Source organism: Notamacropus eugenii, chromosome 4 (genome assembly GCF_028372415.1).
Source record: "Notamacropus eugenii isolate mMacEug1 chromosome 4, mMacEug1.pri_v2, whole genome shotgun sequence".
NCBI classification, from domain to species: domain Eukaryota; kingdom Metazoa; phylum Chordata; class Mammalia; order Diprotodontia; family Macropodidae; genus Notamacropus; species Notamacropus eugenii.
The window spans coordinates 176,700,631-176,772,719 of record NC_092875.1 but is presented as its reverse complement, the minus strand read 5'-3'; the positions used below and the strand labels follow the sequence as shown (position 1 = coordinate 176,772,719).

General features: G+C 38.4%; 1 long non-coding RNA gene across 2 annotated transcripts; it reads left to right on the top strand.

The window, feature by feature from the left end:
• Nucleotides 1-27,946: 27,946 nt before the first annotated feature.
• Nucleotides 27,947-69,002, top strand: LOC140498296 (uncharacterized). Of its 2 annotated transcripts, XR_011965058.1 has the most exons (4): nt 27,947-28,158; nt 43,561-43,643; nt 63,575-63,614; nt 68,398-69,002. It is a non-coding gene; the product is annotated as an uncharacterized lncRNA (long non-coding RNA). The 2 variants fall into 2 exon arrangements; XR_011965057.1 differs by lacking the exons at nt 63,575-63,614; nt 68,398-69,002 and adding an exon at nt 45,722-46,034 and having other exon boundaries at nt 27,962-28,158.
• The last annotated feature ends 3,087 nt before the right edge of the window (nt 69,003-72,089 follow it).

Genomic DNA, 72,089 nt, shown 5'->3' with positions numbered 1-72,089 from the left:
CACATCAGATACATACAGACATTACTACATATAGAACAATTTTTAATCTTATTTTCTTTTCTCTTTTGCTTTTTGTTACAACACTTCCTGCTTTTCTTTTCCAAAAATTATTAAAGAGATTGGAGCATGAGAAAATGAGATATCTAGACTGAACCTCAGTAAATAAACGAGAGAGATAGAAACAGAGATGGGGGAAGAAAGAGATATGGGAGAGAGAGGCAGAAGCAGAGAGAGGCACAGAGTCACACAGAGAGATGGAGAGATTTAATAAGGGCTAACAAAAAATGAATTTAGGGATGAATTTTTTGCTCAATTTTTACCGTTAAGAATTCTATTTACATTTTACATGTAATTTTACCCAAACTGACCATTTTACCAAAATGACATGAAAAATGTAAATTTGACAGTAATATTTGTCCTACACAAACCTATCAGGTAGAGAGTGCAGGTATTACTCAGTTTATTTTGATTCAAACAATTCTAGTAAACCTACCAAAATTACGTGTTAATTGTAAATAGAATTCTTATCTTTAAAAAGTACTAGTCATACAAACATTCTTGAAAGGAAGAAGGCATCACATTACCTTTTAACATGGAGCCCCATGGACTTCCTCATTCTTAGGGGAGAGAGAAGACAGCTTGAGCTAGGGCTGGTTCCTCTTCTTCCTGTCATTTGGGGGAAACAGCCTTCAACCTACCACTGCCCAGAGAGAAGGTGAATCCCTTTGCTTCAGTCTCCAAAATGAGAAAAAAGAAAGCTCAGAGAAAAGAGTAGAATTTGGCCACTAGGATAAAGAGAGAGCCCTTAGAAGACCTGTGTCTTTAGGTCTTACCAACCTATCAGGTCACAAGCTAGAGAGTCGTCCTCCTTACTAAGCTTGAAGTTTGTTGTAGACGGATGTTCTAATTCCTTCATCTCAAACTCAAGATCTACCTGGGAGCCAGGGGATATGTTCCTCCTCTCTTTTCAAGGGTCATTTTCAATGGAATCATGTTTTGTTAACAACAAAAAGCTATCTCCTTAATCCAAGCATAGGACTCATTTGAGAACACTTGCTTCCAGGGGAGGAGTCAGTGATGGTAATATTGGCCTTTTCTGAATGGTTGATTAACTTTGAATTGATATTAATTAATTAGGAGGTCCAACTTTGTTAATAACAGAAAACTGCCTCTTCAGTTCAGTCAAAGTGATTTATTTTGGGTCTACATTCTTAGGAACTGATTGGGGGAGAAGAGAATGTGATCTGTTCTTTATCCCAAACAGGTAGGAGGTAATTTAGTGCCAGTTATATAATTACATTTTACCATGAGTGGCTAAGTATACAGGCTTCCTTCTTCTTTCCCTTTTTTCCTAAGAACACTGTCTCTAGAACTAGAGGACTTAGGCTAAAATCCTACCTCTCATGCTTACTGTGCATGTGATCTTCTGCCTCAGTTCTCTCATTTCTAAAATGAAGGGATTGGCTTAGATATCTTTTGAGTTCTCTTCCTTGAGTTTGTCTGTGATCCTGTGATTCCTTCCTTCTGTGTTTATACATTGTTCACTATGTTATATCTAATATGTTGTGAAGAAAGAAATATATTTAGCTGTGTAAATTCATGCTTTTCTTTGAAAGCTGTTTTCTCCAACCTGAATACCGATTGACCCAATGGGGATAGATAAGTATTGATAATTTAGTAATTCTGAATGATCAACTAAATCAAAGACAGGGTGGAGGAAAGAGGTGAAGGAGGTGGCAGCAGGGGAAAGAGGTATCTAGATCAAATTCAGTTCCAGTTGCCATAACAACTTGACATAGATTTTAACGTGGTGGCCTTTTCTTTAATAACCTTTTCAGAAGCTCCAGTTGCCATAACGATAGCACTGAAAATAGCCACCTTTTTGTCAGGTGGTGTTAGTTATTGTTTCATCACCTGAAGAAACTTGTGCATCTGGGAGGGCAACGCAATAGGGACCAACCCCAGGAAAAGAGACGACTAAATGCCTATGCGTTTGTAATACCAACCCGATTTCCGTGAATAATTGAGGGAACAGGAAGGTCCCATTTAGTTCTAACTACGGTGATTATGATATACTTTCTTCACAAGCTTACCTTCTTTCTTCTATAGATTTGTGAGTTTACATGGATTGGGTGCTGGGCAAGATTTCACTTTCCTCTCCATTTTAATGTTTTGTTTAAGGTAATATTTTAAAAGCTATAGAAGTTGTTGTGGAAAGCAGGGAGGAGGTTTGTCCTGTGAATCAGTCAAGAGAGATAGAAGTGACTTAACCTGGCTTTTAATGAGGAATTGGGTTTTATTTTGAACGAGGAAAAATATAAATTCTGTTGAAAATTGTTCTTTGGACCTAAAACTCCCCAAGGTCAGGGCCTTTGTTTTCCATTCTCCCTTTTCAGCACTTGGGGGAAGCACAAAGCTTCTACCATATGCTTGAACAAGACATAGTAAATATTTACTGATCATGACGTCCTCAGGGTTCAATGAACTGCAGAGCATTATTAGAACAGATCCCCTCTCCCACTGGCAAACTTCCTTTCTTTGTAAGTCACACCAGGAGGGATTCACCATTTGGCATTTGTAGCTGTGCAGCTGGCATTGAACTGGTGATGCTTTGGGCCTAATTTCCGTAATCCTAAGCCAAATGGATGGCTTGGGGAAACTGTGATGTCTCATACAACTTGGCTGTCTTTGCTGCCTTGTGTAAGAAGTGGTCATGGTTTGACCAGGGAGAACTAATCCTTGTAGTGTCAGCCCTGTTCCTTCTGTAGAGTATCCTCTAAGTAACAGATTATCTGCTTCTGTTAGGTGACTCTTTAAACTTATAAACAGTGTTTAAGAACCTAAGTGCTCCCAGTGTGTGGGTTCTGATAGTTATTTGAGTTTTGAATGTGGAGAAACTGATGCATTAAGACTAACACATGAATCTTCTCAGTTTTTTACTTTCCCCCTGGGAACTATTGTTGGTCATTTCATCTTTCTTATATGACTTTTAAGATCTTTTGGGGGAAAAAATGAAATGTTTTTTTGGGTTACTTTCCACTGGGATATCTTACAAAGAAATAGTGGAGCTGAAAAGTGAGAAGCAGGGCATAAATTCTAAAACAGCCCAGAATCCACTGAGTTCAGTGTCGGTTCTTTCAAAATTTATCTGAATCATAACACCTAAATAAAGGTGAAGACTCCCAACCCTCCTGTCTCCCCTCCATAATATTACAAAGGAAACACAAATTTTCTGTATGTTTCTGAATTTAGAGCTCTTAAATGATTCTGGTGGATACAGTAACATGATCTATATCATCAATATTTCTGGTTTCCAAATGGGAAGTGGGAAATTGTGTGCTAATGAATTATGAGTTTGATTCAAACTTTTAGAAAAAAACCATTTCGATCAATCTCTCTGAGGTTTTGTTTGGCTTAAAATCTACATTACAATAGCATTCAAAGATAAAGTATGACATTCACTATCACTTTTTAGATTTGCATTAGGAACACTCATCAGGGTATTTATTCCCTTAAATATTTCATCTGCAATTAAGATACACTCCTAAATGCTGGACAGCGGCATCTTGGTTATGTGACCCAAGTCACTAGACTTTCCATAGGTGTGGTTGGTTGATTGAGAATTAGTACACTTATGCTTAAGCCCATCCTGCCAGTAACTTCATTAAAATACTAAGCATAAGAATTTTATCCACTACCATTAAACACATCTAAGAAAAGATACAGAGAAAGCATCAAGTATAACTGATGATTAGGTATAATTTTAAAGCTTTTCTCATGAATTCTTAATTATTATTCATTATTATTATGTAGTTTGTGATCTCTAGTGATAGAGTATTGCTAATGTTAAAACCTACCCTTTTTCTTAGATACTTTCTTGACCACTGTCATTCTTTTTAAGTATATTATAGGTCAAAGGCTTTAGTAATCACTCAATCAGCAATTTATACAAGTCAATGATCATTTTTTTCTTTTTTTAATTAAAAAAATTCCTCACCTATGATTCCATTGATATAATGAAATCTCCATTGAGAAACCTCTTCTACCATTTTGTCTCTTTAGCTGTTCACCAATTTAAAGTCCTCATTATCTGGGAAACTAAGGGGTTAAGTTACCTGGCCAAAGCCAGAATATGTCAGAATGAGGACTTGGAGGTGTACTGACCCCCAAGCCTTCTCTTTGTCTACTACATCACACTCTGATGCATGGCATGTTCCTGCTTCTGAAGTCAGAAATGGAGACCAGATGCTTATTGACCCTTGTTTAATCCCCCTCTTTGGGATCCATAAGATGAGAACAAGCATTGGTCTCCCAATGATATAAATAGCCAAAGCCACTCTGAAGGGATGAGCTGCCTTGTTGTGGAGGCCACAGAGAATCAAGGGAGTCTTATTGCTTTAATGAGGAAGAAAGAACAGCTCAGTGGAATCTGGGTCTGCAGAGTGTAAGAGCTGCCTTTCCAAAGGATTGTTGCTAAACTTTATCCCTTTACCTGCCCTAGTCTGAAGACTACACACCCCTTCCTTGCCCTGATTGTATCCCTTTCTCTTCTTTGGCAGCTGAGAGACAGCTGGTAAAGCCATTGACCCCAAACCTTCCTACCTTGTCCTCTCCAGTCCCCTTATGCCCACCCTCATGTACCTGAGTATTGCATAGAATGCTAGTCCTGGAGACAGGAAGACATAAACTCAAATCTAGCCTCAGACGACTTACTAGCTGTGTGACCCCACAAGCCACTTAACTTTTATTTGTCTCAGTTTCCTCATCAGTAAAATGGGGATAAAAATAGCACCTCCCTCCTGGGGCTGTTGTAAGGATCAAAGGAGATAATAATTGTAAAGTGCTTAGCAGTGGCTGGCACATAGTAAGTTTTATATAAATACTAACTATTATTATTTTCTTTGAGGCCTTGGGCTTGCCCTTATATTATATGTAGTCATAATAAAGGTCTATGGATGACCCATATCTGGTTCTTTGTAAAAATTCCAAACTATCAAAAGAAATAATTTAACCCTCTTTTCAGAATTCAGGAGCAATAATTCAAAATCTCTCAAATTGCAATAAAAACTTCTCAAGACCTAGAAATGGTCTCTGTAGGCACAGGAGTGGGGAACCTGCAACCTCAAGGGCACATGTGGCCCTCTAGTTCCTCAAGTGGGGTCGCACACTTGAAATTTGGATTCAATCAAAGGGCCATACTTGAGGACCTAGAGGGCCCCTTGTAGCCTAAAGGCCACAGGTTCCTCACCCCTGGAGAGCTTCTGGGCAGCTTGCCATTAAAAAAAGTGCTTTTCAGGCAGCTTTTCTCACCTTGTAATAACTTTTTCACATCACAGCCACTACATGCCAGTGGCTCCCTGTCACCACCAAAATCATATACAAAATCCTCTTCTTGGCATTCAAAGGCCTTCATAAACTAGCTTCCCATTAGCTTTCCAGTCTTCTTATGCTTTACATCCTAATGTAAAATAAAGGCGTTTTCTCTGGTTGTCCTCCATTCCTGGAATGCTCTCCCTCCTCCACTAAGACTACTGTTCTTTCCCTAACTTCTTTCCCATCCCAACTGAAATCCTATCTTTTTATAGGAAGCCTTTCCCAATTCTTCTTAATTCTCGTGCCTTTCTTTCACTAATTATTTCCTACTTATCCCACATATACTTTGTTTGTACATATGTGTTTGCTCAGTGTCTCCCTCTTTAGACTGTGAGCTCTTTGGGGGAATGATAATATATAAGAGGAAGCTGAAAAGACAGGAGACCAATCAGAGGCACTGGGCTGGAGCACGATGTTTGTGGAGTTGAAACCAAGCAGAACAGCTGGTTGAAAAGGAAAAATTGGCTGGAAATTCCAAGTCCTCTACCAGGGAGATTTGGGGAGGATTGTTTTTTCCTCTATTTTTCAGCCCTCCAATTAGAGGGAAGAGGCAGCAGACAATACTGAGAAGGTGGTAAATATTAAAACTGAAGCAATCTCTATGATGATGAAATGTCTGGCGATGAATTTGTCATGGGCAAAGCATTGGTGTTTGTGAAGTTGCAACCAAGCAGAGCAGCTTCTGGGAAATGAAAAGATGGCTGGCAACTGAGCCATCTATAATTACTGAGAAGACCTTGACATTCAATATGGGCCACTAGAAGGATGAAAGATTAGAAAATAAAATATATGGAAGAAAGGTAAAAGGATCTATATTTATTTACTCTAGAGAAATGAAGTCCTAGGAACTATTTAGAAATGATTTTTCAAATTCAATTAAATCTGACAGATTTGAACTAATTAGCAGAAACACTTGTCTGAATTAGTGAAAGGAAGGCTCTTTAAAAATATTTCTAAAATAATTTAAAAAACCTTTAAACACATGTAGTATTTATTTAACTAGGTTAACAAAGAGCTGCTTAACACTTAGGAGGCCTACTTTTATGAAGAGGATCAAACAATCAAAAATATTTTATTGTGAATAAATTTCAATGTCTTATGTATGAAGGAAATATACAGTACTTTCCCTGTTACTGACCAGTTGATAAGAATTCTACTTGGCTTATATTCCTCCGTACAAATTGAGTGATAGTTAATGTTAACGACTTTCTCCCTGCCCATAAAAAAAGCATGCAATATATTTTTAAGCTTAATCTGAATTATTGCCATTTTTCTCCATTACTTTCTTAAAGCTAGCCAATCAACAGAACAATATATCGTCTTGCTTTGCATTATTTGCTGATTTCCAAGATGTAAATGCTGACATTGAAATTTTAACAATCATCTCTGGGAACCCAGTGCATCTCAGCCTCATACCTACTTTTTTTCCTTATTTTTATTCTTTAAAAAAATACAGTCTGGTGAAGAAATCACTTAGCTGTCATATCAGTAGTAAAAAAGACAATTTTTTTCTCTTCTCTGTTGTAGTGGAAAGAGGAGTGACTGGGAGTTGAGAGAGACCTAGATTTTAGTCCTACCTATTTATGACCGCAGTGAAATCTCTAAAGCTCTCTTTAAATTTCCTTATCTGTGAAATAAAGAGAATGAATTAGATCATGTAGAAGGCTCCTTTTTGCTCTAAGCTTCTTTGATTATTCTTGATTTGGTGGTGAAGCCACTGGGCTTTTCTGTAGCTCCTACCCTGGGCTAAGTTAAAAGTCCCTTCCTAAAAGCTCCCTTCATGGCTCTAGGCTGAGTATTATCTGTGACTACTTTTTAGTAATCCCAGAAAAGCCCCAATGTTGATTTTCCCACACCTTCTGGTTAGATTTGTGAAAACAAATGTTTCCTGCATTCTTCTTCTCCATTGGCAAAAGCAAAAAGGGTGAGTGAAAGATTATGGGCACCTTAGTCTTTATGTTTGCTAGCACAAAATCCTATGATCATCTTTTCCCCAACCAGAGAAAAGTTTTTCTTTATTTGACTACTTCTTTCGAGATCTTCTCTTGCTTCCTATGGTATTTCCCTTCATTTCTGTCTTCCACATAGGATTAGCCTCCTTGGGTAAAAAATGGTCTCTGAAATGAACTTGGTGAATATTATCTGTAGTAAAATAAAACTTTTAAATATTTTTAAAACAAAATTTAGAGAAGAATTCAAATAGAAATATAGAATTTTTTTTCTGAAAAAGCTTACAAGAAATGTCCTCACCTTTATTTTCTTTTTAAAGTATTGAGCAGAAATGCTGGTTTGTCAGTACAGGCTTAACCTACTCAATGATATTAACTGATTCTAGGAAAACATGATTTTAGGTGAAATAATATTCTGGGAGCAGCATATTCCATAGATACAATGTTTATTGTACACATGCAGAAAGAAATATGGGGACCATGAGCAGACTGATAATCAGGGGAGTTACTGCCTTTGAGATTCAATAACATATATGACTGCATCGTCATCAACCATTTTGTGTTTTAGGAAATTGGCTGAATTCCCTTACACCAGCATTTCATGACATCATGATGGGAGTTAATAATAATTTATGAATGCTACTTTTGCAAAATGTCATTGCTTAGGGCAAAGAAATGTAAAGATATGAGAGCAAATAGGTCACAGCATTGCATTCATACTTCAGTATTATTCTGTGATGTCATTGTTTTAACTACTCCTTTCCTTGGTGCAGATTACAACTCATCTACATCTTCTCTTTTTGTTTGATTCCTGTCTATATCTTTCATTACCCCTAGAGGATATGTCCAGATTCCCTATAGATCTTATAATATTTCATAGGTATCAGTGCAGTACTTAGTCTATTCATTTGCTACCTTTCATTCTCCTTATCCCATCTACTTTTCCAATCATGCATTTCCTTTCATAGATTTAGAGCAGAAAGAGATGCCATAGGCTGTGTAGTCCAATTCCTTCATTTTCTAGATAAGGAAATGGAGGCTCAAAAGAGCTTCAGTAATTTACCCAAGGTCAAGCAGTTGGTTAAATATCAGAGGCAGGATTTGAAACTAGATCTTCCTGAGGGAGAGACAGGAGGCAGCATGTGACATGAAAATTAAGTCACTACCACAACTTTGCCCAACCTACATGTATCATCCTCAACTCTTCCCTCTCTCTTACCCTCTCCACTTTCTCTCACCCTCCCTTCAAATCCAATATGTTGCTAAAACCTAGTGATTTTTACCATCATATCACCTCCTATGTAATCCTCCTTCTTTCCTCCATTACTGCTACCACCCTGATTCAGTTCCTCGTTACCTCACTTCGACCATTATAATAGGTTTCTGACTGGTTGTCCTGTCTCAAGTCTCTCCCCATTCCTCTTCATCCTCCCCATCAGCTGTCAAATTAATCTTCCTAAAGCACAAATCTGATCATGTACTCTCCTTCCCCCAACTCAATCAATTCCAGTGGTTCCCTATCACCTCCATGATAATATAATTAATATGATATGATATAATGTGATGTGATATAATACAATGCAATACAATATAATTAATATAACATAATACAATGTGATATAATACATCCTGTTTGGCATTCAAACCTTTCACAACCTGGCTCTCTCCTACTTTTCCAGTCTCTTTTATCTTCCCACTACCTATTCTTTGATCCAGTAACATTGAACTCCTTGCCTTTATTCCTAGTGCCTTTTTCTGAGATCATTTCCCATTTATTTTGTATATATCTTGTTTGCACATAGTTTTTTTTTTTTTCAAAGAAGAAACCAAGATATTTATTCAGATACCAGAAAACCAAGTCTACCATGGTAACAAAGAAGTTTATACACATCACCAATCCAGGGAGCACCACCATCACCAAGCCTTCCTTCTGTTAGGTCTCTTCACAAACAAGCTCCCCTAGGCAAAATTCCTCTCTCTCTCACTCAGGCTAGCTGCTCTGCCTCACTCCCTCTCAGCTCTTCCTTACTCTCACTTTTTGCTCCATTCTTCCTGCTCCACTCCTTCAGCAAGCACCTTCCACCATAGGCTCCATATGACTCAGGCTCCATGTGACTTACGCTCTATCACAGCAGTCAACTGGGCCCAAGGTAACATAGGCCTATTAATGGGCAGGAAAGATCTTCCCATTCCATTTACATTACATTCGGCCCCAAGATCTTTTGTGTCCATTATGTAGGTCAATGAGAATGTAGGGGTAACTAGTATCAACATAAAACTTAACAATATGACAGGGATACCATAAAATAAACACATAAAAATATCTTAGGGTAGGGACTTGAGCATAAGCACCCCATCATTCCCCACTCAAATTAATGGGATTCAAAGTCCTTTGGGGTAAGGGATGAAGGTCTCATCTTCTGAAACTACTTCCTGCTGAGATTGGACATAGAGTTGTCTCTGCCTCTAGAGGTCCTATCCGAGGGGTCAGTTCCTTATCCAGAACTTGGTCGATGCCAGGTCCAGGGATGATGTATCATAGTCTTGGACAGAGCATGACATCCAGCTCAAACAGTCAGTTATTTACAAGTGGAGGGCACTAAGCCTAGAAAAGACAAATCTAGCAAACAGGTTAAGCAAATAAAGATCAAAAAGAATAAGGAGAAAATAACCAGAAGCAGGGTAAATATAATGTCAACTGTGCTTCTGAAGTCTGTGAACCCACTAGAATTGCATTGATTCTTGTCTTCATCACTGCAAATTGGTATCTCCCCTCAGGCAAATTTTTTAAATTTAAATTTATTTATTTAAGTTTTCAACATTCATTTCCACAAAATTTTGGGTTCCAAATTTTCTTCCCATTTCTCCTCATCCCCTACCACAAAATACCAAGCATTCTAATTGCCCTTATCACCAATCTGAGCTCCCTTCTAACATCCTTCCCTTCCCTTATCCCCATCTTCTCTTTTGTCCTGTAGTGCAGGATAACTTTCTATACCCCATAACCTGTATTTCTTATTTCCTAGTTGCAAGAACAATACTCAACAGTTGTTCCTAAAACTTTGAGTTCCAACTTCTCTTCCTCCCTCCCTCCCCACCCATTCCCTTTGGGAAGGCAAGCAATTCAATATAGGCCATATCTGTGTAGTTTTGCAAATGACTTCCATAATAGTCATGTTATGTAAGGCTAACTATATTTCCCTCCATCCTATCCTGCCCCCCATTACTTCTATTCTCTCTTTTGATCCTGTCCCTCCCCAAGAGTGTTGACTTCAAATTGCTCCATCCTCCCACTGCCCTCCCTTCCATCATCCCCCTCACCCTGCTGATCTCCTTCTCCTCCACTATCCTGTATTGTAAGATAGGTTTTCATACCAAAATGAGTGTTCATTTTATTTCTTCCTTTAGTGGAATGTGATGAGAGTAAACTTCATGTTTTTTCTCTCACCTCCCCTCTTTTTCCCTCCACTGGAAAGTCTTTTACTTGCCTCTTTTATGAGAGATAATTTGCCCCATTCCATTTCTCCCTTTCTCCTCCCAATATATTTCTCTCTCACTGCTTAATTTCATTTTTTAAAGATATGATCCCATCCTATTCAATTCACCCTGTGCTCTCTCTCTCTCTCTCTTTCTCTCTCTCTCTCTGTGTGTGTGTGTGTGTGTGTAATCCCACCAACTACTCAGATACTGAAAAAAGTTTCAAGAATTACAAATATTGTCTTTCCATGTAGGAATGTAAATAGTTCAACTTTAGTAAGTCCCTTATGATTTCTCTTTGCTGTTAACCTTTCCATGCTTCTCTTGATTCTTGTATTTGAAGGTCAAATTTTCTTACCAGCTCTGGTCTTTTCATCAAGAATGTTTGAAAGTTCTCTATTTCATTGAAAGACCATTTTTTCCCCTGAAGTATTATGCTCAGTTTTGCTGGGTAGATGATTCTGGGTTTTAGTCCTAGTTCCTTTGACTTCTGGAATATCCTATTCCACGCCCTTCGATCCCTTAATGTAGAAACTGCTAGATCTTGTGTTATCCTGATTATATTTCTACAATACTTGAATTGTTTCTTTCTAACTGCTTGCAATATTTTCTCCTTGACCTGGGAACTTTGGAATTTGGCTACAATGTTCCTAGGAGTTTCTCTTTTTGGATCTCTTTCAGGAAGTGATCTGTGGATTCTTTCAATATTTATTTTGCCCCCTGGTTCTAGAATATCAGGGCGATTTTCCTTGATAATTTCATGAAAGATATGTCTAGGCTCTTTTTTTTGATCATGGCTTTCAGGTAGTCCCATAATTTTTAAATTGTCTCTCCTGGATCTATTTTCCAGGTCAGTTGTTTTTCCAATGAGATATTTCACATTATCTTCCATTTTTTCATTCTTTTGGTTTTGTTTTGTGATTTCTTGGTTTCTCATAAAGTCATTAGTCTTCATCTGTTCCATTCTAATTTTGAAAGAACTATTTTCTTCAGTGAGCTTTTGAACCTCCTTTTCCATTTGGCTAATTCTGCTTTTGAAAGCATTCTTCTCCTCATTGGCTTTTTGGACCTCTTTTTCCAATTGAGTTAGCCTATTTTTAAAGGTGTTATTTTCTTCAGCCTTTTTTTGGGTCTCCTTTAGCAAGGTGTTGATCCACTTTTGATGCTTTTCTTGCATCTCTCTCATTTCTTTTCCTAATTTTTCCTCCACCTCTCTTACTGGATTTTCAAAATCCTTTTTGAGCTCTTCCATGGCCTGAGACCACTGAATATTTTGGATATTTGGGATACAGAAGCCTTGACTTTTATGTCTTTCCCTGATGGTAAGCTTTGTTCTTCTTTATCTGAAAGGATGAGAGGAGATATCTGTTCACCAAGAAAGTAACCTTCTATGGTCTTATTTTTTTCCCCTTTTTTGGGCATTTTCCCAACTAGTTACTTGACTTTTGGGTCCTTTGTCAAGAGTAGGGTATATTCTAGGAATCTGTAAGATCTCATTTCCTCCAAGGTGGTACAATCAAGTGTATATATTGATCTGGGAGCAGGGAGAGATTTTTGTGCCCAGAATCTTAGCAGAGTTTCCTCTCCACAGCCACCTGGCCTACAGTTCCGCCAAGCTAGCACTGGGGGGCTGGGATTCAGTCAAGCTGTGGGGGCAGGGCCGCCATTCAGTGCAAGACAAAGACCAGCTCCCTCAGGGCCTCTACACAGGGCTGAGGTAAGACTCAGCTCCTCAGTGCCCCCAGGGGTTTTATGATCCAACAATGAATGCAGGCTGCTGTGGGGGCTGCATTGGGAACTACTGCTGCCTGTGCAATGTGGCCTCTGTGGGCCACTGCCTGAGGCCAGAGCTATGGGAAGGCCCTTCTCCTTTCCCGGCCAGCTGAAAAAACCCTGTCATTGACCTTTGGTACCTGTGGGTTGAGGGATCTGCGAACCTGCTGCTACTGGGACTGGGGATTCTGCAACTGGAGATTCTGCCCCCAAGGGCTGTTCTTGAGCCATGCCTGGCAACCAAGGCTGGGCTGGGCTCTGTGCTCCACTCTGTGTCTGGTGCAACTGATGTTTCCTGTGGGCCTTTCAGGTTACCCTGGCCTGGAAATCTCCTCCAATCTGTTGTTCTCTGCTTCTGCTGCTCCAAAATTTATTGAGAGTCCCTTTGTACAGGCATTTTATGGGCTGTGTGGGGAGAGCCTGCGTTTGTGTGTCTTTCTACTCTGCCATCTTGGCTCTGCCCCCTGCACATAGTTTTGCATGTTGTCTTTCCCATTAGATTGCAAGTTTATTGACAGCCAGTGCTATCCTTTTGCCTTTCTTTGTATCTCCAGTACTTAGCCCAGTGTCTGGCAAATGATAAGCACTTAATAAATGCTTATTGACTGACTGGCTAAGCTAGTGCCTGAAGGCTCATCCTGAGAAACAATACCTTCAGTAAAGATGCAGCCTGGCAACTGTTCCTGCAGGTTCTACAGTCACATCTATCGAGGACGCAGAAAAGGAATTTCTAGTAACTAAAGTCTTTGTTACTGCCAAATGGTTCAACATTGGAAACACTTGCTTTTGTCAGCAGAAATGATATTTAAAATGAAGTGTTGCCCATCTGCTTTGTTGCTACACTCTAAGGACCAAAGACTTTTTCATCTGATTTGCCCCTGAAACTTTTCATATGTATTGTTTCCGCCATTAGAATGTGAACTTGAGAGGTGGAACTGTTTCTTCTGTCTGTATCTCCTCTACTTAGTGCAGTGCTTTGCATTTAGTAAGCCCTTAATAAATATTTCATTCATTCATTCATGCATGCATGCATGCCTTCATTCTATCAGAACACTATATTCAATATGCCATGCTGTCTCTGATTCTATAATAGGAACTAAATGTTTTTCAGTTGATAGGTCTTGAATTATGGGTTTGGTACCCTGACTTTATTGGTGTCTAAGAGTAAGACTATTCTGTGCCTCCCTGGTAGAAAGCCAAGTAAAGTGAGAAGGACTAGGAAATGATATAGCCCTCTTACATGCTTCCTCCCCTCCTCTCAATCTATTCTATTCTTTGGTAAAAATGTGATTTAGCAATAAGAACAGGAGAAAGAAAAACAAAATTAGCTTAACTAGGTTGAAGTGTAGTCAGGAGCTGTTTATGAGTGTGTTAGTAGTTTAATGAATAAATGACATAATTATTGTAATAGCTGCCATTTACAATCACAAAACTTTGCATACATCATCTCACTTGATCCTACATCAGCCATTTAAAGTACAGAAATAAAAGAGAAATTCATTGACTTGTCCAAGACTATGTCTAGTAAATAGTGGAACCTGGCACTCAAAGCCAGGTCCTCTATTTCTATACCTGTGGCATATCCAGCTATATCCCACTTTACCTTCCCCCATGTGTCTGTAGAACATACCATTTAATGGACAGGATTTCAAATTTTATTAAACATCAGTCTGGAACCAGATACTTTATGGTAAAACTTTTTTTAAAAATTACCCCAAACAACTCTGGTCACTCTATATGACCTCAGATAAGCCATTATATACATATTTCCTAGGATTTTGAGCTGAAAGGGATATGAGAGGTAATCTAATACAATCTTCTTACTCAACAGATGATTAAATTGAGTTAAATTGATTAAATTGAATCCAAGTCCTCAGAATCTAAATACAGTAGTCTTTTTTCTTTAAGTGGAAAATGGAGAAAATACTTTAATGGCATATAATCTTAAATCAGAAAAAAAAATACTCCAGAAAATACCTTCAGAAATGTACAATAGCATCAGGTGTCAAGGAAATCTGTTTCAATTCTGTCTTAAATTTGTAAAAGCAAATGCTAAGTCAGTTCCGGTAATGTGTTCAGGTTCCTGTAAATTGTTTTCTTAAGATTTTCCAAATTAGGGTGGAGCCAAGATGACAGAGTGAGAGCAAGTACTCACCTAAGTTCTAAGATAAACTCCTTTAGATACCTCTAAAAAGAGAATCTGAACATATTTTAGAGTGGTAGAATACAATGGGAGACAGAGTGTGGCAGATTACCAACCCAGGACAGTCTGGAAAGTCGATGGGAAGGATCTGTTGCACAGGGCTGGAGGAGCGCAAAGTGCACAGGCTGTACCAGTGCAGACCCTGCCACAATAAAGCTGAGCAGGAAGCCCCAGGTGGTCTAAAGCAGCAGCACTTCAGATTCTCAAACATATCAGCCCAGGAAAGGAGTCCAGTGGGACTGAGCGAGAGAGAAGCACAGCATCCCAAGTAACAGCAACAACTGCTCCTAAGACTATCAACTCACAGGTTAAATGTCTGTAAGTCACTTACTTAAACTTCTGGGAGCCAAGATGGTGGAGTGACCAGTAAATGCTGTACACTTCCCCTTGTTGACCTTGAAAAACCCAGCAAATATTTCCCCAGGAAAAATCCTGGAACAGTAGGATCAGGTGAAGGGGTAGACAGTCTTTTAGCCCAGGAGGTTAGGAAATTCACAAAGGGAGATCCCTCTTCCTGTGGCTGCAGGGGACCAAGTGTAAGACCAGAGCTGTCCCAGATAGCCCTATCTCAGCAAACCTGGAGGAGATCCTAAGCCCCAGGGTGGTGGAGCCCATAACTGCCAACACCAGGACCCCAGGTGTGCCTCAGGACAACCAGGGGAATTGGAACAACACTAGCGCAGAAGAGGTTCACCAACCACTGAGCTTGCCTGTGTTCTAGCTCAGGAGAGGAGACCTCCTGTAGCCAAACCACCCCTCCCCCTCACTTAACACAGCAAGCTGCAGACTAACTCTGGGGAAACTCAGAAGACTTCACCTGATCTCTGCTTTGGCACACCAGCCAGTTCACTACCAGGTAAGCTGCAGCATTTTAGCTTCTAGCTGAAGGAACTAGAGGCCACAATACACAAAGCCTCAAGATCTAAGTATAAGAACCATGGGACAGAGCCCCCTGTGCCCCAGAAGCAGATATACACTTTAAAAGCCAGGAAAAGGGTGATCATCATGAATAAAAAGTAAACCAGAAAAGACCACAGAATTTTTCCGTGGGGAGAAGTACCAAAACATGAATACCCAAAGAGCTCAGCATTGAGACTGTATGTACTTCCATCTGAAACTCTAAAAGGGAATATGAACTGGTCTAAAGCCCAAAGAGCATTCTTGAAAGAGCTCAAGAAGAATTTTAAAAGGCAAATTAGAGAAGTAGAAGAAAAACTGGCCAATGATTTTTAAAACATGAAAAAAGAAATCAAGGATGATTTTAAAAGGAAAATTGGACAAATGGAAAAGGAAGTACAAAAATTAACTGGAAAATAATGCCTTAAAAGGAACAACTGGACAGATGGAAAAGGAGATGCAAAAGTTAACTGAAGAAAATAATCTATTAAAAATTAGAATTGGGCAAGTAGAAGCTAATGACTCTGTGAGACATCAAGAATCAGTCAAACAGAATCTAAACAATGAAAAAAATAAAAGAAAATGTAAAATATCTAATCGGAAAAACAACTGACCTGGAAAATAGATCCAGGAGAGAAAATCTAAGAAATATTGGTCTACCAGAAAGCCATGATGAAAAAAAGAGCCTGGACAATATCTTCCGAGAAATCATCAAGGAAAACTGCCCAGAGGTCCTAGAGCTAGAGAGAAAAATACTCATTGAAAGAATCCACCAATCACTGGTTAAAAATTAAAATTCTATTGTGGAGGGGGAGGGAGAAAGGAGCACTAAAAGCATAAAGGGGAGAAAAAAGGACAGAGGGAAAGACACAGATAGTAATCATAACTGTAAATGTGAATGGGATGAACTCTCACATAAAATGGAGGCACATAGCAGAATGGATTAAAAACCATAATCAAACAATATGTTGTCTACAAGAAACACATTTGAAACAAGGGGATACAGATGGGGTAAAGGTAAAAGGTTGGAGCAGAATAGATTATGCTTCAGCTGATGTAAAAAAAAGCAGGGGTAGCAATCCTAATCTGAGATAAAGCAAAAGCAGAAATAGATCTAATCAAAAGAGATAAGGAAGGAAGCTATATCCTGCTAAAAGTCACCATAGACAACAAAGCAATATCATTGCTCAACATATATACTCCAAGTGGTACAGCATCCAGATTCTTAGAGGAGAAGTTAAGGGAGTTACAGGAAGAAATAGACAGCAAAACTATACTAGTGGGGGACCTCAACTCCCCCCCCCCAAACTTGGTAAATCTAACCTCAAAATAAACAATAAATTCTGCATAAGGTAGATATGATAGATCTCTGGGGAAAATTGAATGGGGAAAGAAAGAAATATACCTTTTTCTCAGCAGTACATGGCACATATAGAAAAACTGACCATGTACTAGGCCATAAAAACCTCACAATCTAGTGCAGAAAGGCAGAGATCATCATTGCATCCTTTTCAGATCATAAAGCAATAAGAATTATATGTAATAAAAGGTTTTGGAAAGAGAGAAAAATTAATTGGAAATTAATAATCGAATCCTAAAGAATGAGCGAGTTAAACAACAAATCATAGAAACAATCAACAACTTCATTCAAGAGAATGATGATAATGAAATAACCTACCAAAACTTATGGGATACTGCAAAAGCAGTTCTTAGGAGAAGTTTTGTATCATTGAATGCCTACATGAATAAAATAGAGAAAGAGGAGATCGATGAATTGGACATGCAGCTGAAAAAGCTAGAAAAAGAACAAATTGAAAATCTCCAAGTAAATACCAAATAAAAAATACTGAAAACAAAAGGAGAGATTAATAAAATTGAAACTGAGAAAACTATTGAACTAATAAACAAAACTAAGAGTTGGTTTTATGAAAAAAACCAATAAAATTGATAAACCTTTGGTCAATTTGATTAAAGAAAGAAAGAAGAAAATCAAATTACCAATATCAAAACTGAAAAGAGTGAACTCATATCCAATGAGGAGGAAATTTAAAAAAATAATTAAAAATAACTTTGCCTAACTGTATGCCCATAAATTTGACAATCTAAGGGAGATGGATGAATATTTTAAAAAATGTAAATTGCCCAGGTTAACAGAAGAGAAAGTTGAATACTTAAATAATCCCATCTCAGAAAAAGAAATTGAACAAGCCATCAATGATCTCCCTAGGAAAACATCTCCAGGGTCAGATGGATTTACAAGTGAATTCTAGCAAACATTTAAAGAACAGTTAATTCCAATACTATATAGACTATCTGGGAAAATTGCTATAGAAGGAGTCATACTAAATTCTTTTTATGATACAAATTCTCTTCTGATATCTAAGTCAGGAAGAGCCAAAACTGAGAAAGAAAAGTATAGACCAATTTCTCTAATGAATATAGATGCAAAAATTTTAAATAAGACATTAGCAAAAAGAATACAGCAACTTATCATGAGAATAATACATTTTGAACAGGTTGGATTTATACCAGGAATTCAGGGCTGGTTCAATATTAGGAAAACTATCAGTATTATTGATTATTTCAATAACAAAACTAACAGAAACCATATGATTATCTCAATAGTTGCAGGAAAAACTTTTGACAAAATATAACACCTATTCCTATTGAAAACACTGGAGAGTATAGGAATAAATGAAGCCTTCCATAAAATAATAAGCTGTATCTACCTAAAACTATCAGCAAGCATTATATGTAAAGTGGATATGCTAGATGCATTTCCAATAAGATCAGGGATGAAACAAGGATGTACATTATTACCACTGTTGTTCAATATGGTATTATAAATGTTAGCTTTAGCAATAAGAGAAGAAAAAGAAATTGAAGGAATTAGAATAGGCAAAGAAGAAACTAAAAATAAAGCCACACAAATTGCCTGCATTTCAATATGTTACTAACAAAGCCCAACAGCAAGAGATAGAAAGAGAAATCCCATTTAAAGCTACGATAGACACTGTAAAATATCTGGGAGTATCTACCTGCTAACACAAACCCAGGGACTATATGAACACAAAACACTTTTTGCACAAATAAAGTTCGATCTAAGTAGGTGGAAAAATATCAGTTGCTTGTGAATAGGCTGAACTGATATAATAAAAATGACATTTCTACCTAAATTAATTGACTTATTCAGTGCCATACTAATCAAACTACCAAATAATTATTTTCTAGAGGTAGAAAAAATAATATCAAAATTCATCTGGAAGAACAAAAGTTCCAGAATATCAAGGGAACTAATGAAAATTAATGCTAGGGAAGGTGGTCTAATCCTACCAGATTTCAAATGGTATTATAAAGCAGCAATTGTCAAAACCACTTGGTACTGGCTAAGAAATACAGAGGGAGATCAGTGGAATAGGTTAGGTACTCAAGATACAATAGTCACTGAATATAGCAATCTACTGTGATAAACCCAAGGATTCCATCTTCTGTGATGAGAACTCACTGTTCAACAAAAACTGCTGGGAAAACTGGATAACAGTGTGGCAGAAACTGGGCATAGTCCAATGCTTGACACCATACACAAGTATAAAGTCCAAATGGACACCTGATCTAAGTATAAAGACTGATACCATTAACAAATTAGGGGAGCAAGAAATAGTGTGTATGTCAGATTTATGGAGAATGGAGAAGTTTATGACCAAACAAGAGATAGAGAACATTATGAAGGCAAAATGGATAATTTTGATTACATTAAATTGGGAAGTTTTTGCACAAATCAACCCAATGCAACCAAGATTAGGAAGGAAACAGAAAACTGGGAAAGAACTTTTGCAACTGATGTCTGTGATAAAGGCCTCATTTCTGAAATATATAGAGAACTGAGTCAAATGTGCAAGAATACAAGTCATTCCCCAGTTAATAAATGGTCAAAGGATATGAACAGGCAGATTTTAGAGGAAGAAATTAAAGCTATCTATAGTCATATGAAAAAGTGCTCTAAATCTTTATTGATTAGAGAGATGCAAATCAAAACAACTCTGAGGCACCACATCACACTTGTCAGATTGGCTAACATGAAAAAAACAGGAAGATGATAAATGTTGGAGAAGATGTGGGAGAGTTGGAACACTAATTCATTGCTGGTGGATCTGTGAGCTGATTCAACTATTCTGGAGAGCAATTTGCATCTATGCCCAAAGGGCTACAAAAGTGTGCATAACCTTTGACTCAGCAATATCATTTCTAGGACAATATCCCAAAGAGATCACAAAAATGGGAAAGGGTCCCACATGTACAAATATATTTATAGCATCTCTCTTGATGATGGCCAAGAACTGGAAATCAAGGGGATGCCCATCAACTGAGGAAAGGCTGAACAAGTTGTGGTATATGAATGTAATGGAATACTCCTGTGCTATAAGAAATGGTGAATAGGAAGACTTGAGACAGGCCTGGAAGGACTTATATGATCTGATGCTGAATGAAAGGAGCAGAACCAGAACTTTGTATGCAGCAGCAACCACAGTGTGAGAGGAATTTTTCTGGTAGACTTAGCCCTTCACAGCAATGCAAGGACCTAAAATATTTTTAAAAGACTCTTGAGGCAAAATGCCATCCATATCCAAAGAAAGAACTATGGAAATGGATTGCAAAATCAAGCAGATTATTTCTCTTGTGTTTTGTTTTGTTTTGTTGTTTCTCATGGTTTCTCCCATTCATTTTAATTCTTCCATGCAACATGCATTTAGTAAGAACATATGTGTAGAACCCAAATAAGACTGCATGCAGTCTTGGAGAGGGAAGGGGGAAAGAGGGAGGAGGGAGGGAGAGAAAAGCTAAGATTTATGGAATCCATATTTGTAGAATTGTAGATTGTAAAAAATTGAAAAAAAATTAATTTTAAAAATTTTAAAATTGATTTTTCCAAATTATATCATCTCAGATTCCTTCTTACTGAGGACTTGTAAGCATTTCAGATGAGAAATTTGACTGATTAAATATTTCCAACTATATTTTAGATATTTAAAAGTCAATAAAACTCAGATCCACTTACTGATAATCTCATTGCTGTGTCTCTTTAAAATAATATAATCCATGTGTGGATGACTCATTCATACTTTATCTTCATATTGGTTTGGGCCTTGGAGCACCAATAGTTATATAACATCCAGAAAAAAGTTACTTAGGGCATTAGAAGATTTAATTAGGTTCCCCTGCTCCATTTTATTTAAACAAGGAATCTAATTCAACTTAGAGATTTCTGTCAAAAGATTTTTGGGGCTGTGGGTTCTGAATAGCTTTGCAATGGGATTCTAATGTCTTTGTGATATAGGGAAGAATTTATTTTTACCTTCACTAAATAGAGAACTCCAGCAAAGAGGGAAAGGGTTATTTTGTGGTTCAGTGTCTTTGTTATGTGCGGAGTACTCAAACTATCTCTGAATTGACAGAATCTCAATCAGGTGCCATAAGACAAATGTAGCTCAGATTTTTCTCAGGAACATTTTATCACTGACCTGCCTAATGTTGTCAGAATGACTTGCAGTTGATGGGGATGCACTAAGTGTAGCTACAATATCCAAGATACCAAGGTTGGGGAGGGGAATGGGAACACAGACATAAAAATCTAGTTCTCTTGGGTGCCTCCTGAATGGCTGGGTTCCTGGGAGAGAAAAAGAATCATGCTGAGAAGTTCATCTCATTTTGAGTTGTTCTCTGAAAGCAACCAAAACTGCTACAGTGTTCCATTATAAAAATGCAATCATTACTATATAGTTCCTTTTTCTTCTGTATTATTGCCTACTACATATTGCCCTTGTAGACCTATAATTGTGCAACTCATCTTTTTTTGTTGTTGAATTATGTCCAACCCTTTGTGACTCCATTGGTGGTTTTCTTGGCAAAAGATACTAAACTGGTTTCACATTTCCTTCTCCAGCTCCTTTTACAGATGAGGAAACTGAGGCAAACAGGGAGATGTGACTTGCCCAGAGTCATACAACTATTAAGTATCTGACACTGAATTTAAACCCATGAAGATGAGTCTTCCAGATTCCAGGCCCACAGCTCTGTCCACTACCCCACCACGCTATCTGGTTACTCTGAAGCACATCCACTGTACAAATAACTCCACACTGTCTCTTATCAGAATGTTACTTGCAATTACTGTCCCTGGCCAGGGTGCTGACATCTGCCAAGTGCAAACTTAGTAAATAGCAACATCTACTCCTCAAGAGCCTTCCAGAGAAATAACTATGCTTCTCAGCAGTAAGGACTGCTACTGTGAATCCGTCTGTCTGTCTCCCCCTCCTATTTCCCTCCCTCACTCCCCCCCCCATGTATAACTATAGGTACTATCTATCTTTGACACTTTTTGAAGAGGAAAAGAATGGCAACAAGTATTTAATAATAAACAACAGTATTGTCAATTTGTACAGCACTTCACTGAGATATGCAAGTGAACCTTTGACTTTCTCAGCATTGTGGGTAGTCTCTCCAGTGATACAACTAGGAGTCATGATCGCTGAACCTATTCACCTCTCATAAGTTTACCATACAGGACCCATCCAACAGACTGGAGGCCTTTCCTGCTTTCTCCTGACATTAGGAAGATATCAGGGGAGAAACATAGGAGAAACCAATCACTTCTTCCTCTCACCATGTGACTAGCCCATTTTAATATCATTCTTTGATCACCTTTGCTCATTTTCCATGGATCTCCCCACTAGTTCCTTATTTGAATTGTGCTGCAACTGGCCTATGCTCATCATGTCCCCCTTCATTGCCCTCTAAGTGATTCTCATTTTCACTTCTTCAGAACCCATAGTGGTCCATGACTTGTACCTATATGATGCCACTCATAGAATATTTGTATTCAGATATTTAATAGTTTTCAAAACCCTTTCACATACATTTGATGCTCACAATAAACCTGTAGGGACAAGTGTTATCATTCTCATTTTTCAGGTGAGAAAATGGACCCAGAGATGTTCAGTGACATAATCAGTCAGAGTTAGTGGTACAGCCAAGGTTATACTTCAGAGATGCTGTATCCAGGTTTAAGGCTTTCTGCACTGCGTCACCTTTCCTTATGGAACCAGTTGTTTCATTGTGTGGAAAAGGATGAAGACTATGAATGTTCAAGGTTGTCATGCAGTAATTGCCTGATGAGATAGCAGAAGAATGAGTGCCATTGTTAACAAGCTAGAAAAACATGGAGTAAAACAAATTCAGAAGCTATATAGAATCATTATTCTTTTTTAGAATTCAAAAGGAGGCATAGCATTGGGTATTACTTTGGCCATGCACCTCCTCCTTCCAATTCTAGATCTTTATGTATTTATTTTCCTTTATCAATTATTATATAATTATTAGTCAATTTTCCCTATCAATAAAAGAATTAATTAATAAAAATCAATTTAAAACAGCTCCTTGAGGGCAGTCTTGCTTGCTCACCAGTACGTAGCACACTGCCTGACAGATAACAAGTCCTTAATACTTTTTCATTAATTCATTCATTCATATGCATTTGGCAGTATGTATATTTGTATTTTGTCTTCCTAGCTAGGGTGAAAGGTTCTTGAAAGCAGTTATGCCTCTTCCACTTCTTTTGAATATCCAGTAGTATAGTGCTGAAAACAAACTAGGGGCTCAGTACTAGTTTGCTTCAATTTATTATAGTGGGACATTGAGAACCTGCATTAGCTCTTGCTGTTATGTTCAGGTCCTGTTGCTGTGTGGCTACTGCCTGACTCTTCTGCCCGACTGTAGCATCTGGCAGTCAGCTTGCAGTTGGTTGGTTTATCTGGGTATTTTTTTTTGTACTCTAGGATGGTCTTCCTCTCCTTCACACTGATATTCTCTTGGGGTCTCTGATCAGGTAGTTTCTTGGTGGGGCATGACTTGGGAAGCTGCTTGAGAGCATGAGCTTACATGGTAACCCTGAAAAGAAAGATTTTCATTTGTGTTCCCAAATACTTGTTTACACATTACTTTTTCTACTATTTTTTTAATGCCATCCTCCAATACGGCTTATTTTTCCATGTTGTGATTTCCAGGCTCTCCTCCATTTGTGTTCCATAATTCATTCCATTCTCCTTTATTTATTATTCTCTTGGGGAGGGGATAGCCCGGCAATTTTTTTCTCCAGCTACCCTGACATTCCTTTTTCTTTTTTAAATGAATTCCTTGTGTTGTCTGTTATTCACACTGGAGAAAAATCAGCAGAGGTCTGCTCAGAGCAGCCTAACGAAGCCATCTGTGTGTACGGAAAAACAGAGACAATTAAAACCTGTTGACAACTTTGGGCAAAGCTGTGGGGCTGTGTGTTCTCTAATTTATGTGAAATGCTTGCAGAACAATCAGTTCAAATCTGGCTCTTCAAAGAGGCATTGCCTGTAACATGTTTTTGGCAGCTTAGTCCTTGCATGCTGGAGTGAAGGGGTATTCAAATCACTTGAGATTTTTAGCATCATGAAAAGAACACATGTGCAAGCACCCCTAAAGCAAACATACATGTAGCCATAGAGGGGATATAGGCTAGTGGCTTTTCCAGTCTTTCATCTTGACTTAATTCCAATGATCAATGGAAGAGACTGTTGTGATATTGTCTCATGAGTTAAAGCTTCATATCCTTGAACTCTGGACCTTCCAAATCCCTGTGCCAAGGATTTGTTACTGGTCACCTCACCAAGCCTGGAGAAGAGACAGTTTGTGCATCTATATTGTTTCAAAGACTTAGCTGAGTGAAAAACTGGAAGGAGAGAGAGAGAGAGAGAGAGAGAGAGAGAGAGAGAGAGAGAGAGAGAGAGAGAGAGAGAGAAAGAGAGAGAGAGAGAGAATGAGGGAGAGAAGGGAAGAGGGAGAGGGAAAGGGAGAGGGAGAGAGAAAAGGCAAGGGAGAAGGAGAGGGAAAGAGGGAGGGAGTGGGAGAAGTAGAGGGAAAGGGAGAATAGTGCCTTCTCAGCTCCCAGAAGGAGGGAATAAACAGCATTACAGACAGTCTGAGAGAACCAATAGTCTTTCTTTTGCTTGTTTGCAATGAAATGGCAGTTTCCCATAGAGACAGCTTTGCTCAGCCCTGTGAGTTGGCATGTGGTCTAGATGGCTCAGGTTCACTTCAGTGAATATACTGTACTGTCAAATCAAAAGAACTCACCTCAAGTATAGTGTCATTCCCCAAATGCTGTATGCTCACTGAAGTTTCCTTCTGGACTGCACATATATGTATTTTGAATCCCTTACTTGGAAGGAGCAAGCCTTGTGGAAAATGGAAAATAGCTTTGCTGAGGGAAAAGGAAGAGATGTTGATAGGTTTCCAAATGCCATCCTGAATTTGGATAGTGTCCAAATAGTCATTTCTAGGTTTGAGTTCTCTTATAACAGGCCCAGCGCCAGTTTGGGAAGAGCCAGCTGCAGTTGAGAAAACAATACGTTGGGGCACTGAGGAAAGGAATGGAAGCTGGACATACCTACTTGACTATAAAGACTGAAGCTTCTCTTGAGAGGTTACCGAGTAATTTCTACTGGCACCTCCCTTCTTTTCCGGAGAATCTTAGTTTTTTCAGTTCAACAGTTTATTAATCACCCACTTTTTGCAAGGCATTGTGCCAAATGTTGTAAATACAAGGATGAAATAAACCTGCCCCTGCCCACAGGGAGCTTACATCTTTCTCCTTGAGGACGGAATTTCTCCACTTTTGTATTTGTGCTAGCATCTAGGACTGTGTCTTGTTTATAGGCTAGAAATAGTTACTGAACCTGTGATTTCATTGATAGAGGAGACCTCTGGTTGAGGAAACTCCTACTATCAGTGCAGTTGGCACCTGAAACTTGTTGTCTTTCAGTGTTACCTAGAACAAAGATGTTAAACATGATGTCTGGCATCTGCCTGAAAACCACCCTCCCCCTTTCAGTTCAGCCTTAATCGGAATAAAATGTAATTAGGAAATATTTAATAAAATAAATAAAACTGCAATCAATTGTAGATAATGTTAGTATGTGGGTTTTTAGGTCAATATGTGACCCACAGGAATCCTTATATACGGTTTTGTGGCCCCTTTTCTATTGGCCTTTGACACTATTGGCCTATACGCAGAGATTTTAAAAGATTTGCCTAGGGTCACAGAGCCAATATCAGGGGCTAGGTGTTTACCCAAGACTCCCTGATTCAAAGGCCACTTGTCCATCCCTTTCCACTTTATCCATTCTATCATTATTTACCCATTTTCTGCCTAGTACATTGTAGAGGCTTAATAACTATTGAATTCCTTTCCTGGAAAGTTTCAGGAAGTACATTTACTTTGCAGACTATTGCATACTCTTGGGATAGTCTTACTTTTCATATTGGTTGGCCACATGTACTTTTCAAGTGTTACTACAAGGAGGCTTTAATGATTTCTCCACATTGGGGGAACTGGTGAATCCTCTTGCATGAGTTTTATCCTCCTTCTTTCATGTCTCTGGCTGAACTTTTAGGAGCTGAGAATATCTTTTCAGAAAGCCCTGGCTAGTCTGGAAACTGCTCCTAACTTCTCCTCTTCTTTTCTGTTTTCATGGCTTTGCTATCACTTTGCAGGAGGGATTCCTCAAAAGTAACTGTAAAATGTTGGTTGTGAAAGTGGAATCCACCTAATTAGTTTAAGTGCATGAGGCCATTGTTTGGAACCACGCATGTCCCTATGGAGTGAGTGAGAGATGCTCAGCTTTCTTCAACCATCATCATCTCCCCTCACACCCTGGTGAAGACAGCCCCAAACTCTAAGCCCTAGAGTCCTGGGAATAGCAGTTGCACCAGACCATCAAGTTAATCGTATTTCCAACCTAGCTCCTGCAATTACCACTGAGGGGAGCAATGCTTATGGAAAATAGAACCACCATATCTGCTGTTACCATTACCAATAGTGGATCAACTATCATCAATTAGAAGGTTTGCTCAGGGTTAGCAATGCCTCCTGGATCACTGGCCCTGCTTTCAGTCCCGTCCACACAGCTATCATCCAGGGAAGCAGCCACTGAGAAAAGAGGCCAGTTATCTCCACAAAATGTCAACCATCTACTTGCCCACAGGGCATGTAGACTAGCTTAAATGAAGCAGCCAAGACAAATGAGAGAATTCAGGCAGTAACCTTGCCAGGCAAATCAATGCACTAGCAGTGCTTTCAGTTCAATTCACATTTATTAAGCACCTACTAAGTGTCAGGTGCTGTGCTAAGTTCTGGGGATACAAGTTAAAAAAAAGAAAGCTAGTCCTTGCCCTCCAGAAGCTTATACTCTAATGGGAGAGGGAAATAACACACAAAGTGAAGCTGGGGAGGGGAGGGAATAACAGAGGATGCCTTGTGCAGAGGTATCTCATTTGGTGAAGCTGAAGCAAAGCCAAGCTTCAGAAGGACTTGGATGGAGACAGCTCAGGACTCTGAGCCCAGGAGCTTAATAACAGGAAATAACAGTGTGCTGCAGACTAGTGACCCTGTTTCTAGTCTGATTCATACAGGGTTAACCAGGGGAAATAAGAGGAGGGAGATAAGGGGAGGAAAAATAAGTGTAAAGCCTATTCTGCCTATTCTTCTATAACTCCATCCCAATAACATCCCCCTCAGTACCAGAGATGGCCAATCTAGAAAGACAGTGGCAGAGGCATATGGCAGTGGTATGTGGGAATAACAATGAGGCCCAAGGAATTGCAGTAGCTAGGGGCCCTGGTACAGCAGAAAGGGACCCAGCTTTCTGGAAGAATGTAGAGTCTCAGGACTCAACTTTCTAGAGAGAGAAGGGAATTGGGCCCAGCTGTTGAGGTTTGGGTGCTTGGGACCCCAAAATACTTACACCCTGAGTCTTCCCTGAATGAATTCAACTCAAGTCTTCTTTTAGCCAAAGAAAATAAAGTTTAAGATCCGCCATACTGGGTTGACTCTTAAGAAGACTCACCATTTATGACACTTGTATTGACAAGGGCACCAGATAGAATCTGAGCTAGATTTAGTCTGAGCACCTTCATGGAGACAAGAAGTGTCTTATATACAGAAAGAATGTGGGAGGGATCTGGGGGGTGGGAGTCTGGGGTGATGAGAGGAGGGATTTAGGGAGGGTCTTGAGGAAGAGTCTAAGGAGCAACTTGATGAGATTGGGGTGACTAGAGGTCAGGTCCAAGAGAGTGGGATTTTGATGTGATCAAGGGTGGGAAACAGCTGGAGGCAATCTGAAGGTAACAGACCATGGAGGGCTGCACTAAATTAAGGTAATGGATTTAGGCGTGAAAAGTCAGATTAAGTGGGAAGATTCTAGGAGAGTTCCAAGGGGATTCCATCATAACTATGGCTAAACCTTCACAGTTTCTCAGCTTCAGAGACCAGCCACCAGAGGCAGAGGTGGAATTGTGGAGACCTGTGGAACCCAGTTTAGTGGAGAAAGGAGGTTTGATGACCTGGCTCCAGAGCTGGAGCAGCAGCAAGCACCTGAGCACCAATGAAGAGGAGGAAGACTGGTTGGTATTTTGGCTTCCAGTATTTGGATGAGGCAGGTCTAATGGGAAAGCCCCTTCTCAGGGTTGTACTATCAGAGTAGAGGCCTATACTTGGTAGAAAATGGGATTCACTACAAAAAGCAGTAGAATTACATTGATTATTTACTATGATTATCGATAGCACTAATTTTACTATTAATAATAGCTAGCATTTACATAAAGACTTAAGGTTTATAAAGCACTTTACATACATACATTAATTCATTCAATCATCACAACAAGCTTGTTATTATTATATTAGTGTTATTTTACAGATGAGGAAATGTAGTTGAGAGACATTAAGGGAGTGGCTCAGGGTAAGCTAGTTAGTGCTTGAAGGTAAGATTAGAACTCAGATTTTTCTCATTCCAAGTCCAACTAGCTGTCTATTGTACCACCTGACTGCCTTTATAAACTACATACAATCAGTTCTTTCGAATTTTCTGTGGAGTGAAATAAAAACTCTCCTGGATGGTTTGCTTGAGGGTTTGCAGGGGAGCTTGGCAGCTTTTACTCAGATCTGTGGAGACTTGGACTGGAACTACCATTGGAGACTCTCAAGAGGTCTCTCGGGGTAGAGGAAAAATGAGCCTGAGTGATTTTTGAGAAGTTGTCATTACTGAATGCAGTCTGTGTAAACCTGCCGCTTAGGTTCAGAGCCATGGGTCACAAAATAAGCAGACAAGGTTTTTCAATGAATCAGTCATGTTGATTTTTAATCTGGCAAAACATTTAAGTGCATGATCTCCTAGACAATTTTGGTGTGAGCAAAACATTATTGATTCATTCCGACATTTTTTTGTGTTTGCCCTTTGTTCTCGAAGAGGACCATGACATCAGGGAGATGATGAAATGACTTGTACTTGACTTTGTTTTGAGTGAGGGAGGACTGTGCAAGGTTGTCAGCCTCACTTTCTTCTCCAGAGCCATCTGGATCCAGTGACCAGATATTCATCAGGATGACTGGAGATGGCCCGACATGCAATGGGAGACCCTTACCCTTTTAGGCTAAAGTCTTTTCAGGTTCTCACTTTGAGTGAAGTTACATCCATTCAGTGAATAGGTCTCTTTAAGAAGTGAATGAAGGGATGACTCCCTTTAATAATAATAATAAGAATCAAATTGGGAGGGGTAGATCCTCAGGGTTGCTGGCCAAAAGAAAAACAGTTACTATTTAAATTCACTCTGAGCCAGGAGGGCCCAAAAAATAGCCATCAAGTGGTACTGTTGTCCAATCCATGAGCTCCATTCTCTAGTGGTTGAGAGATGAGTATGTTGGAAGGATCTTGTGAGGAGGACTCTCCTGAACACTCAAAGGTGGGCAAGCCCCGAAGTTCTGTCCTTAACTCTTCCTATGTGCTTCTAAGTTCTCTCCTTCAAAAATTTGACTTCCTTTTTTCCTTAAATTCATGATTAAGGGAAGGGAATTTTTAGTAGTAAAATCCCTGAGAATGAGCCTTAAAAGAAGTCTCTTACTGGATCCAGGGAGGAGCATGGATGCCAGCAGAGATGTTACCCAGTGAGAACCACAGCCAACTTCAGAGAAGGGGACAGGGTGATGAAAATCCACTGAGGCTGAGTGGTACAATAGATGGAACTTGGGACTTGGGACTCAGGAAGACCTGAATTTGCACTAGCATTTACTAGTAAGCTAGCACTTATTAGCTGTGTGATGCAGGGTAAGTCACTTAAAAACCTCTCGTGCCCCAGTTTCTTAATCTGTAAAGTGGGGATAATAATAGCCCCTGCCTCACATGATCAAATGAACTAACACATGTAAAACTATTTGCAAACCTTAAAGCATTTTGTGAATAAATGCTAGGAATTGTGACTGGGTAAAGCTTTGGGATTTACTAGTGCATTCTCATCTACTAGATGGGGATGCTCTTGTAACTTGTATCCTTCATCCTAAACTCTCTCTCAAGCTTTCTGACTGCTTAATAGACATTTTCCTTTGGACTGTCATCACCACAAATTCAACATGCCTAGAACTGAACTCATAATCATTTTCCTATAGCCTGTTCCTTCTGTCTGCTCTCCAGTCATTCACATTTCTTTACAAACATTCTCTCTCTGGCATCTTCAAGCTCAAAAGGCAAAGTCATCTTTGGCTTTTTCCTGTCCTTCAGAGGAAAACTGAGTGGCAAAGTGGAAAGAGCACTAGATTTGGAGCCAGAGGTCAGACTGCCTATGTGAATTGGAGCAAGTCTCACCTCTGTGGGCCTCAGTTTCCTCTCCTGGACCCTCTTCTCTCCTCCCTCTATACTACTTCACTTAGTGACCTCATTAGCTCCCATGGATTTAATTACTAACTCTATGCTGATGATTCTTAAATCTATTCCTGCACCAAACTCTGTGCTGACCTTCAGTCTTGCAGACATATCCAACTGCAGTCCAGTAGACACCCTAAACTGTTCAGAACTGAACTTATTATCTTTACTCTTAAACCCTCCCCATCTTCTACCTTCTCTATTGCTGAATTCTTCCAGTGACTCAGGCTCATAAGGTAGGTGTCATCCTTGATTCCTCACTATCTCCCCCCATAGTTATCTGTTGCTAAGATTAGTCAATTTCACCTTTGTACCATCCCTTGAATATGCCTTCTTCTCTCCTCTGATACCACCACCATTCTGCCTTGAATATTGCAATAGTCTGCCTCAAGTTTCTCCCTACTCCAATCTACTCTCCATTCAGCCACCAATGATTTTCCTAAAGTGCAAGTCTATGTCACCCCCCTACTCCGTAAACTTCAATTGCTCCCTATTCACCTCTAGGATCAAATACAAAATGTTCTGTTTCATATTCAAAGCCCTTTATAAGCTAGCTCCCTCCTACCTTTTCAGTATTCCTATACCTGCTTTCCTACCATGTGACTCTTTGATACAGAGACATTGGCCTCTTTGCTGTTCCTCAAACTCTTTTATCTCTTGGCTCTGGGCATAGTCTCTAGCTGTTCCCCATGCCTGGAATGTTTTCCTTTCTCATCTCTGCTTAGTGGCTTTCCTGGCTTCCTTTAAGTCCCAACTGAAACCCGATTTTCCTAGCTGCTCTTAATTCTCCTGTGTTTCCCATCTTAATTATTTCCTATGTATCTTGTATATAGCTTATTTATTCATGTTTGTTTACTTGTTGTCTCCCCTCATTCAATTGTGAGCACCTTGAGGACAGGAACTATATTTTGCTTCTTTATTTCTCTCCAGTGCATAGCACAGTGCCTGACACATAGTAGGTATTTAACAAATGACTATTGATTGAGTAAGATGTGGAGGTTGAATTACATGTCCTCTAAGGTCCCTTCCAACTGTAGATCTATGATTTGCATTCCACATCCAATTAGTTACTAAATCCTCTTGATTCTTCATAGTAAGCGCTTAGTAAATGCTTGTCAATATTGGTGAGATAACTCTTAAATCTTTCCCCTTTTTTCCATTTCCATCAACCTCATTCAAATCCTTATCACCTCATAGCACAGCTTCCAACTGGCTTTCTGGCTCCATTTCTTCAATCTTCCAATTCAGAACTAATAGTATCTTCCTACTGTCTATGAAATAAGGTGCTAATTCATCAGCTTGTTGTTTAAAAGTCCCATGCATTTAAAATTAAAGCTACCTTTTTATCCATATCTTTTCCTGTTTACCATACCACCTTCTGTCCCTATAAACCACTCTATGCTTCAGCAAAAATTGTCTGCTTGCCATTCCCCAAGCAGAACTTCCACAGTGCTGGGCTTTATAAAGCATAGGTGCTTTATAAATACTTGTTAGTTGATTGTTCGTATTTTCCTTCCATCAGTTCACTATTCTTATCATTTTCCCAATTGGAAAGTCTTCCTTCTTTTACTAATCTAAATAGGACACCTTTTTTTTCTTCACCTAATCAAAATTTGCCGATTATTTTAACACTATATGGCCAAGAATTTAAGAATGCCGTGGACCAAGCGAATTTTTTTCAGTCATTTAAGCTCAAACTCTTTGTCTCCTTAACCACCCCAATCCACAATAGCACATGAAACTAGACTTCATTTGGCATTTATTGCATATATCATTGTGTTGTTGGTTACTTTTTTGTGTATTTGTCTTTTTAATTAAATTGTAAAGTGCTTGTGGGCAGAGAAGATGTCTTAGTACTGAATATATGTTTGATGATTGATATTCAATGGCTACAGCACCTTTAATAAATGTTTGTTAAATTTTATTGAATTTCAAATGCAGATTAGATAGTTTGGATGACCTACTTTCTGCCAAACAAGACAAAATGCCATTATTGGATAGTTTAAACTCAAGGGATGATAGTAAAATCTGGCTGAAATTATAGGGAGGGATTAATTTGGGATCAGATATTTTATGGAACTTGGGTCTTATATACTGACTCTTATACTTGGTCGTAGGATAAAAGTAGTTCCTGTCTCAATCTCATGTCTCATTCATTTCCCAAGGTCTAATTCAAGGACTTTAATTCAATACTAACACTAATTCTGACAAATAGGTCTCCCCAAGGAAAATTCTCACTATCGTCAGAGATAATATATGTTTTAAGGACCTCTTGGGCGAATATTAGACTGACTTCATTAAATCTGGAGCTATTTAACCATAGCATTGGAATTAAGGGACAGAACCTGATTTTATTGGTATAGGGAACTTCCAGATGAGGAAACTCCTTCCACCCATGTAGGTCATCTCCTTCTTTGCAACTTAGACTCTTAGAAGCAACTAGGTGATACAATGGACAAAGCACTGGGCTTGCACTCAGGAATATCTGAATTCAAATCTAGCCTCAGACACTCACTAGCCGTGTGACTCTAGGCAAGTCACTTAACCTTTGTTTATCTCAATTTCCTCATCTGTAAAATGGGAGTAATAATAGCACCTACTTCCCAAAGTTGTTGTAAGGATTAAATGAGATAATATTTGTAAAATATTGCAGTCCACGTAGTAGGTAGTACATAATCCTTTATTCTCCCATCCTTCCCCCTTGGCACATAGTAGACACTCAATAAATCACTTATTTCCTTCCTTCTTTTGTAGAGAGTTGTCTTGAGGAGATAAATGCCTTGATATATCAGAAGCGAGATCTGAACTCAGTTCTTTTGGGTTCAGAGACCAACTCTACCCATTAAGCTGAATCCATCTCTCTAGCACTGGAATTATTAAGTGTTTTATTGTTCATTAATAAGGATTATAAACTCCAGGATTGAATGAGACCCTAGAGAGGTCACCTAGTCCAGGCTTCTTTTCTCCCCGCTCATCTCACCTTTGCTGGTAAAGAAGCCAAAGTTCAAGGTAAAGCAACTCATCCCAGCTCACCCATATGGGACATAGCACATTATCCCTTGGGTAGACCAAGAAGCAGACTGAGCTTCTTGCCATAGCTTTTTGGTTACTGAAAGGAACTTAATGTTTGGGTCATGTTTATATTCAACAAAGGGATGCTCATGATTGATTTGTTCATTTTGGCTATACTATCCTAACAGTCCATGCAGATGGTCTCATTAACAGCCTTGGCTGTACTGAATAGTAGTATTGGAGAAGATGGCTGAAGTGTCTGTAGCAGTTAAGCTACACTGGCTATATGCAAACAGCCTACACCTCTAGTAACCCTCACTTCATCTACTTTCAGCAAACTCAGTTTTTAAAAGAAAATCAAGAAAATTGACTTACTTTGGAAAAGTTTTATTCTAAGCAAAATGGCACTATTGACTACCCCCTGACTTTTACATAATACTGTGGAGTGTACTGAGCCAACATATTTCTGTTTTGGAAATCATTTGGTGAAAAAGTGGTTTGGCTTGTTTAATTTTTAATATTCCACAGATGCCACTTCGATGTTTTCCTTTTTTGTGGTTGGAATGGGTCTTTAATATCACATCCTGAGTAATGTAATACAAACATGTAATACGAACTTTTCCCTTATCTTTCTTCCTTTCTTATTTCCTAAAGTCATTTCTTTCCCTGACATGACTTGGGGAATAAGAGCCATGTTCTTCTCCTTGTTTGGGAGTCTGTAACTGATGTCATGCTGTTACTATGCCCTACAGAGGCAACATGGTTTGGGGCTGAGTAATGAGGATGGTCTTAATTAGGACTGAGCCTGCATTGCTGTATCTCTCATGGCAGTGTCATGTAGAGTTTTCAATCAGGATGGAAATACCTTGCAGCTGGTTGGGGAGCTACAAATTCATCACTTTGAGTAGTGACTCGTGTTTCCCTCTAAGGGAAACATAAGCCTTTTCTTCTAAGTTGTGGTGGGCTGCCTGGTGCTCACTTTCTCCACAGTTTTCCTCTTCCTTTAGGTAAGGGAAAACCCATCCCTATCTGGACAGGGACAGTTTGGGCTAGAAGTCTTGAAATCCTGTGATTTTAAGAGAGGAATCCATTAGCATCAAAGCAGGGAGAGCTATAGCAGCTAGGTGATGGAGAGGATAGAGTGCTGGATCTGAAGTCAGGAAGACTCATCTTCCTGAACTCAAATCTAGCCTTAGATACACCTACTAGCTGTGTGACCCTGGCAAGTCACTTGACTCTGTTTGTCTCAGTTTCCTCATCTGTAAAATGAGTTGGAGAAGGAAATGACAAACCACTCTAGTATCTTAACCATGAAAACCCCAATACGATCATGAGGACCTGGACACAACTCAATCACCACTACCACCACCAACACAACAAAAAGACTAGGCCCTCCAGCAGATCAGATATGTTGTTTTTTCCATTTTTTTTGTATTTGTATCCCTAGCACCTAGTACAATGTCAGCCACAGTGTAGGTACTTAATTAATGCTTATTAATTGATTGATTTAGATTGGAATATCTTTGAGGAAAATAGAGACAACTAGTATATGGAAAGAACACCAGGTAAGAAAGGAGTCAGGAGATCTGGGGTCTAGTTTATGTTCTGCCATTGACTTCCAGTGTGACCTTGGGTGAAATGACTTAACTTGTCTGTTTCTGAGTTTCCTCATTTGGAAATTATGGATAATAACCTTTGCCAGGGTTGTTGTGAAGATTAGATGAGACAATGGACATGATAATGCTTTGAAAAATATTTGGCACCATATGAAAATGAAGTTAAAATAGATTTTCTCAGTAGAACCTAGGCTTAAAACAGATTTTTAAAAAATTATAACTGTAATTTCACAGGCAAAGGGAACTCCTAGGGAGGAAATTCCTCTTATAATGAAGATCAGCATTTGCTCTAAAATTCATAGTCCCTAAGAGTTGCCTGGAGACACTGAGACCCTTTCCAAGGGTCATGCAGTCAGGTTTCAGAAGCAGGACTTGAACTCATGTCTTTCTGACTCTAAGAACAAGCCAAATAGCCATTAAATCAGTTGCTTTTCAGTGTATAGGACATTGTAAATCATTCTGCAGTGGTAATGACCAATCCTTAAGTGGATGTAATTACCCAGTAATTTATGTTGGAATGAGCAGATTAGAAAGAGGGTGTTGGATTTAATTGAACAGAGGATTCTTGTTTAGAAATAGAGTTGGAAGTTGGATTACATGACTTTCTAAGGTCCTTTCCAACTTTGAGTTTCCATGATGCTGGATTCTCTAGTGAACTCCTGGGTCAGTTCCTGTGTAATACCCATTTCCACTTTGAAGTATAAACTATCAGGGTATTGTAATGCAACCAGGCTGGGGCTGCTCAGTTCTATAGGAGGGGCCCAGCTCCTTCCTCTAGCTAGTACAGAAAGGTTAATCCTATTTACCATTTAGTAGGGTTAAGGACTATAGTAACAATAATTATGCATCCCATCAAAGTCACAGAGGAAGGAGGGAATAAGCTTTTATATGGTACCACTATGTGCCTGGTACTGTAATGAATGCTTTCACAAATATTATCTCATTTTATCATCACAATAATCGGGCAAGGTAGCTATGTGGGCACTATTATTATCCCCAATTAATAGTTGAGTAAACTGAAGATAAGTGACTTGCTCAGGGACACAACTAGCAAGAGTCTAAAGCCATATTTGAACTTAGTCTTCCTGACTGCTCTATCCACTGTACCACCAGATGCCTCATGTCAACCTTACTTCAGCACCACAGACAGCATCACAAAATGTTAGAACTGGATAATTTTAGATCATTTAGTTCAACTGCCTTGTTTTACAGATTAAGAAACTGAGGCCTGAGAGGTGGCAGGATTTATCCCAAGTCACACAATTAGTAATAGGTAGAGATGAGATTAAACCCAGGTTTCCTGACTCCAGATTAATAGCCTGCTAGGCATAGGAGCTATTTGTTTTAATAATAATTCCATACTTGAAATCTCTGCATGCTAATTTTATTCATAAAGCTTATTTGTGTTTTTCTCTCTTCTCCTTCCTCCATCACCTAAATACAGTTGCAGAACAGGTACAAAACAGAACAAAAATAAATCAATAACCTAGCTCATCAGAATCAAATTATGTCTGCAGTACTAGCAGATGCAAAAAAAGAAATCATATTTTCCACTGGTTAACTAAGAATACTGTACATATGATTAAGAAGTATATTCCTTTGCCTAGGCATTGCTATAAATCTAAAAGAGGAAGGCTTTTTACCAGTTGCAAGGTGGGGATATAAGGACAAAGAAATTGCCTTGTGTAATTATATCATTTAAATTCATGGTCCCTTATAATTATTTTTATTATTATAAACAAAGGTTGATTTTTCTCCTTTCCAAACCAAGGCTGGAGAACAAAAGGGAGGGGTTTTGAGGGAGTGAACCTATTACCAATGAGAGGCTTGCAAGCCAAATGTGGCCAACGTGCTAAGACTCAATTTGTTTAGGCACAGTTTGGTCCAGACTGTGGACGTTGGATTAACTGAATATCTCTGAACTCTAGGGAGCCCTGCTTCTCTGTCATCCCCATTCTTTCTTCATTTACAAAGCTTATTCAACCTTTTGCCTTCCCCCTCACATTTTGATCTGAGCACCATCCCCCCAAATTACGGAAAACTTGATCTACAGTCTCTTTGTTATAGTTTTTGAGTAATTTTTCAGTTGCGTCCAACTCTGTGAGTCCATATGGGGTTTTCTTGGCAGAGATAGTGGAGTGGTTTGCCATTTCCTCCACTAGTGTGTCACCATTTTACAGATCAAGAACTGAGGCAAATAGATGTTAAGTGGCTACCTTAGGGTTACATAGCTCGAAAGTGTCAGAGGCTGGATCTGAATTCAAATCTTCCTGACTCCAGGCCTAGTGCTCTATCCACTGCAACACCTTGCTACCACGTCTGTAAAATACTATGTGTTATATGAGATGACTCTCTAAGAGGTAGGAGAGGAATACTTGAGATGACTATAATGATGTAAGAAACAGACAATATCAGTAAAAGTGTATCAATTTTTTTTTTTGTCCTGGGTGAACTCATCTCCAAAGAGACTGACCAACCTTCACATTTTTTTGTATTCTATTTCCCCACAACCATCTTCTAAACTGTTACTGCAAAGCCTTAGCATAGAACTGAACCTGGGTTTTCAAAAACTATGCCAATAGAGTACTAGTGGAGCAAGCTAGCATAGCTGGGATTTAGATAAGTTTCATCAAAAGATATAGGAAGTCTTCTCACTTCTCATGGCTCAGTTTGGATTGTTCTTCCTAACTCAGGTACCAATTCTCTTTGGCATAAACTTCCGCCCTTGCTCTCTTTCCTATCCCCCCATCATGGGAACCATGCTAGGAGCCTGTGGTCCTATGTGGTCTTCAGCAAAAATCTGTAGCACAAGATTCTACATCCCATCCAGGGATGCTGTGAAACTCCAAAAATGAATGAAAAGCACTTTGCAAACCTTAAAATGCTATATAAATGCTAGTTATTGTTATTAGTCTCTGATGACTTGATTGTCTGAGTCTTTTACTCTACTCAGGCTGATCACTGATATCTCCTAATCTTATCCCCTCCCCGTCCCTTCCAGCCAGGAGACATTAATGCATGTATTATTATAGATCACCAATATAGATAATGAAGGCAAAGAAAAGAGAAAGGGCTTTCTCCCAACCACACAATGAACTGAAGAGCTAAAGTTAAAGACTTTCCACTTTGACATCCCTGACCACATACTACAAATTAAAATTTGGCTCAGATTTTTTATCATTTCTGATATTATTGTCTTTGGGGGGTAATGATAAAGTCCAATTCCAAGTCAGAATTTTCCTACAAGTTTTATAGAAAATATACAGCACCTAATTTAAAAACTAATACCTTTGATCTCTTAAAATCACTCCTCCTAATTCAATAATCATGAAACCAATACAGCTGTATTGAACTCTTCCTTTGTCTCTGGAATTTAAAAGGCTGTAACTGATGACTTGTTCTCAGACCACAGGAAACAACTTGTCACTATCCATTTACAGCTGCTTTTCAAGAATTTTTCCTGTCTGCATTAAGAAAAGAAAAAAAAAAACCAGATGACAAAGCAAGACAAAAAGTTCTTTGTTTTACTTTCCAGTCAGAGGAATACAATGGAACATTCTTTGATGAGCATCATGTTCTGACATGTTATATAGCTAATGAGATTGGTGGTTTTATTTTTCTCCCCCACAAAGCAATAGTCTGAGAGCTTAATGTTTCTCTAGCTATACTCTGTGGGTACTGAGGCTGCTTAGTGCCCTGCTAATGGAGCTGAAGCCTTCCACCGGCAGAGTAGGTCAGTGAGAAAAGAACATGGGCCAGGTAGGAGCATCAGAGAACTTTACTGAAGTACATCATGCCTCACAAGGAAATCATTCTGCCTTAAACAAGTCATTTCTCCTTTTATTTTCCTCTTGTACACAATGAAAGGGTTAAGTGACTTCTATGTTCCCTTCCAGCTCTAAAGGTTTATGATGTTATGATTCTGAATAAGAGTGGAAAACATTGCTTAAAACATAGCAGATGCTTAAACATGCTGGTTGATTGATTGCATCTCCAGCGAGTCAGGAAAAAATAGCCCTGGATAGTATCTTTCTTTCCGAGACTGAGTTTCCCCATCTCACCAAGGCTGTGTGTGTAGTGGCTACTCATGGACCCTACCCTGCTGCTGATTAGTAGAGGAGTTTTAATCTGGGCCTTTTCACTCCTCCTTAGGCAGCCTGTTGTCCCCTCTTTCCTAGAGGCTCTATGTTGTTCCCAAAATTTATGCAGTCACCCAACTGGTTTCAGTTCTGAACTCAAGAGTTTCTCTAGTCTCAGCTTCCCCAGGAGCAGGTCTACAGGTGTGCACCACCACATCTGGCAGTCCTGGAAGCTCTCACAGAATCATAGCTTTAGGAGCAGAGTTAAAAGGTCATCAAGTCCAATACCTTCAGTTTACAGATAAGAAAAATGAGAATCATGGAGGTTAAATGGCTTCTCTGAGGTCATGATGGTACTAAGTGTCGGAAGGGAAATTTGAACACAAGTCCCCTGACCCTGGAGCTGACATTTTTTTTCAATATAATTGGATGGACTGGAGACATTTAGCCTAGAGAAGAGTAGATATGATATCTGTCTTCACATATTTGAAGGGAACTCCTGAAGAAAAAGGATTTTTGCCTTTTTTTTGTCTGGTTCCAGAAGGCAGAACTAGGGGTATGTCAGGAAAAATCTTGCTAAAGAATCTGAGCTTTATAAAAAATGGAACAGATTATCTTATGAGCTGGTGGGCTCCCTCAAATGGCTGAACATCAGAAACAGATATGATTTTATTAGTAGAAATGATATTAAGGAAGAGACATTTCCATCTGTTTTGAGGCTGAAGCATAAGGACTAAGGGACTTTCCCATCTGACTTGCCACTGAAACTCTCCATGTGTTGTCTCTGCCATTAAAATGTGAACTCCTTGAGGGCAAGGACTATTTGTACAAATTTTTATTTCTTTCCTCTATGCTTAGCACAGTGTTTTGCACACAGTGAGAACATAGATGCTGTATTCATTCATTCATTCATTCATTCATGCACACGTGTGCATTTTTTCTCACTGGAGATCTAGCAAAGAGCAAATGAATATGTTGTTGGGGGAATCTTTATCAGATATTTGGGTGGACTCTGAAATTATTCAATTGTATTAAAATGTTTGGGGTTGGAAGGGGTAAAAACTTCAAATTCTGAACAAAAAGGAATCATTTTTTTTTTTCGGTCTGAGCTCTTTGCCCTTGAGGGCAGACCGTGAGTTCAACTGCCCTCAATTCAGTATGTATTTACTAATAGCTAACATTTGTATAATGCTTTTCTGTTTCAAAGCACTTCACTCATGTACTCTCATTTTATGCTCTATCCCCAATGCCTGGCATATAGTAGGTGTCTAATAAATGCTTGTTGATTTATTGAAAATCCTATGAGATAGACAATGTTGATAATATTATCCTTATTTTATAGATGAGGAGGACTGAGGTCTAGAGAGATGTAGCAAATGGTTCACAATCACACAACTAAGATGTGTTCAGTGAAGGCCAGAACCCAGGACTTTTAATGTCAAGTTCAGTACTAATTCCCTCTTCCAAACTCCTTTCTAGAGAAGATATATGGGCAAAAGTACTTGTGGTAACATAGATGAATACTCTCCGCTTTGGCTATTGGTCATTTTAGCTAATTTTTTTGAAGAGGGGAACACTAGAGCAGAATGTTTTTCCTTATGTCTGTACCTCCTTCCAAAATAACTCCACTGGGAAAGTTGTTTTACCAGTAAAAATAATTCAGCATAAGGAAAAAGTTGAATCTGGCTGTTTGTTCTCAACTTACTAATGTAAATTAAGGACAAGATGCCAGCCTTAATTTAGAATTTTCTGACTCCTGTCATTTTGTGTCATAACCTTAAGACCTCTCTCTAGAGTGAAATTGATAAAAATTTACCTTAACATCCTTTTTGAAAAGAGGAAAAAAAATCTTTCAGTAAACTTCAGGAAGCCTCATTATTTTCTCCAGAGCTCAGGAGAGCAGCTCTTTGGATGTGGTGCAACAGCAATGAATGGTGAAGGAACTAAGTTTACCTTGTTTATTTCAAAATTCTATTGTATGTACTTATTGAGGAGGTAGAGAAATCACTGAAGGGGATGAAGATAGAAAAAATGACTTGACTAGACCAAGTATATCCAGAGGAGGTCAGTGTTAGGGATGACACCATTATGAGACTGTGGAGGCATACCTTGATCCTCAAGGTATCTAAAGGAGGGAAAGATAAAAAAAGGCATCAACAAATCTTAGAATTCATTTGTTCAGGGTGTTACAGTATTTTAATTCCACAAATCCAATACAATGATATTAATTAATTTGGTAAATACACTTCCAAAGCTTGATCAACTCACTGGTTTTATATACAGAAGTTGGAATAAAGTGGTTAAGATGACCACTACTATCATAGAAACCAAAGGATAGTATTATCAAAAGATACCATGTAAAATATCCAAAGGAAATACAAGGATTATGCAAAAAGCTCTTCAGAGGGCAGTCCTTTTTCAGATTAAAAAGTATACTATTCTCTTAAGTCTCTAAATATACATTAATATTTATTTGCCTATATGCTCATGGAGATATCATGTATGCTTTTATTATTTTTAATTAGGTTAAGAATAAAAAAGCAGACATAAAAAAATTCATTTCAGTGTAAATTATAAAAGACTAGAACAATTTTAAATCAAGAAATGCCAATGCCACCTCACATACACTCAGTACCCATCCCTGAGATATGTAGCGTTTCTTCTTTATACATGGATATAATATGGACTTCATTCCTGAGAGATGGGTACATCTAATAAAGTACGTCTCCATTTCTTAAGGGAGGAATTGAGACTTGGATAGGTTAAATGTATTTCCCAAAATATAACAATTTAAAGACTGCTTCCACGGTATCAAACTATCAAAGTCTTCTTATTCAGTATGATAGATGATGCTACTTTTCCAAAGAAACTCCCCAGATCCATTTTAAGAATCTGACTAGAAGTTATATTAATCAATCCCCAGAATACAAAAGTAAAGCATGATGCAGTTAAAAATAGTATTTATGTGACTTACTGAGGGTTTTTTAAAAAAATTTTTTAATATACACTTACTCTAAATAGTGCATCATAAGCAACTCTCACAAAACATTTATTATCATATCAACACTGTTAAAATACGAACTTCCTGGTACACAAAAAGATAATGCTCATTCTATACATTAAAATGAAATCTGATGTTTTGTCTTTAATTTGCCTTGTTCATCTTTATGTTTTTTAAAAACTTTTTCCAACTCAGCTTAGACTTGAGCCTTTTATATTCACCTGTATTATTCATTCATCAATATCATATTCAATTAAGTTTTATATGAGGTGAAGATGAAAACTTTAATCCAGGTGGCAGATATTCATGTTAGAAAAAAATTTTAGAGTTGTTTAATGCAAGTCTATTCCTTCTTCAGTCTTGAGTATTGATTGTAGTACCATGGTCAGCTCTTCCTTAGTCAAAGGAGACAGCTTCAGATCTTCTTGATGCTCTCCTTGTTGCACCATTTTCACTGTATGAACAAAGCCTTATACTGAGATTTCATCATTGACATTTCCTTTAATGGTATAACTCGATTTTTTTTACCTGATGAAATCTTGGGAAGATTTTTCTTCATTTCAAGCTCCACTTTGTGTTGAATGTAATCCAGATTAGATTCTGTTTTCTGGAATACTGTTTCCACCTTAGAGACCACTGAGTCCATGATGAATCCTTGGAATTTAGTATCAAACAAAGGTAATTTGAAATACATCAACTACGAGGGTGTGTGTATATGTGTGTGTATTTGTCATCTATCTGTCTGTCTATCTTTCTTTCTCTCTCTCTCTTTCTTTCTTTTTTCTTTCTTTCTCTCTTTGTATTATATCGATAACACACAATACATACCAATTGATGTATATATACATATACATATATACACATACACACAAATATATACATATACATACAGATATATACATATACTTTCCCCTATATATAACCTTTATTAGAATAATTTACAGTGAGGGTGTCCTTGATGACATTACTCCAGTACGTCAGGAAAACACAGCCATGGATAATATTTCTTTTTGAGACTGGGTCTTAGACAAGGATTTTGCAAATAATATCAGATAGAGCAAACTTCTAAAATCACAGAGTTGATGGAAAGATACAGAGAACATAAAATCCCACAATACATATTTGTTGATTATGAAAGAAAAAATTGTTTAGTATTTAGAGCAAAATTTCACCCCCAAAATTTTCTTCCACCTGTGTGTTCCATCCATATATCAAAATTATTCAAGATTCCTTAGAAGTTATAATAACGCTGCTCAACAACCCTCTAGTCATTAATATTAGGCAATGGGTAGAATTAGGAGACAAGTGTTTGCCAAAAGTGTTTGCTATGATCATGTAGAAGGTTCTGTCCAGAGTTTAAATCCAAGAGGGATGTTTATGACCTATCAAATTCTTTCCCCTTTGAGGCAATCTCAGCCCCAGGACAGCACAACAAGCCTGAAGGAATGTGTAGGTCTCTAGAAGGGATGGAGTTCAGCAGAAGGGGAAGGTGAGTTGACTTTATTATTTAATGGCTCATTTATGAGACTTTTGTGGGTTTTTTTCAGGTTTAATCAAGTTTGTCCTATATTTTTGATGCTTTGTTTACCTGAGTGCCTGCATGGAAGCTGAGGGTCCTTTTCCATTTATTGTGGAGAGCTATAAACAAGTGAAATTTTCAAGTGTCTTGGGAGAAAAGAGGTGAAGGCAGAACAAGGCAAAGTCTGAAGTTCTCAGGGGAAAACAGAGATGGGTACAAAAATAATCCTCAAATTCTAAAGTTATCAGGGAATAACCTGACAATGTGTGCTACTCCTAAAGTCTGTAATTATTGAGAATAAACTCTACAACAATAGACCTAAAGCTTTGGTCCTGGGCCACGGGTCACCCCCAAACCCCCAAGGTGGTTGTGAGGAGTGCTTTGTAAACCTGAAAGCATTACATAAATTAGCTATTATTAGTTTCCTTTCTTCCTATTAGGCAGCTAGGTGGTACAGTGGATAGTAGACAGGACTAGTAGACTGGAAGACTTGAGTCCAAATCTGACCTCAGATACTTACTAACCATGTGATCATGGGCAAGTCACTTGACTGCTGCCTGCCTCAATTTCCTCATCTGTCAAATGGGTATTATAATAGAACTTGTCTCTCAAGGGTTGTGATGAGGGTAAAAATGAGAATATATTTGTTAAAATACTTTGCAAACTCTAAAGCATAATATAAATGTTAACTCTCTCTATCAATCACAGGCAAAAAAGAGCAATAGGAAAAGCGATGTGTCCCTGTCTCGGGCATTATTAAGGGTTAACTCCCAATACTGATGTTCTTGGCCATCTGTGCTCAAGGGCAGCTGTGAAAAATCTGAGTGATCTTCACCCGTTGATCTCCCTGCTCTCTCTCCAAGCTCCGACACAGAAATATATCCCTGAATCTTCCTACCCCCGCCCCTTGCCATTTTTATGAGAGAAATTGTGACAAAGCATTTTCCTTTCAAAGATGAATTTCCTAATGCCACCGTAAAGAGTGTCTACGCAGCTTGCCCTGACATCTGGTGTAGTCAGGGCTCCTCTGCACTTAGGGTTCATTGTTCTCATCCCTTCAGTAATCAAGCCCGTATGTCAGATTTGACAAGCATACGTTACAGGAAGGAAGGTACAGTAATTGCTTTATGAAGGAAAAATGGACTTGTCACCTGTGGATAGCCCCGTTTTCCTTAAAACTATGAAGCTGCACTTTCCAGTTTGTTTCTCTGGGTAATAGATGTTTTCTTCCTCCACTGACATTTTTCTAAATTCAAACACCAGTATTTTAAAAGACCAAATCCTATATTTGTTTCCCACTGTGTGAAGACAGAATTCTCTCCTTCCGTCTTTGTTACAGAGTTAATAATAATGATTAATCTCTGATAGATGTCTCAACCAAGCATCAGTCTAAACAAGAACAACAGGACTTGATTTTTTTTTTTAAAGGTGCACATTGGTTTTTAGTGTCTCTTATGTGGTGTTGTGTAGCTTGTCTGTAGAGAGGGGTTTCAGGGCTTTTCAAAATCCCTTAACATGGGAGGCCCTGAAACCCAAGAGACACTCCCATCTGTTTGCTTCCTAGGATTATTATCAGGGCCAGGCAAATAACCCTGCATTCTGGATTGCTCTCTGTTTAATAAAACATGGCCTTCCATTCTCCTGGTTAATTTTTGCCTCCTGTTCATTTTTAAGGGAAATTTAATCCTTGGGCTTCTTCATCCTTGAAACCTAAGTCATGAAGAGATGATTTGGAGAGTCAATGCTCAAGAAGCATTTTATTATTAAAAAATATTTTAAATAACAGGAAATAAAGATTTGAGGCCCCCCCCATTCATGAAGGTAGAATGGGTTCTCATATGGGTCAAAAGAGTTCCTCCATGGTTAATAAAGGCAAGAAAGACATTTCAAAGATATATTGTTCAGATGGCCCCTTGGTTCTTCTTAGGCCTCCCTGAGCTACTTGGTCACTTTCCAAGGCCCAGCCATCAGCTGACAGTGCTTTAAAGTGTCCCCTTGTTTCCTGGTGGATCATTTATTATTTTTCTCTCTGTGAACTTTGCTTTCAGAGTTACAAAATGCAAAATCATCATTGGTGTAGTAAGGAGGCTGGCTAAGGAAGAAATTTGGTTCTTTTAATTTCTCATGCAGTATCAACAAAGCCCCAGTGTACTGACCCCGTTATGTCAACCCACCAAGCGACCAGATCTATGATTTTCACCTTGCTTCGTGGTTAAAAATACTTAATTTCTTTCCAATTTAGCTGAACATTTTCTCTTCAGCAAACGCTACCAAATTTGACATGAATAGGTTCATTTGTCTTTTGAATGTTATTGTCTCAAGAAACAAAACCCAAAATAAACCCTAGTGCTTTTCTGAGAATTGGGTGTGTGCGCTTTTATTTGTACCTCTGAACCTCAAAGGCTACCAGAGCCTGTCAAGGCATTTAAGGGACACCCCCCACCCCACAATATCCTTTTATCTTTAGTGTCTCCTTTATATTTATTTATATCATGTATAATATGTCATATTTATATTGTCTTTATAGTATTTAAAATATAATATGATTGTTATAGAATATAATTATATCATATATGTATATAATGTAATTATATTATATTTATTACATGTATACTATGTATATATAATATAATATAATTATGTTTATATTATATATGATATCCTTTATCTTTATTTATTTTTGGGGGGGGAGGCAACTGGGTTAAGTGACTTGCCCAGGATCACACAGCTAGTAAATGTCTTGAGGCTGGATTTGAATCTAAGTCCTGGGAACTCCAGGCAGGGACTTGACCTAATACACTACCTAGATGCCCTCTTTATCTTCTAATTACAAAAGAAGCATCATTTGAGGGAGGTCAGAGAGAGTAGGGTGGGTTAATTGCTCTTATCCTACCTTTGAAGTATTGGGAAAAGTGGAGAAACAGTGACCTCCTGTACCTTGAAACTTATCTCTGGAATCTGACAATAGGACAATTCGAGTTTTTTAGAGCTGGAAGAGATTGTTGGGGCCATCTATTCTGATCCTTTCATTTTCACCAAAGAAGAAACTGAAACCCAGGGAGTGGTTGTGACTCACCCAAGGCCATATGGGTAGAAATTGGCAAAGTCAGAATTTGATCTGGTTCTCTGACAGCAAAATTCCAGCATTCTTTTCAATATTTGATGGTGCTTTCTCACAATCAGAGTTAAGCCAAGGAAATATAAGGGCTTGAGCATACTTCTCCTCTTGAAAAATAATGTCTGCAAAATGTACTGCAATCCTGAAAGTGCTACAAAAATTCCAGCTTCCCTTCCATCCCCTAGCCTTCTTAGTAAAACTAATGAAGGTAATGAGGTTGGAGGCTTCAGCCTAGAAATGAGCCAAAATATTGGATCTCCTAGGACTCCCTAGTTTGGGAGCCCAATTATTATCCAGTGTAGCTTCATGTATGGCAACTATCCAGGAGCTCGAAAAATAGGATGATTCTTTCATATCACTTGGAGGTATCAGACGGTGTATTTATGACCTCAGTGTGGAGTGGTAGGGACAAATAAAGAAAAGCTCACATCTTGGTAAACTAATCAGATTGATCAGGGAAGCCTTTTGTTCAGCCTTCCTTATACACACATTATCTCGTTTGGTCTTCAAAATAGCCTATTAAGGTAAGAACTATCTATAACTTTCCCTCCTTCCCATTTTATAGATTAGGAAACTGAGGCTGAACTCAACTATTCTCTATCAGTCTGACATTCAAAAAACACCTATTGTGCTAGACTGGGAATTCAAAGACAAAGGATTCTTGCGTTTGAGGAGCTTATGGTTTAGGTGGGGGAGAAAGATGTACAAATGCATGTGCCTGTGTGCTTACAAGATAAATACAAAATAGAAGGTGATTTGGAGGGAGAGAGGCATAGCATCAAGAAAAATCAGCAAAAACCTCATGTAGGAGGCTGTACTTAAGTTGAGCTTTGAAGGACAGCAGAGATTCTAAAGAGAGAGTGAAGAGGTAGGAGTACATTCCAGGCATGGGGAACAGCTAGTGCAAAGATGTGGAGATGGGAAATGGAATGCTATGGAAGACATAAGAAGACCACTTTCACTGGACTGTAATGTGGGTGGAAGAAAACAATGTATTTCAAGGCTGGCAAAGTGGTTGACCCCAGGTTGTGAAGGATTTTAATTAAATGTCAAACACAGGAGTTTATATTCAATGCTGCATGTAATAGAGGCAGCCAGGTGGCACAGTGGCTAGAGTGCCAGCCCTGGAATCAGGAGGACATGAGTTCAAATGTGAACTCAGACCCTTGACACTTATGAGTTGTGTGACCTTGGACAAGTCACTTAACCCTTAACTGCCTCACAAAAAAAGAAAGAAAAGAAATAGGGAAATTAGGTAGAAGAGTGAATTTTGAGGGAAAGATAATTCTGTTTAGGACATGTTGATGCCTATAAAACAATCAGTTTGAAATGTCTAATAGACAATTGGTGATGCACTCAGGAGAGAGTCTTCCTGAATTCAAGTTCAACATTCTAACCACTATGTCCACTCCCTACTTCTGACAGCCAATATCTGTGTGACCTTGGACAAGTCATTTAACTTTCCTAGGTATCAATTTCCTTCTTTGTAAAATGAAGGGGTGAGAAGTCTCTCCTAGTTCTGGATTTTTGATTCTGTAATACTGACATTGCTCAATCTTGCAAACATTTGTGGCTAGGAAAAGATGCTAAAACAAATACCTATGCTTTGGAATTCTGACACATTATGGGGAGTTTGTCTCAAGGACAGTCTGAGCAGCTCAACTGCCAGGGTAAAACTGAGTTCACCAGCAATAACTTGGTGGTGGAAAATTTTGAGCTCTGTCTTCCCACACACAGAGACCTACAGTGACCACCAGGAGCTGATGGATAACATAGAGTCAAAAAAAGCATGTGGAGAAATCAGACTTTAAGAAAACAGAAGCAGAGCCATGAATTAGCCAAAGTCTAGGATGCAAATTAAAAGCTATTTGGTTCCCAAAAGAGAAGGGCAGGTAGTTCTTTTAATCAAGTAGGGTCTCAGTTAGGCTTTCGCCCAGAGGGGAAGTTATTTTCTTGGGGTCCAGATATAGGTCAATCTCATTTCTTTTTGTTTGATCCTCAGCCTAATGATTTCCCCTCTCTTTTGGGATTCCATCATTGGTGACTGAGAGGGGAACTGCTTACCTGTAAAGAGTAACTAGATAAGATAATATCCTCATACTGGAGTGCCTAGAAAAATAAAGACATTTCAAGGAACAACTGTTGTTGTTTGGGCAATTCATGTCCAATTCTTCATGGCCCCATTTGGGGTTTTCTTGGGTAAAGATACTGGGGTAGTTTGCCATTTCCTTTTCCAGCTCATTTTATAGATGAGGAAACTGAGGCAAACAAGGTGAAGTGACTTGCCCAGGGTCACACAGCCAGTAAATGTCTGAGACCAGATTTGAACTCAGATATTCCTGGCTTCAGGCTCCACATTCTATCCACTGTGCCACATAGCACTCTACTGTCATCTAATAATGACATTTATATAGCATTTTTGGGTTTGCAAAGTACTTTATTTGATCTTCACAGCATCTCTTTGAGTTAGGAATTATTATTACCCCCATTTTATTGATAAGTGAACTCAAAACATTAAGAGGAAAAGTGACTTGCCCAAGGTCACCCAGTTAGTAAGTGTGTGAAGCAGAATTCAAACTCAGGTCTTCCTGACTACAAGGTCAAGCCCCTTCTCTAAGGGGCCACCTCAGTGCCTTCCCTCTGAAAGAAATTCTATCCTTGAAGCATTTATTTAGTTACTTTAAGGAACTTAGAAGATTTTCACCTGATTTGCAACTTAAAAGTTTAGTAAAATCACCTATGGTACCGAGAGGTTTAGTCAGTCAGTCAATCAGTTAACAAATACATAGTAAGCACCTACTATGTCCCAGACACCAAACTAAGGCTAAGTATTGGGAAGGCAAAGAAAGGAAAAAAGACAGTCCTTGCACTCAAGGAATTCACAGGGGAGAAAACATGAAAACCATATTCAAAAAAAAATATACCCAGGATAGATTGGAGGTCATCTCAAAGGAAAAGCAGAAGAAAATCAGAGGATAGAGAAAGATTTCTTGTTAAAGGTGGGATTTTAACTGGGATTTGAAGGAAACCAGGGAAGATTCAGGAATTGGAGATGAAGGAGCGAATTCCAGGCATGGTGTACAGCCAGTGAAAAAGGAATGGCATTGGGAAATCAGAGTCTCTTCTGTGAGGAAAGCAAAGAAGACAGTGTCCTAAATCACTGAATACATGGGGGATGGGGAGGAAGGTCTAAAGTGAAGGACCTTGGTTGTGGAGGACTTTGAATGCCAAACAGAGGATTTTATATTTGTTCCTGGAGATGATAGGAGATCACTGGAGTTTATTGAGTGGGGGGGGTTATGGTCACATCTGTACTTTAGGAAGATCAGTTTGAGGACTGAGTCCTCAAATTGAGGACTGAGGATTGAGTGAGGATAATCTTGAGGCAGGGAGACTAACCTGTATGCAATTGATAAGCCATGAGGTAATGAAGGTCTATACCAGGATGGCATCATTGTTAACATACAGGAGAGCTGTTACAAAGGTAACATTGACAGGGCTTGGCAAGATATTAGATATGGAGAGGGGAGAGAGAGAGACACACACACAGAGATAGAAACAGAGAGACAGACAGAGAGAGAGAGAGAGACAGACAGACAGACATACCCCTACACACACAGAGGAGTCAAGGAAGATACCTGGTTTGCAAGCCTGGGAGGACGATGGCACCCTTCACAGTAATAAGGAAGTTTGGAAGAATTTAGGGGAATTTTGGGTTTAGGGGAAAAGATAATGAGTTTAGTTTTTGACATGTTGAGTTTAGTATGTCCATGGGATAGATGTCAGATAGGCATTTGGAGATGTGAGAATAGACATCAGGAGAGAGGTTAGAGCCTGATAGGTAAATCTGAGGGTCATCAACAAAGAGAGAATGAATGAATCCATGTTTATTCATAAATTGTTTGCCTATTTGTAAGTCTGATAGGTAATGTGTTCCATGTTCTTCAAATTTTCTTTACATCTAGGTCAAGTATCCATTTTGATTTTAGAAAAACATGGATAGACTTATATGAAATGATGAAATAAGCAGAACCAAGAGAATGTTGTGTATAGTAACAGAAATATTGTTTTAAAAACATTTTTGAGGGACTAAGCCCTTTTGACTATTATAAATACCCAAATTAACTATAAAGGACATATGAAGGAAGATGCTATCTGCATCTAGAGAAAGAACTGGTAAATAGAAGTATGTATAGAATGGCTTTACATACACACACACACACACACACACACACACACACTTTTATGTCTAATGGTAGCCATCTCTAGGATAGGGAAGGGGAGGGAAGAAAAAAGAGAAAAAATAGTTACCTATAACATTATTATATATTTAAAAACAATACCAAGTTATACACAATAGATTTGTAATTTCAGGTACAATTATCTTTTTCTCCATTCTACTATGTTATGGAAATACTTGTTCTTTCTTAAGATTAGAATAAAATAAATCCAATAAAAATGAAACTATGGGAGCTTTGTGGGCAGTATAGAAGGAGAAGAGAAGAAGGCCCAAGATAGAGCCCTGGGGGACACCCACATTTAGAAGGCATAACCTGGATGAAGATCTAGCAAAGGAGACTGAAAAGGAGTGATCAGATAGGTAGTTGGAGAACCATGAAAAAAATTGTGGAATCTTTAGAGAAAAGGGAATAAGCGTGAATAAGAAGACGGTGACTGACAATGTCAAAGGCTGCAGAGAAGTCAAGATGGATCAGGACTGAGAAAAGACCATCAGATTCGGAGATTGTCTGCTTTGGAGAGAGTATTTCAGTGGAAAGATGAAGTCAGAAGCTAGAGAACTAAAAAGAAAGTAAGGAGAAAGGAAGTGGAGACCATGATTGTAGAAGGACTTCTTAAAGACAAGTGGAAGCTGATAAAACCAAGTAACTGAGAGACAAGGCAGTCTGTTTTTCTATAAAATAACCATAAAGGACTGTCAAGACTCAACAAAGGTGATTCATTGTAACCATGTATTACCAGCTAGTTGGATTCCATGGTAAATTAGGAGGATAACGAAGCACAGATAAAGTGGGGCACACAAAGGGTTCATCCACTAGATGCAGTTGTATGGTTGATGCCAACAATGGCCCATTTTGAAAGATCCAAGTTAGGAAGTTTATTGAACTGGCACAGGGGATGCTTGCAATCTCCCAAAAATCTAACCTCTGCTCTAGCCATCCTTCCTGGGTCCATTCTACTTGAAATCTTCATAATGATAATAATAATAATAATAATAATAGCTCCTACTACCCTGGTGTAGGCTGTCATCACCTCATACCTGGACTATAATTGCCTGCTGGTTGGGCTCCCTGCCTCAAGACTCTCCTAACTGCAGTCCATCCTCCACTTAGCTATCAGATTGATCATCTTAAACATTACAGGTCTGACCATGTCATCTCCATATTCAATCAGTTCCAGTGACTATCACTTCTAGGATTAAATATAAAATCCACTGGCTTATAAAGCTTTCATAACCTGATTTTTGCCTACCTTTCCAGTCTTCTTACAACTTACACTGCTTGGCCCTCCCTCAAGTACTTTGTGATCAATGATACTGGCTTTTTTCCTGTTTCTCACACATTGTACTTCATCTCCCCATCCCAAGAGTTTTCACTTTTCGCCTGGAAATCTCTTCCACCTACCTGCCTCTTATCTGGCTCCCTTCAAGTCATATTCTCTGCAAGAAGCTTTTCCTGAACCCCTAATGCTAGTGCTTCCCGTCTGTGGATTATCTACATTTTATCCTGTATATACATATGTACCATGTATATATATATGTATGTATGTGTCTATATATATATATAGACACATATATATGTAACATAGTTATTTGCATTTTGTCTCCTCTATTAGACTACAAGGTCCTTGAGGGCAGGAACTATCTTTACCTTTCTTTGTATCTTAATGCTAAGCACTTTTTTGGTATCCTTTTGAATCACACTTTATAAACATCTTCTAAAGAGGATGAATCTGAAAAGATATTACACTTACAGATTCTTACGAAATTGTTGCGCTTGAGGAACCATGAATAAATTAATTCTTCCATTGTTCCTGGAATAGGGAAAGTACACCTACACCCCTATGGTCCTACTCACCATCCCAGTAACTTTCAGGAACAAAGCCCCTTCCTGGCTACTGTTACTCTATGCTTGAGGTCTTCTCCTATTATAATGTAAATATTTTGAGATCAAGGATTGTTTTAGCTTTGATATTTGTATCCCAAGCACTTTGTAAAGTGCAAAAAAAAAAAAAGTGTAATAAGCACGTAATAAATGCCTTTTCATTCATATACTCATGTATTTTATTTTTTTAAAATTAATATATTGTAATTTGGGGTTGAGTTCAGTCACTTTAGTCGTGCCCAACTGTTTATGATCCCATTTGGGGTTTTCTTGGCAAAGACACTGGAGTGATTTGCCATTTCCTTCTCCAGCTCATTTTATAGATGAGGAAACTGAGGCAAACAGGGTTAAATGACTTGCTCAGGTCACAAAGCTAGTAAATGTCTGAGGTCAGGTCTGAACTCATGAAGATTTCTGATTCCAGACCCAGTGCTCTATTCAATGTGCCACCTACTTGCCCATATGCAAGTTTGAAAACAAACAAATCTTAATTAAACACAAAATAAAATAATGCAATATGTGTAGATATTTGTCAATTAATAAAATTCTTTAAATGTTTAATGTTTGCAACTTATTAAAATAATGGCCATGTTAGTGGGATAGGTGGGCATGTTTTTTAGCTTTGTTGTCACTGATGATTTTATTTGAAACACTAACCAAGATTGGTATTTTTCTCTGTTTAATACCCATATCAGAAAACTCTTTCATAAAAATAAGATTTTCCAAACAGTTGTAAAAGTTAAATCACTTTGATAAACCAGAGAATTTAGTTACTCATAATCAAAATATAATTTTCAATTTCAAACACTTATTTCAACATAGTATCACAAGACAAGATTATTAATTTATCCTTTTCCAGGTAGAGTAGGACCAAATATATCACATTTTTCTATGGCAAATGAGACCTTTAAAATAACATAAAAATTGGTTCTGCAGACAATCAAATGATTAATTGACAGACTTTCACTTCTATTTCATTTGTAGGACAGACAATTTTTAAAATTAAAAATATTATTGTGTAAATTTAGTTTTCATAGCTCTTTTTCATAAATGTAGTTGTTTTATCTACTTTGACCAGAATATGAATTTGAACATGAATTTTTTAAAATTATATCACTTTCCCAAAATTTCCATGATTTACAAATTTTCAGGAAGAAATTTTTATTGTAAAATGAATTTACCAGGCTTTTATTATTATCATTAAGAACAACAACCTCTTATAGCTCAAACAAACATATTTCTTTTTGCTAATAATTCCAAAGTAGTGTCCTAGGCTCAGTCTCCATATCACCACAAAATCTAAAAAAAGGTCTTTCTTTTAATAGTTTATTTAAAAAAAATCAGTTTACTCTTGAAATAACTTAAAAAATGTATGTAGTTCCTCATCCAAATTTCTCAATACATGTGATTGTGAAACATGCCATGTGCTCAGATTACATGAGGGGCTGTATTTTTAAACTATTATTCTTAGACTTGTGTTTTATCTTTACATCAATTAAGCTCCGTCAGTTCAGAATTCAATACAATTCTTCTACATTATGCGATTTTCATTTAAAAAGCCATCAGGTGTGTTGATAAAATTTCTTGATGTAGCCTTCTATCATCAGTAGGTTTGCAAAGTAACAAATCTTCCCTAACATCAGTTTCAAAAAAAGTTACATTTGTAATCAAATGAACATCTTTAACTATACCTGCTGCTTTATCCACTTACCTCATCAAATAGGAAGACATTAGTTTCTCAGTTAATTGAATTAAAGATATTCAGATGTATGGGTAGTTCTCCTTATCTCTATTTTATCATCAAGCAGTGCTGTTTTGCATATGATTTGCAAGTCTCATTTTAACCATATAAATAATTGTAGATAGTACTAGTATTTCTCCTATTGAATGAAGATTTTTAAACAGTCATGCTGTAAGAAATGCTTCTAGATACAAAGAATCCTTTGGGTACTACAGACCTAGATTCTGAAAAAGCTTGTTTTTTCCTCATTAAAAGAATATTATAGCTGTACCAGGTCTTAAACTATATAGTAAAGTAGTAATTATCAAAACAATTTGATACTGGCTATGAAATAGAGTGGTGGAGCAGTGGAATAGATTAGGCACACAAGACACAGTAGTAAATGACCATAGTAATCTTGTGTTTGATAAACACAAAGATCTACACTTTTAGAACAAAAATATAATTTGACAAAAAACTGTTGGGAAAATTGAAAAATAGTATGTCAGAAACTAGGTATACACACCAACACTTCACACTGTATACCAAGACAAAATCAAAATGGGTACAGGATTTGCATATAAAGGGTGATACCATAAGAAAATTTGGACAGCAAGGAATAGTTTATCTGTCTGATCTATGGATAAGGAAAGAATTTAGGACTAAGAAAATATAGAGATCATTACAAAATGTAAAATAGATAATTTTGAGTATATAAAATTTTAAAAGTTTTTATACAAACAAAACCAAATGCAACCAAAATTAAAAGGAAAACAGAAAACTGGGGGGAGGGGATTTTGTAACCACTCTCTCTGATAAAGACCTAATTTCTCAAATAGGTATCTATAGATCTCTAGAGAGAGAGAAATAAAAGTTATTTACCAATTTATAAATGGTCAAAGGATACAAACAGGCAGTTTTCAGACAAAGAAATCTAAGCTATCTATAGTCTTATTAAAAAATGCTCTAAATCATTACTGGCAAGAGAAATGAAAATTAAAACACCTCTGAGATACCATCTAACACCTATCAGATTGGCTAATAATACAAAAAAGGAAAATGATGGATGTTGGAGGAAATGTGGGAAAACGGGGACTCTAATGCACTGTTGGAGGAGTTGTGAACTTATCCAACCATTCTGGAGAACAATTTATTTATTTATTTATTTATAAGCTTTTAACATTCATTGTCACAAAATTTTGGAGTCCAAATTTTCTCCCCATTTGTCCCCTCCCCCCACCCCAAAAAACCCGAGCATTCTAATTGCCCCTATCACCAATCTGCTCTCTCTTCTATCATCCCTCTCTGCCCTTGTCTCCATCTTCTCTTTTGTCCTGTAGGGCCAAATAACTTTCTGTACCTCTTTACCTGTATTCCTTATTTCATAGTAGCAAGAACAGTACTCAACAGTTGTTCCTAAAACTTTGAGTTCCAACTTCTCTTCCTCCCTCCCTCCCCACCCCTTCCCTTTGGAAGGCAAGCAATTCAATATAGGCCATATCTGTGTAGTTTTGCAAATGACTTCCATAATAGTCGTGTTGTATAAGACTAAGTATATTTCCCTCCATCCTATCCTGCCCCCCATTGCTTCTATTCTCTCTTTTGATCCTGTCCCTCCCCATGAGTGTTGACCTCAAATTGCTCCCTCCTCCCCATGCCCTCTCTTCCATCATCCCCCCCACCCTGCTTATCCCTTTCTCCCCCACTTTCCTGTATTGTAAGATAGGTTTTCATACCAAAATAAGTGTGCATTTTATTCCTTCCTTTAGTGGAATGTGATGACAGTACACTTCGTATTTTTCTCTCACCTCCCCTCTTTTTCCCTCCACAAATAAGTCTTTTGCTTGCCTCTTTTATGAGAGATAATTTGCCCCATTCCATTTCTCCCTTTCTCCTCCCAATATATTTCTCTCTCATTGCTTAATTTCATTTTTTAAAGATATGATCCCATCCTCTTCAATTCACTCTGTGCACTCTGTCTCTATGTGTGTGTGCATGTGCGTGTGCATGTGTGTGTGTAATCCCATCCAGTACCCAGATACTGAAAAGTTTCAAGAGTTACAAATATTGTCTTTCCATGTAGGAATGTAAACAGTTCAACTTTAGTAAGTCCCTTATGACTTCTCTTTGCTGTTTACCTTTTCATGCTTCTCTTCATTCTTGTGTTTGAAAGTCAAATTTTCTTTTCAGCTCTGGTCTTTTCATCAAGAATGCTTGAAAGTCCTCTATTTCATTGAAAGACCAATTTTTCCCCTGAAGTATTATATTCAGTTTTGCTGGGTAGGTGATTCTTGGTTTTAGTCCTAGTTCCTTTGACTTCTGGAATATCCTGTTCCATGCCCTTCGATCCCTTAATGTAGAAGCTGCTAGATCTTGTGTTATCCTGATTGTATTTCCACAATACTTGAATTGTTTCTTTCTAGCTGCTTGCAATATTTTCTCCTTGACCTGGGAACTCTGGAATTTGGCTACAATGTTCCTAGGAGTTTCTCTTTTTGGATCTCTTTCAGGAGGTGATTGGTGGATTCCCTGAATACTTATTTTGCCCTTTGGTTCTAGAATATCATGGCAGTTTTCCTTGATAATTTCATGAAAGATGATGTCTAGGCTCTTTTTTTGATCATGGTTTTCAGGTAGGCCCATAATTTTTAAATTGTCTCTCCTGGATCTATTTTCCAGGTCAGTTGTTTTTCCAATGAGATATTTCACCTTATCTTCCATTTTTTCATTCTTTTGGTTTTGTTTTGTGATTTCTTGGTTTCTTATAAAGTCCTTAGCCTCCATCTGTGCCATTCTAGTTTTGAAAGAACTGTTTTCTTCAGAGAGCTTTTGAACCTCCTTTTCCATTTGGCTAATTCTGCTTTTGAAAGCATTCTTCTCCTCATTGGCTTTTTGGACCTCTTTTTCCAATTGAGTTAGCCTATTTTTCAAGGTGTTATTTTCTTCAGCATTTTTTTGGGTCTCCTTTAGCAGGGTGTTTACCTGTTTTTCATGCTTTACTTGCATGTCTCTCATTTCTCTTCCCAGTTTTTCCTCCACCTCTCTAACTTGATTTTCAAAATCCTTTTTGAGCTCTTCCATGGCCTGAGCCCATGGTATATTTATTTTGGATGTGTGGGATACAGAAGCCTTGACTTCTGTGTCTTTCCCTGATGGTAAGCATTGTTCTTCCTCATCAGAAAGAAAGGGAGGAAATATCTGTTCACCAAGAAAGTAACCTTCTATAGTCTTATTTTTTTTCCCTTTTCTGGGCATTTTCCCAGCCAGTGACTTGACTTCTGAATATTCTCTTCACACCCACTTCACCTCCAGATTCACCCAGCCAGCTCTTGGGGGCTGAGATTTAAATGCTGCTTCCCAGCCTCAGGGCTTGGCAGGGGCGGGGCTGCTATTCAGTGTGAGATTAAGTTCAGGTGCTCAGGTGGGGGCAGGGCAGCTACACGGGACTCAGTTCCATCAGGGGATTTATGCAGAGACCTTCAACAATGGATCAGGGCTCCTTCCTGCTTGGGGAGCCCTGGTCTGCTCCTGCCTCTGCTGCTGCCTCCCGAGGGGGCCTGAGTTATGGGGGCACCCCACTCCCCTCTCGGCAAGCCGAGAAGACCCTCTCACCAACCTTTGGGGCCCGTGGGTGGAGGGACCCTCGCGGTTGCTGGAAATTCTGTCCCTGAAGCCTCCTGGGATCCACTCCTCTCAGTGCCATGTGGCCAAGGCAGGGCTGGGCTTGGCTCCTGGTCCGCAGCGCGATGGACCTTTTGCGTCAGGTTTTCAAGGCTCTCTGGAACAGAAATTTTGTCTGCTCCATTGTTCTATGGCTTCTGCTGCTCCAGAATTTGTTGGGAGTTATTTTTTACGGATATTTTATGGGCTGTGGGTTCGGAGCTAGCATATGTGTGTCTTTCTACTCTGCCATCTTGGCTCCGTCCCCTGAGCAATTTTTTTTAATATTAATTTTATTTATTTTTAGTGTTCTACAATCACTACCATAAAATTTAGATTTTTCCCCCCTACCTGCCCCCTACCACCCCCTTCCCTCCCCGAGATGGCATATAATTCTATATAGGATCTACACATACATTCCTATTGAATACATTTTCACTATAGTCATGTAGTGTAGAAGAACTAAAATAAATGGGAGAAATCATATAAGAAACCAAAACATTAAACAAACACAAAAAAATGATCTGCTACATTCTGCAATTGAATTCCATAATTCTTTCTCTGAATGTCGAAGGCATTTTGCCTTAGAAGATCATTGGGTATTTTTTTTTTAAGTCCTTGCATTGCTATGAAGATCCAAGTCTACCAGAAAAAACTCTCACACACTGTGGTCATTGCTGTGCACAAAGTTCTCCTGATTCTGCTCCTTTTACTCAGCATCAGATCATATAAGGCCTCTCTGAAGTCTTCTTGTTCATCATTTCTTATAGCACAATAGTATTCCATTACATTTGTATACCATAATTTATTCAGTCATCCCCCAATTGATGGGCATCCCCTTGATTTCCAGTTCTTGGCCACTACAAAGAGTGCTGCTATAAATATTTTTGTACACGTGGGACCCTTTCCCATTTTTATGATCTCTTGGGGATACAGTCCTAGAAGCACTATTGCTGGGTCAAAGGGTATATACATTTTTGTAGCCCTTTAGGCATAGTTCCAAATTTGAGAGCAATTTGGGACTATGCCCAAAGGGCTATAAAACTGTGCATACCCTTTGATCCAGCAATACCACTGCTAGACCTATGTCCCAAAGATATTTAAAAAGGGGGGACAACCTATTTGTACAAAAATATTTATAATAGCTCTTTTTGTTATGGCTAAGATGTGGAAATCAAAGGGATGCCCATCAATTTGGACATGGGTAAACAAGCTGTGGTATAGGATTGTGATGGGATATTATTGTGCTATAAGAAATGATAAGCAGCATGATTTCAGAAAAACCTGGAAAGACTTATATGAACTGATGCAAAGTGAAGTGAACAGAACCAGGAGAACACAGTAACAGCAATATTTTATGATGAACTATGATTGACATCTATTCTCAGCAATACAATGATCCAAGACAATCCCAAAGTAGTAACAATGATGTATGCTATCTGACCCTAGAGAAAGAATCGATATTGTTTGAATACAGACTGAAACACTTTCATTTCCTCTTTCCCCACCCACCCTCACTGAGAAAGCAAGCAATTCAATATAGGTCATACATGTGTAGCCATGCAAAACGCTCCATAACAGTCATGTTGTGAAAGACTAACCACATTTCCCTGTATCCTATCCTGCCAGACATTTATTCCATTCTTTCCCTTGACCTGTCCCCCATTACAGTGTTTGCTTCTGATTACCCCTTCCCGCAATCTGCAGTCTCTTCTATTATCCTTCCTCTCCTATCCCCTTCCTCACTGCCTTCCTACAGGGTAAAATAGATTTCTGTATCCAATTGAGTATGTGATATTCCCTCCTTAAGCCAAATCCTGTGACAGTAAGACTCACTTATTTCCTTTCATCTCTCCCCTCTTCCCTTTCATTGTAAAAGCTCTTTCTTACTTCTTTTATGTGAGATGATTTGCTACATTCTACCCCTCCCTTTCTCTTACTCCTAGTACATTCTATTCAAAAGTACATTTTATTTTTTTAGGTATTTTCTCTTCATATTCAGCTCACCCTGTGCCCTCTGTCTACGTGTGTGTGTGTGTGTATATATATATATATACACATATATATATGTATGTATATATACACATATATACATACATATATATACACACACACATACATATACACACATCCACCCATATACATACCTGCATGTATATAATATACATATACATACATATCTATACACACCTACATAAATATATATATATACCCTCTAACTACCCTATTACTAAGAAAGGTCTCATGAGTTACAAACAGCACCTTTCCATGTAGGAATGCAAACAGTTCAACTTTAATGAGTTCCTTAAGGCTTCTCTTTCCTGTTTACCTTTTCATGTTTCTCTTGGTTCTTGTATTTGAAAGTCAAATTTTCCATTCAGCTCTGGTGTTTTCAACAAGAATGCTTGGAAGTCCTCTGTTTCATTGAAATTCCTTTTTTTCTCCTGAAGTATTATACTCATTTTTGCTGGGTAGGTGATTCTTGGTTTTAATTCTATCTCCTTTGACCTCTGGAATATCATATTCCAAGTCCTTAAATCCCCTTAGTGTAGAAGCTGCTAAATCCTGTGTTATCTTGACTGTATTTCCACAATACTTAAATTGTTTCTTTCTGGCTCCTTGTAATATTTTCTCCTTGACCTCAGAACTCTGGACTTTGGCTACAATATTCCTAGGAGTTTTTCTTTTGGAATGTCTTTCAGGAGGTGATTGGTGGATTCTTTCCATTTCTACTTTGCCCTCTAGTTCTAGAATATCAGGGCAGTTTTCCTTGATAATTTCTTAGAAGATGATCTCCAGGCTCATTTTTTGATCACGGTTTTCAGGTAGACCAATAACTTTTAAAATTATTTCTCCTATATCTATTTTCCAGGTCAGTTGTTTTTCCAATGAGGTATTTCACATTGTTTTCAATTTTTTCATTCCTTTGGTTTTGTTTTATAATTTCTTGGTTTCTCAGAAAGTCATTAGATTCCATCTGCTCCATTCTCATTTTTAGAGAACTGTTTTCTTCAGTGAGCTTTTGAACCTCTTTTTCGATTTGGCCAGTTTTACATTTTAAAGCATTCTTCTCCTCGTTGGCTTTTTGGACTCTTTTGTCATTTGAGTTAGTCTGTTTTTGAAGGTGTTATTTTCTTCAGCATTTTTTGGGTCTGCTTTAGCAAGCTGTTGACTCACTTTTCATGATTTTCTTGCATTGCTCTCATTTCTTTTTCCAATTTTCCTTCCACCTCTCTTATTTGATTGTCAAAATCCTTTCTGGAAGCATGGCCTGAGACACTGCATATTTTTTTGAAAGCCTTGACCTTGCTATCTTCCTCTCATTGTATGCTTTGCTCTTCCTCATCCAAAAGGATGGAAGAAAATACCTTTTCACCAAGAAAGTAACCTTCTATAGTCTTATATCTTTCCCCTTTTGAGTCATTTTCCCAGCCAGTTACTGGATTTTTAAGTCCTTTGTCAAGTGGCTTCAGAGGTTTATGTGCAGTTCTTCTCTGAGATATCTCTAGGGACCTGTAAGTTCTCAGTTCCTTCAAGGTGGCACAATCAAGGGAGAGGAGTTTACTCCTCTCCTGGCCTGAGCTCTGGTCTATGAGCAACAAAAAGCACTCTTTTCTTCCCTGAAATTATGAGTAGGATTCCCTGTCCATAGCCATGCCAGTTCTCCTCCTCAGCCCAGGACTGCCACTCAGGACTGAGACCCAGATCAGCTGTTTGATTCCCTCAAGGCCTTTAGGCCAAAGTCTCCCAAAGTGGGCACTGCTATCATAGTGGTTGCCACAACCCTGTGGTCAGGGCTAGGGCTGGACTGAACTCTCCTCTCACCTAGGTGAAAGAGCTTTCTTATTGACTTTTGAAGCTGTCATTGGTGTTTGTGGGTTGAGAAATCTGAGAACTCCAGCAGCTGCCTGTGATTACACACCCTGAAGCCTGCTCCTGTGCTGCCATAGCCCATGCTAGGCTGCGCTCTGTTCTGTGCCCAGTGCAATAGACCTTTCATGTTGGCCTTTCAAGCTATCTTGAGCTTGAAATATGTTTTACTCTGTCATTTTGTGGCTTCTACTGCTCTAGAATTTGTTTAGAGTCATTTTTTTTACAGGTACTTTGAGAGCTATGGGAGAGAGCTAGAGCAGGTCTGCACTTCTACTCTGCTATCTTGGCTCCCCTCTTTCTTTCTTGTTTTTTAAAATCCCTTTTGATTTCTTCCATGGCCTGAGACCATTTCATATTTTTCTTGGAGGCTTTGGATTTAGGAGCCTTGACCTTGCTGTCTTCCTCGAGTTGTATGCTTTGATCTTCCTTGTCACAAGAAAATATCTTTTCACCAAGAAAGTAACCCTTTCAAACTGCACAATGTTCTCTATCTCTTATTTATTCATAAATAGTTTGCCTATCCATAAGCCTGATAGTTAATATATTTTATGTTCTTCTGATTTTCTTGTAATATCTTCCTTTTTCTAGGTCATGGATCCATTTTTACTTCATTTTGGTAAATAGTGTAACATACTGGTCTATGCTCAATTTCTGCCAGACTGCTTTTGAGCTTTCCCAGCAATTTTTACCAAATAATGAATTCTTATCTTCAAAACTTAAGCCTTTACACTTATCGAGCACAAAGTTACTATAGTCATTTATTGTTGTTTATTGCATGTCTACTCTGTTCCACTGATCTATTTCTTAGCAAGTACCAGATAATTTTGATAATTACTGCATAATCATGTAGTTTAAGGTCTGGTGCTGCTAAACCTCCTTGTTTTGCATTTTTCCCCCACTAGTTTCTTTGATATTCTTGACCTTTTATTCTTCCAGCTGAATTTTTCTATTATTTTTTCCAACTTAGTAAAATAAATTTTTTACTAATATAATTAGAGTGGCATTTCAATGATCATAATTTTTATTATATTGGCCCTGCCTATTCATGAAAAGTTAATATTTTTCCAATTATTTAAATCTGATTTCATTTGTATAAAAGTTATTTTAAAAATTTTTTTATTTATATAGTTCTTGGATTTGTTTTGGCAGGTATACACCCAGGTATTTTATACTGCCTATATATATTTTAAATGGGTATTTCATTCTATCTTTTCTTACAGAATTTTGTTGGTGATATTGCAGGTACACTTTCTAGATATTTTCACTTACTTGGTCTCATACTTTCTTATGCTAAAACATTTGTACAAAAAAATGTAGTACTTTTTCTCTCTGTCAATAAAAGTATATGAATTTTTTATCCTTGTTTCTGTATTTCCACTACTTAATTTGTCTCTATTTTCTTTCCTAGTTTCAGCTGCTCTGGTGGATTTTGTCTTCAAATTAGTCAGGTATTTATCTATCACAAAGATATATTGCTTCACTTTTAAGAATTTAAGACAAATATTTTAAATTTAATTGTTCAAAATTTCATATGATCATTTATAACCATTTTTTGAAGTTCCATCCTTTTTTGAAAACCACTTTATCTGGAGATAGAACCAGGATATCGGAGTGAAAGCAGGGACTCATCTGAGCTCTTCCACAAGTTCCTTCAGATACCTTTAAAAAGTGAATCTGAACAAATTTCCGACTGGCAGAATTTACTAGGAGACAGAATGAGGCATATTTCTAGCCTAGGACAGCCTGGAAGGTCAGTGGGAAAGATCTGTTATGCAGGGCTGGGGGAGCGCAGAGGGTTCTGGCTGTACCAGCACAGACGCAGTCGTAGCACATTGGGAGCAGCCCAAGTGGACTGAGTCACCAGTTCCAGTGCTGATTCCCAAACCTCTCAGCACAGGACAGGAGTCTGGTGGATCTGGGTGAGAGAGAAGTGCAGGGCCTGTGGCAGCAGCAGCAGCTACTCCAGGGCTACAGCCCACAGACTAAATGTTTGAAAGTCACCTACCTGAACTTTGGGGAGCCTAGATGGTAAACTGTAAGTGCTCTCACCCTCCCATTGTTGACTTTGAAAAACCCAGAGAATATTGCCTCAGAAAAAATCCTGGAATAGTGGCACCAGCAGAAAGGGTATAGCAGTCTTTTAGCTCAGGAGGCTAGGGAGAGTGATGGGAAGGGTCCCTCTTGCTGTGGCTGAAGGGGACAAGTGCAAAACTGTAGGTGTCCCAGCAATCCTCAGCAGACCAGCGGGAGATCATGAGCCCCAGTGGTGGAGTCAGTAAGTGCCAACACTAGGACCACAGACATGCCTTAGCACAGCCAGGGGAATTGGACAGACTCAAGTGTTGATGGGGGTCTACCAGCTGCTGAGCCTGCCTGTGCTCTAACATAGCCCAAGGTAAGGAGAGACCTTCAGTGGCCAGACCACCTCTCCCCCATACCTCACTCTATGAGCTTTGGTGTAACCCCAGGGAAACTCAGAAAGACTTCACCTGGCCTCAGCCTTGGCACACACCAGCCACCTCAGCACTAGGTAAGTTGCAACATTATATAGCTTCTAGCTGAAAGAATCAGAGACTACAGCACACAAAGCCAGTAACCAGGTTCTTAGCTTCAAGCACAGAGCCCTCTGCACCCCAGAAGCAGGGATCCACTTTAAAATCCAAGAAAAAAGACAATCACCATGAGTAAGAAGCAAATTAGAAAAGCAAAGACCATAGAATCTTATTATGGTGACACGGAAGATCAAAATATGAAATCAGAAGAGGACAGGATTGACACTATACCCACATTTGAAACCTCAAAAGGAAATATGTACTGGTCTCAAGCCCAAAAAGCATTCTTGCAAGAGCTCAAGAAGGATTTTTAAAAAAATTTATTTATTTAACTTTTAACATTCATTTTCACAAAATTTTGGGTTCCAAATTTTCTCCCCATTTGTCCCCTCCCCCCACCCCAAAGCACCAAGCATTCTAATTGCCCCTATCACCAATCTGCCCTCTCTTCTATCATCCCTCCCTTCCCTTGTCCCTATCTTCTCTTTTGTCCTGTAGGGCCAGATAACTTTGTATACCCCATTGCCTGTATTTCTTATTTCCCAGTAGCAAGAACAGTACTCAACAGTTGTTCCTAAAACTTTGAGTTCCAATTTCTCTTCATCCCTCCCTCCCCACCCATTCCCTTTGGGAAGGCAAGCATCAAGAAGGATTTTAAAAGTCAAATTAGAGAGGAAGAAGAAAAATTAACCAATGATTTTAAAAATACAATTGACAAAATGAAAAAAGACTTCACTGAAGAGAACAGCTCCTTAAAAAGTAAAATTGGCCAAATGGATAAGGAGATACAAAACCTAATTGGAGAAAATAACTTCTTTAAAGGAAAAATTGGACAAATGGAAAAGAAGGCACAAAAGCTAGCTGAAGAAAATAATTCATTAAAAATTAGAATTGAGCAAGCAGAAGCTAATGACTCTATGAGGCATCAAGAATCCGTCAAACAAAATTCAAAGAATGAAAAAATAGAAGAAGACATAAAATATTTCACTGGAAAAACTACTGACCTGGAAAATAGATCCAGGAGAGAAAATCTAAGAGTTACTGGTCTACTGGAAAGTCATGATAAGAAAAGATCCTGCACAATATCTTTTAAGAAATCATCAAGGAAAACTTCCTAGAGGTCCTAGAACCAGAGAGCAAAATAGTCAATGAAAGAATTCACTGATTACCTCCTGAAAGAGAGCCCAAATTAAAAATGTCAAGGAATATGGTAGCCAAATTCCAGAATTATCAGGTCAAGGAGAAAATACTGTAAGCAGTCAAAAAGAAATAATTCAAATATCAAGGAACTACAGTCAGGATCACACAGAACCTTGCAGCTTCTACATTAAAAATTGGAGGAATTGGAATATGATATCCTGTAAGGCAAAGGAGCTTGGACTATAACCAAGGATTAACTACCCAGCAAAATAGAGCATAATTTTTCAGGCAAGGAAATGGATAAGCAATGAAATAAGATATTTCCAGATCTTCTTGATGATAAGGCCAGAGTTCAATGGAAAATTTGATCTTCAAATACAAGACCCAAGAGAGACATAGAAAGGTAAAGACAAAAAAAGAGAAAAGAAAAAACTTGTTATTCAATAAGGGTAAACTGTTTACATCCCTATATGGGAGGATGATACTTGTTAATCTTGAGAACTGTATATTTATTACAACATTTAAAAAGGGATATACATAGATAGCAGGTATGGGTATAAGTTAACTGATGTGATGATAAAAAAAACCTAATTAAGGGGCAGTAAGGGATTTATAATGGAAGAAGAGGAAAGGAGGAATCAGAAAAAGATAAATTACATCACATGAAGAGGCACAAAAACATGTTATAGTAGAGAAAAAGAAGGGAGGAAGGTGAGTATTGTTTCAGCTTTTCTCTCATCAGATTTGGTTTAAGGAGGGAATAACACTCAGTTACATATAGAAATCTAACTTGCCCTACAGATAGTAGGAGGGAAATGGGGAAAGAAAAGGGAGAGGGGAACGACAAAGGGAGGGAAGATCAAGGGAATCAGTGGTCACAAGTAAAACTCTTTTGAGGAGAGGAAAGAAGAAGGGAGAAATAAAAGCATATTTAGGGCAAGGGGGATAGGATGGAAAGAAAGACACAGATAGTAATCATGACTGTGAATGTGAATGGGCTGAACTCTCCCATAAAATAGAGGCAGATAACAAAATAGGTTAAAACCCTTAATCCTATAATATGTTGTTTATAAGAAATACATTTGACACAGTGGGATAAACACAGGGTAAAGATAAAAAGCTGGAGTAGAATATATTATGCTTCAGCTGAAGAAAAAAAGTAGGGATAGCAAAATCCTAATCTCAGACAAAGCAAAAGCAAAAGTAGATCTAATCAAAAGACATAAGGAAGAAAACTATATCCCGCTAAAAGGCACAATAGACAATGAAGTAATAATGTAACTAAACATATGTACCAAATGGTGTAGCATCCAAATTCTTACAGGAGAAATTAAGGGACTTACAGAAAGAAATAGACAGCAAAACTGTACTCTCTGACTTTGGTAAATCTAACTTCAAAATAAGCAAGAAAGAAGTTATAGAGATGAATAGAATTCTAGACAAAGTAGATATAATAGATCTCTGGAGAAAATTGAATGGGTATAGAAAGGAATATACCTTTTTCTCAGTGGTACCTGGTGCATACACAACAATTGACCATATACTATGGCATAAAAACCTCATAATCCCATGCAGAAAGGCAGAAATAGTCAATGCATCCTTTCCAGATCATGATGCAATAAAATTATATGTAATAAAGGGCCATGGAAAGATAGGCCAAAAATTAATTAGAAACTAAATAATCTAATCATAAAGAATGAGTCAAACAACAAACCATAGAAACAATCAATAACTTCATTCAATAATTCAATAACGATAATGAGACAACATACCAAAACTTATGGGATGCAATGAAAACATTTCTTAGGGAAGGTTTTATATCTCTGAATGCCTGCATGAATAAAATAGAAAAAGAAGAGATCTATGAATTGGGCATGCATCTGAAAAAGCTAGAAAAAGAACAAATTGAAAATCCCCAATTAAATACCAAATTCGAAATACTGAAAACCAAAGAAGAGATTAATAAAATTGAAATTAAGAAAACCACTTTATCATTTCATACTTATCAAAATGAATAACACTGAGAAATATATTAGATAACATGGCATTTTTAGGGCAGCTAGGTAGCACATTGGATGGGAGTACCAGCTCTGGAGTCAGGAGTACCTCAGTTCAAATCTGGACTCAGACACTTACTAGCTGTATGACCCTGGGCAAGTCACTTAACCCAGTTTGCCTTAGTTTCCTCATCTATAAAATGAGCTAGAGAAGGAAATGACAAACTACTCTAGTACCTTTGCCAAGAAAACCCCAAATGAGGTCATGAAGAGTTGGACATGACTGAAAAACAAAATAGCATTTTTAATCTGAGATAAAAAATTATTTAACTTCTAATTTACAAGCTTCACATTCAAGTGCAATAAGCAAAATGATTACACAACTGATCTATGTCTTGAAGCTACACTGACTGATATTCACAGTGAGAGATCACTGCATTCAAATTTGACTTTGTGCACACCCAGTCCTAAATAATTACTGCTCTTTAGTCATTGTGGGTTGAAATGAATTTGCCATATTTTTCTTTCTTTTGTCCACTTAGATTTAAATCTTCTTTTCATTGGAAAAAAATCCACAGCACTAGATATATTTCTATTGGAGCAGTATTTGAAAATATCCACAAGCCTTGGCCATTACTTCATACCCTCCGAGCGGGTCTCATGCCCTCCTCCCACCCCAATGGGATATGCCCTGCCATATGGAAAACTGTCCTGTATCACTCTGAGAAGAAATTTCTTAATCATCCCATTTACCATTTACTATACATAATATATGGACTATTTAAGTTAATTTGGTGTATTAAAAATCATCAAACCTTGCCTGTAGTCAGAATAACTGACCTTCAATAGGGATTTGAAATGGATGTGTTAGCCAGAGCTTCCTATGAAGTTTCAGCCATGGAGGAATTCCTGCTGTTGGTTTCCTCCTAACACCATTATTTAGTTCATGGTTCTTGGCACAAATTGATCTTTGATAGCATGGGCTCCTTTCCCTATGTACCTGCTGCACCTTCTGGCAACGCTATTAAACTTTAAAGTGGATGGATTCCTGTCATAACTGGCCTGAAGGAGTCCATCCACCCCCAACCTTCTGAAGGCAAGTCCTATGACTACCATGAATAATCTGGAATAAAAAATGTACTAGTAATGTCTGGTGTTTTTGCTTCTTTCAATATGCATTTCTAGCCTTTATTTATAAACATATTCTCAGGTCACTTGCATCAGACGATCATCAATTTAGACTTGGAATGTTATAGACCCTTGAGTTCAATCTCTTCATTTGATGGATGAGAAAACTGAGGCTCCCAAAAGGGGAAGTGCTTTGCTGGAGGTCATGTGGGTCCAAGATTTGGACCTTTGTTTTCTAACTGTATGGCTGGTTGTTTACTAGGAAAGCCATGCTTTATTGGTACCCTGAAAGACTGGTCTTCCCTCCCCTGGATGGCACACATGAGAAAACTGAATTATACAGTTTTAAAGGTTATTTTGTGGGATGCAAAGTGTCCTCAGGATATTTAATGTAATCCATAACTGAACTGGGTAGCTAGATGGTGTAATGTATAGAGCACCAGGTCTGGAGTCAAGAAGATCTCCGTTCATATTCAGCCTCAGACACTTAGTAGCTATGTAAACCTGAGCAAGTCACTTATCCCCGATTGCCTCAGTTTTCTCATCTGTAAAATGAATTAGAGTAGGAAATAGCAAACCACTGCAGTAAAACCCAAATGCAGCCATGAAGAGTCGGACATGACTAAACAATAAATTTACTAAGGCAGCTAGGTGACACAGTAAACAGAGCACCACGCCTTGAATTAAGGAGACTCTTCTTCCTGAGTTCAAATCTGACCTCAGACATTTACTAGCTGTGTGACCTTAAGCAAGTCACTTGACCCTGTTTGCTTCAGTTCTTTATCTGTTAAATGAGCAGGCATAGGAAATGGCAAACCACGCCAGTGTTTTTGCCAGGAAAACCCCAAATGGGACCACAAAGAGTTAGACTTGACTAAAATGACTCAATAGGAATATAACTGCACTAGAATAATAATAACAATAAAACAATAAAATAATCATTATAACACATTAATAATATTAATAGCTAGCATATAGTACTTTAAAATTTGCAAAGCAGTTTACATGTGTTAGCCCATTCGGTCCTCACAACAACCCTGGGAGATATGCATGGTTATTAGCCCCATTTTGCAGATGAAGAAATAGGAGCAGAGAGGGTTAAGTGACTTCCCTAGGGTCACACAGCCACTAAATATCTGGAGTCACATTTGAAGGCAGTGCCTCTGACTCCACGTCTGGGTTTCTGTCCACTGTATCACTTAGCTGCCTCTGAAGCTCTATGGACAAACAGGCTTCCAGACTGTTAGAAAAACCTCCAATGAAGGGTAACCTAATCAAAGCCCCTCAACTTGTGCAGAAGGAACTTAGAGCCTATAACGATTACATGATTTGTGCAAACTCAACTAGAGAGTGACAGATTGGGGACATTATCATAATAGCTTAGCTGACATTTACGTAGGGACTTAAAGTTTACAAAGCACTTTACGCAGATAATCTCATTTGAGCTTCCCAACAGTCCTATGTGGATAGAGTCATAGATCACCGGGAGGTGACAGAAACCATTGTAGGTATCATATTTTCCCCATTTTATAGATAAGGGAGACGATCTTAGAGAGGTGAAATGATTTTCCCAGTGCTCTTTTCATTACACCCAATTAATTCTGGGGAGACCAGATGTATTTAACTCTTAGATCATTTGGTGATGTAAATAAATCACTGGGCCTGGAATTAGGAAGTACCATGTTCAGACTAGCCGAAGACAATAGCTGTATAATACTGGAAAAGTCACATAACCTGTGTTTGCCTCAGTTTCCTAACTGTAAAATGAGGATAATAATAGCATCAAGGTTGTTGTGAGCATCAAGTGAGATAATATGTGTAAAATGTGCTTAGCTTAGTGCCTGGCACATACTAGGGACTTAATGAATATTTGTCTTTCCTTCCTCTTTCCACTATATTATGCTGCCTTCCCAGGGTCCTTGGAATCAGGGACAACAAAGAAAGATAGATTTCAAGTGATATTGACCTTGGTTCTTGTCTGGTTTTTGTAAGAGATTGAGGACTCACTTTGATGGCTCATCCCTGTGCCACTGACAGAGAGCCAGAGTACTCATGGGGAAGCCCAAGAACCATTTGTTGATTTTTTCAAGGAGTCCAATTAAAAACTAAGTGGCTGCGGGTTGGCTAGAGCTCCTCTGCCTGACAGGATGGTTGTCACAGTAATGAGAAATCTAGGGAAGGGAGACCTCATCGTTAGGTGTGATGGAAAGGTTTGGAATGCATCTGCCAATGCATTTGGCTTGAACCCAGAATCCTCTGTGTAATATTTATAGGAGGAACTGTTGCTTTGCCTGGACAAGTGGCCATGAGAAAATGAAGACATGCTTGGGCCCAATATCAAGCAATGCAGTGTGGCTGAGAGCTCTGCTCTGTTGTTTGGAAGTTAGGGCCACGAGGTAGACAAGGAGCAGGTAGGCAGGGAACAGACACTTTCGTGGGATTTTCATGGGAACCAAGGTTCTGTCTAGCTCTGGAGGCTGTTTTGGCCCTTGGTGACCTATAAAGAAAAGTGTAAGAACTTTCTCAAGTCAAGATTGGGATGCTGAGGTAAGATACCCAGAGAGAGTCCACCAAGGAACATGGTAAAGAGGAGAGACAGCCCCTCCTTGACTCATGGGGTGGTGGTAGTGGTGGGATCATTCACATGTTGGGAATTACCCACTGCCGTACGTTTTCACTTTGTTCACCCATTCATTGGAGTCAAATGCCAAGATTATTCATATAGTTAGTATGACAAAACCATGCATATCAGGAATTAACCATATCCCACTAAGCCAGTTTGGGATAGTAAGTGTTTGTTTTCTAACAAGAGCTATTACTCCTTCTGGGTCTCTTTCCAGACCTTTGCCAAATTACAGCAATCAGCAGGCACTCTCTGACTTCCAAAGCTTAGGTGCCAACCTAAGCTTCCAACCCCAAGAGGATCTTGCAACCATATGATTGCAAGTCAATTTGGTAAGACCTGAAACTACTGGAACACAGCACTACTTGAATCAAAATCCTGGCAGATTTGAGATGTAAACCACCTCATCACACCTTGATGGCTTCTTTTGGGAAGAAGGACAGATGAGATAGTAACCCCCGTGGACACCTAGTACTGTGGCAT